General features: G+C 42.1%; 2 protein-coding genes across 3 annotated transcripts; one reads left to right on the top strand and one right to left on the bottom strand.

The window, feature by feature from the left end:
• Positions 1–44,782: 44,782 nt before the first annotated feature.
• Positions 44,783–47,523, top strand: LOC115143730 (neuromedin-U receptor 2-like). The gene is made up of 2 exons (XM_029684201.2): positions 44,783–45,641; positions 46,969–47,523. Exons 1-2 carry the CDS (start codon positions 44,783–44,785, stop codon positions 47,415–47,417), a joined length of 1,308 nt encoding a protein of 435 aa, XP_029540061.2. The 3' UTR covers positions 47,418–47,523.
• Positions 47,524–48,795: 1,272 nt separating this feature from the next.
• Positions 48,796–69,417, bottom strand: LOC115143272 (putative beta-lactamase-like 1). 2 transcript variants are annotated; one of them, XM_029683492.2, is made up of 8 exons: positions 69,337–69,417; positions 66,322–66,420; positions 64,154–64,304; positions 62,814–62,920; positions 61,783–61,940; positions 57,113–57,360; positions 56,276–56,381; positions 48,796–54,440 (listed from the first exon to the last, which is right to left on the bottom strand). In XM_029683492.2, exons 2-8 carry the CDS (start codon positions 66,382–66,384, stop codon positions 53,462–53,464), a joined length of 1,812 nt encoding a protein of 603 aa, XP_029539352.2. In that variant the 5' UTR covers positions 66,385–66,420; positions 69,337–69,417; the 3' UTR covers positions 48,796–53,461. The 2 variants fall into 2 exon arrangements, with proteins under 2 accessions (XP_029539352.2, XP_064857956.1); XM_065001884.1 differs by lacking the exons at positions 66,322–66,420; positions 69,337–69,417 and adding an exon at positions 64,476–65,301.
• Positions 69,418–72,089: the final 2,672 nt, after the last annotated feature.

Raw genomic sequence — 72,089 nt, 5'->3', positions numbered from 1 at the left:
GACATAACAAAAGAACTAAGGTCAGAACGTGACAATTATACCATGTTTTTTTGCACCAGTCTTGGTGCCTTTTAATTCCAAGTCACATTGTTATTGACTTTATCATTTTAACCTAACCTATGACCTGAACCATCACCTTTTGTATTACTGCCCCCACAGTTGCAAATAGTGACATCCGAAAAAACACCCCAAAATCTATATAACACAAATGGATCCAAGCCTCACATGCATTCTTTCTGTCCCTGACACTTGAACTAAAACTGAAACTAAATAACATAACATAAAATCGAAATATAAATATTTTATAAAACTAAATAAAAACTAGCAAATTATGTTTGAAAACTAAATGAAACTAAACTGAATTTCGCATAAAAAAGGAAAAACGAATAGAAATAAAAATAATATAACACAAAACTATAATAACCTTGTGTAACCGATTTGAAATGGCTAGCGAGTTAGTGGGGTGCCTGCTAATAGCATTTCAATTGGTGATGTCATTTGCTCTGAGACTTTGAAGTAGAGGCCATTTAGTTTGACCGAAACCATTGTCACTGAGTTCTATATTAAAATGATTTATCAAAAATAACATTCTATAACTAATCTTTTTTTGTTGTTTAAATATAGATTGATTATAGTAATATGGAATAGCCAATCAGTAATGGTATCAATTGTCAGTGGCATTTGTCATCAGGTCACTGCATTGATCCCTTACATGTTTTTGTCACTCAGGCCTTTGCCTCTAGTACAAAGAGCGGGGTGACATTCCCTGACTAATGCTACGTCATATACTGTAAATACCATATGGGTGTGAAAAACGTGTAACTCAGTTATTGAACTGTGATCAGAGACACCCTTAGTAGGAGAATGCGTGTTGCTTTACACACACACAGATGTTTTGAGATAAGGCCATTAGTCAGTTTCCTCTCCATAAAGTCTACACTCAGCAGTATGTACCAACAGTAGGAGAGTAGGCAGGGCATGCTCCATCACTGGAATACCAACATTACCAGCTGTATTGTATGCATTATTTATATATTCCCTGAAGCTTAAATGTACATCTAATAACTGACCATCATATTGCCACTTTCCATACATGCTCCAAGTAAAATAAGTGTTGATGCTGGCCATAAAAAACTCCACACTGTTTGTCTCCGGACACTGTTGATAACTCTGCATCATAGTGGGACAGTTAGGAGTGGCTCCCTTGCTTTAAATCACTCTTCTTTTTATAGCTCTCAAAGTGTGCCATAAATTGTGCCCTTTGCATCAGAAGGAGTGGGCCTTGTCTGATAGCTTTGGAAGGAGGCCAACAGGTTAGTTTCAATGCAGGTGAAGCGGATGTGAGTGGAGGACAATATCAATGTAGCTATTCACCTCACATTCTGTATAACATTGATATTATAGATTGAATCATGACATAGACTGAAACTAAATATTACCAGCTGGCAAGGCATTGGAGGCTGTCAGAATGTCATTTTATGAATTGATCTATGAATCTGAGTGAATGTGTGTTCAGAATACCTTTCAAAAGTATTTTTTTCTCTAAATGTGCACATACCTTTTTGTCGCCACAGGATGGTAAATAATTAAAACAAGTACCGATTGCATGTTATTTTTGACGGTCTAAACCTGCTTTCAGACACACAATTCAATCATTCAGGAAACTTTGCATGTTCTGATTACTGTGCATAACAGAAATGCAAGGGCAAATTTCTAAAGGCTGGTAAATCAGGACCAAGGCTAGTGTTATTAAATGTATGAGAGAATATGTAGGGAAGGAATGAAATCTTAACAGTTTCTCTGTGGCTGTGGAGGCAGAGGGTAGTCTGGAAATGTAATTAAAAACAGTCTATAAACAAAATGCACAGAACTAAATCTAGTTTCAATGATTCATTTCAAACAGTTTTGCCCGCTGGGATAATAGTGGACAGGTGTGGACGCTTTCTGGGACAGATTGTGATATATCGTCTTCGGAGGACCTTTGGGTACATTGGGTCATGCAGAATGTTTGCTAGAAGCCAATCCACATTGTCACATAATATTTGAATTAGACATATTGGGCCATGTAATAATTTACAAGAGGCCCCACAGAATTCTATCATATTATAATATTATTGGATAAAATTAGGTGCAGCAGTGGAGGCTCCTCAGAGGAAGAAGGGGAGGACCATCCTCCTCAGCGAATTTCAGAAAAACAAAATAGTGAAACATTAAAAAAGTTATTATTTTTAGATATACACTGTAACTATACTAAATATATTCATGTGACCAAATAATTGATTAGAACACACTGTTTTGCAATGAAGGTCTACAGTTGCCTCAGCAGCACTCTGTAGGGTTGCACCATTGTGTATTTGGAGGACAGCTAGCTTCTGTCCTCCTCTGGGTACATTGACTTCAATACAAAACCTAGAAGGCTCATGGTTCTCACCCCCTTCCATAGACTTACACAGTAATTATGACAATTTCCGAAGGACGTCCTCCAACCTATCAGAGCTCTTGCAGCATGAAATGACATGTTGTCCACCCAATCAAAGGATCAGAGAATGACTCTAGTACTGAAAGCTAAAGCTAGCAAGCACTGCAGTGCATTACATATGGTGAGTAGTTGACTCAGAGAGAAAGACAATAGTTGAACAGTTTTGAACAAGAGAGCAAAAGCGTGAGGGAGAGAGAACTTACTTAGCTAGTGTGAAATGCAGCGAGAAATATGTGAGTTAATGTAGAGGCTAACGATTGGGCATATTTTTTTGTTATTAAGTTCATTTACGAAAATCACTATTTAGCAAGGTTTTTTACAGCCATATCCAATACCAGGTGTATCAAACTCATTCATTATACACTTCAGCAGTGTTTACCACTCCTGCTCCTGGCTATTTGCTCTGAGACCGGCATAATATTGTAATGAAACAAGCAAGGAGCAGGTTTCGAACCCCCAGCACGCTATCGACTGTGCCCAAATGTATTAATTGGGGTTGGGGCCGATTGTAGCTAAAAACACTTTATCAATTGGAATCTTTAACGTGGAAAGGGGAAAAAGTATTATTATTAGTTTTTCACAAGCATAGCAGTATGGGCTATTAGCTGAACAATAGACTATTCAACCTTTACTAAATAATTGTCGGATAGCCAAGCTGTAGATAGATGAGAGAAATAATGAAATAATGATGTTGTAAGTCGCTCTGGATAAGAGCGTCTGCTAAATGACTTAAATGTAAAATGTAAATGTCTGATATGAAAGTGAACTGTGTTTGTGTGTGATCAGGGATGTATTCATTGCGCCGATTCTGTTGAAAAACGTTTCTTAAACGGAAGCAAACGGAACGAACAAGGAAAAACATACCTGAATTTGTCCAATAGAAACTCTTGTTTGCAACTGGACTAATGATTACACCCTAGATCAGCTAGATGCAGGCAAGAGTGTGCAAGACGGTATTGGATGTGTCACTGTCTGTCACCTTTATTACTCAAAATTCTCTCGACCTGTGCGCCTATGTTGTAAACTTTCATTCATAGGCTAGGTTGTAGCAACCTCATGATGGGTACAGGGACATTTGAGTATCATGTAATAGCCTAAACCTATCGTTATTACATTGAGCTGGGTGAATGGCATATGAATGACAGTCATCCAATATGCTATAATAGTAATAAGGCCGTGATCATAAAAAAAAAAAAATCATCCTTCCTCATTTTAATGACACTAGCCACCACTGAGGTACAGCAAAGATGCCCATGCATAGTAGCTTGGGAAATAATTCACCCGCCTTGGCATTTTTTCCTATTTTGTTGCCTTGCGACCTGGAATTAAAATGGATTTTTGGGGGGTTTGTACCATTTGATTTACACAACATGCCTACCACTTTGAAGATGCAACATATTTTTGGGGGGTGAAACAAACAAGAAATTAGACAAAAAAAACTGAAACTAACTAACAGAAATTAACCAAAATAACTATTCACCCCCCCAAGTCAATACTTTGTAGAGCCACCTTTTACAGCAGTTACAGCTGCAAGTCTCTTGGGGTATGTCTCTATAAGCTTGGCACATCTAGCCACTGGGATTTTTCTCCATTCTTCAAGGCAAAACTGCTCCAGCTCCTTCAAGTTGGATGAGTTCTGCTGGTGTACAACAATCTTTAAGTCATACCGCAGATTCTCAATTGGATTGAGACCTGGGCTTTGACCAGGCCATTACAAGACATTTAAATGTTTCCCATTAAACCACTCAAGTGTTGCTTTAGCAGTATGCTTAGGGTCATTGTCCTGCTGGAAGGTGAACCTCAATCAAAGTCTCAAATCGCTGGAAGACTGAAACAGGTTTACCTCAAGAACGTCCCTGTATTTAGAGCCATCCATCATTCATTCAATTCTGACCAGTTTTCCAGTCCCTGTCGATGAAAAACATCCCCACGACATGATGCTGCCACCACCATGCTTCACTATGATGAGAGGTGTTGGGTTTGCACCTAACATAGCGTTTTCTTTGATGGCCAAAAAGTTCAATTTTAGTCTTATCTGACCAGAGTACCGTCTTCCGTAAGTTTGTGGAGTCTCCCACATGCCTTTTGGGAAACAGAAAACGTGTTTGCTTATTTTTTTCATTAAGCAATGGCTTTTTCTGGCCACTCTTCTGTAAAGCCCAGCTCTGTGGAATGTACGGTTTAGTGGTCCTTTGGACAGATACTCCAATCTCTGCTGTGGGGCATTGCAGCTCCTTCAGTGTTATCTTTGGTCTCGTTGTTGCCTCTGATTAATGCCCTCCTTGCCTGGTCCATGAGTTTTGGTGGGGGTCCCTCTCTTGGCAGGTTTGTTGTGGTGCCATATTTTTTGCATTTTTAATAATGGATTTAATGGTGCTCCGTGGGATGTTCAAAGTTTCTGATATTTTTTTTATAACCCAACCCTGATCTGTACTTCTCCACAACTCTGTCCCTGACCTGTTAGGAGAGCTCTTTGGTCTTCATGGTGCTGCATGCTTGGTGGTATCCCTTGCTTAGTGGTGTTGCAGACTCTGGGGCCTTTCAGAACAGGTGCATATATACTGAGATCATGTGACAGATCATGTGACACTTAGATTGCACACAGGTGGACTTTATTTAACTAATTATGTGACTTCTGAAGGTAATTGGTTGCACCAGATCTTATTTACGGGCTTCATAGCAAAGGGGATGAATAAATACGCACGCACCACTTTTCCATTTTTTAATTTCACTTCAATAATTTGGACCATTTTGTGTGTGTCCATTACATGAAATCCAAATAAAATTTCATTTAAATTATAGGTTGTAATGCAACGAAATAAGAAAAACGCCAAAGGGGATAAATACTTTTGCAAGGTACTATATCTGATGAACGTTCTGTCAAAATCTGATCAAGATCTCTATTAGCTGTGAACACGTGAGACTGCACTAGGTGTCATATGAGGCATGCCACCTACTGCAGCTTTCATCTCAGCCAAGCACTAAAACATTAGCACAGTGGTATTCAAACTTTTTCAGCGGGAACCCCATTTTTCACACCAAATCTAATGATTCTCCAAAACATTTCTATATTGTCCCATATAATAATCCGTACTCTTCAATTTTTTCCTAATTATTTTTGTATCTTTTTTTGGGCGACAACACTGCAGTTGATCCCGACTTTGACTACCACTGCCTCAGCAAATCCCTTTGGTGCTCAGGGTTCCAAGAGGTTTCCTACACAGGCCTGTCTTTATCACAATGATGTTAACCAAGTGATGTTGAGGATGATAAGTGCAATCACATAACTAAATCAAGATATTTATTTCCCCATGTTCATTGTTCATAACAATGTGCTTGGGTAATGGATATGATTGGACTGGTGGTCTATCTGGTGAAAGACTGAGAAATCAGCTAAAGTCTGGGAAAGGCAATGGCTGAAACAAGCAAGACTAATAACACTCATTTAGCCTTGAGTAAAGTAAATCATCAGCTTTCAAAAGAGCTACAAAATTGGCACTTACTTCACTGGAATACCACAAGTGAAATTCTTATTACATGATTTCAACATCCTAAGAATATAAGAAATGGTACAAATTATAATTAAATTGTAAGCATGCCAAACTCTCCAAACTGAGATTGCTGGCTCCATTTGGGATTCCTGACTCCAATTTCTAGTGATGAAATTGTTGCACAGGAAGTTTAATAATGGCCCTACAGTGTGACTAATCAAACGACTAGATAATTTCCCACCACAGAGTGAGTGGAGCAGATAGGCTACCCAGCTACCAGATAGCTCTAATTCTAGAGAATCTGAGAGGAGGGAGTGATAAAGGGGACTATTGATGTGTTGTTATGAATGAATGAACATGTGTGTTCAGCGGTATTCTATTAGCTGTTTATTCATCACTACACTATTCCTGTATATCCCTGTTGTTTTGAGCTATATTTAGCAGCACTGCTATACTAAGGTGACTGCACGTGTCCTAACAAACAGGCCACTTCTGGCCAAATCCTCGTAAAGTGCCTTAACAACAACTTTGGCAAAGTTGCAAATCTTCAGAACAAATATTGTGTCAGTCTGTCAAAAAGTGATCCCAAAAATCAGGAAAGGAAATCTTTACTAATTTATATAAAATAATGCCACATTTATATTTTCATAATCATCAAATAAGTACCCACAGGGCACAAACGTCAATTCAACGTCTATTCCACGTTGGTTCAACGTAATTCCATTGAAATTATGTGGAAACAATGTTGATTCAACCATTGTGTGCCTAGTGGGTATCAAATCCAGCATCCATACAGTGGGGCAAAAAAGTATTTAGTCAGCCACCAATTGTGCAAGTTCTCCCACTTAAAAAGATGAGAGAGGCCTGTAATTTTCATCATAGGTACACTTCAACTATGACGGACAAAATGAGAAAAAAAATCCAGAAAATCACATTGTAGGATTTTTAATGAATTTATTTGCAAATTATGGTGGAAAATAAGTATTTGGTCAATAACAAAAGTTTATCTCAATACTTTGTTATATACCCTTTTACGTTTTCTGTAAGTCTTCACAAGGTTTTCACACACTGTTGCTGGTATTTTGACCCATTCCTCCATGCAGATCTCCTCTAGAGCAGTGATGTTTTGGGGCTGTTGCTGGGCAACACGGACTTTCAACTCCCTCCAAAGATTTTCTATGGGGTTGAGATCTGGAGACTGGCTAGGCCACTCCATGACCTTGAAATGCTTCTTACGAAGCCACTCCTACATTGCCCGGGCGGTGTGTTTGGGATCATTGTCATGCTGAAAGACCCAGCCACGTTTCATCTTCAATGCCCTTGCTGATGGAAGGAGGTTTTCACTCAAAATCTCACGATACATGGCCCCATTCATTCTTTCCTTTACACGGATCAGTCGTCCTGGTCCCTTTGCAGAAAAACAGCCCCAAAGCATGATGTTTCCACCCCCATGCTTCACAGTAGGTATGGTGTTCTTTGGATGCAACTCAGCATTCTTTGTCCTCCAAACACGACGAGTTGAGTTTTTACCAAAAAGTTATATTTCGGTGTCATCTGACCATATGACATTCTCCCAATCTTCTTCTTGATAATCCAAATGCTCTCTAGCAAACTTCAGATGGGCCTGGACATGTACTGGCTTAAGCAGGGGGACACGTCTGGCACTGCAGGATTTGAGTCCCTGGCGGCGTAGTGTGTTACGGATGGTAGGCTTGGTTACTTTGGTCCCAGCTCTCTGCAGATCATTCACTAGGTCCCCCCGTGTGGTTCTGGGATTTTTGCTCACCGTTCTTGTGATCATTTTGACCCCACGGGGTGAGATCTTACGTGGAGCCCCAGATCGAGGGAGATTATCAGTGGTCTTGTAATGTCTTCCATTTCCTAATAATTGCTCCCACAGTTGATTTCTTCAAACCAAGCTGCTTACCTATTGCAGATTCAGTCTTCCCAGCCTGGTGCAGGTCTACAATTTTCTTTCTGGTGTCCTTTGACAGCTCTTTGGTCTTGGCCATAGTGGAGTTTGGAGTGTGACTGTTTGAGGTTGTGGACAGGTGTCTTTTATATTGATAACAAGTTCAAACAGGTGCCATTAATACAGGTAACGAGTGGAGGACAGAGGAGCCTCTTAGAGGTCTGTGAGAGCCAGAAATATTGCTTGTTTGTAGGTGACCAAATACTTATTTTCCACCATCATTTGCAAATAAATTCATAAAAAATCCTACAATGTGCTTATCTGGATTTTTTTTCTAATTTTGTCTGTCATAGTGGAAGTGTACCTATAATGAAAATTACAGGCCTCTCTCATCTTTTTAAGTGGGAGAACATGCACAATTGGTGGCTGACTAAATACTTTTTTCCCCCACGGTACATGATGTACAGCCAGTTTTCCTGGTGTCAAACTTCTTGCGTATGCAACCTTATCTCTTATAGCAGCCGATGGTCAGATGAGCAGACTATATATCGTCATGCCTGGGCTGTAAACTGAACAAATTATCTCTATCTAACAGCCTTATGTAATAGGCTAGCCAATAAAGGGAAGTTGGTGGTTATCATCGTCAGCTCCCTATAACACCTCTGATATTGTTCTGTCAATACTTACTATGTTTACCACCAGTTATCACCTGATTTTCCACATAGAAATATATTCACAAATATTTCACACAATTACGTATTATGTAACGTTACTGAGCAAGCTCCTTTACAGTGAAATAATAAGTATGTTTGCATCTGTAAGGTCTGATAGGGCACAATATAATGGGATGTCTGTTCACTCATAGCCTTGTAAAACTGACCATCCTACCAATCCTCGACTTCAGCGATGTCATTTACAAAATAGCCTCCAATACCCTACTCAACAAATTGGATGCAGTCTATCACAGTGCAATCCGTTTCGTCACCAAAGCCCCATATACTACCCACCATTGCGACCTGTACGCTCTCGTTGGCTGGCCCTCGCTTCATACTCGTCGCCAAACCCACTGGATCCATGTCATCTACAAGACACTGCTAGGTAAAGTCCCCCCTTATCTCAGCTCGCTGGTCACCATAGCATCTCCCACCTTTAGCACACGCTCCAGCAGGTATATCTCTCTAGTCACCCCCAAATCCAATTATTTCTTTGGCTGCCTCTCCTTCCAGTTCTCTGCTGCCAATGACTGGAACGAACTACAAAAATCTCTGAAACTGGAAACACTTATCTCCCTCACTTAGCTTTAAGCACCAACTGTCAGAGCAGCTCACAGATTACTGCACCTGTACATAGCCCACCTATAACTTAGCCCAAACAACTACCACTTTCCCTACTGTATCTATTTTATTTATTTATTTATTTTGCTCCTTTGCACCTCATTATTTTTATTTCTACTTTGCACATTCTTCCACTGCAAATCTACCATTCCAGTGTTTTACTTGCTATATTGTATTTACTTTGCCACCATGGCCTTTTTTTGCCTTTACCTCCCTTATCTCATCTCATTTGCTCACATCGTACATAGACTTGTTTATACTGTATTATTGACTGTATGTTTGTTTTACTCCATGTGTAACTCTGTGTCGTTGTATGTGTCGAACTGCTTTGCTTTATCTTGGCCAGGTCGCAATTGTAAATGAGAACTTGTTCTCAACTTGCCTACCTGGTTAAATAAAGGTGAAAAAAATCAATAAAATAAAAAATAGGCTTAAAGGTAATTCAGCCCATGGAAGGTAGACAGACTCTTTATACTGTAGGTGTGGAGGAGGAGGAGCTAGTGGGTCTAAATGACACCGGTCATTACACAGCATCCACCTGGAAGTTTCTTCATTACAACTCTTATGGCCCTGCATTACCCGAGGACCAATTTTAGAGTAGATCATCTTTCAGAGAGTGATTTTATCTTTAAAAGAGAAGAACAATTAAGCAATAATGCCCTTAAAATGGTCCTGGCACTGGTTGGTGACAGCCAGTGCTTGCCTCTTCTTTGGCGGAGAATTGAACATCCCACTCACATCATTTCGAGCTAAAATGTCATCCCAGCGCTTTCTGTTCTCCATGTTAGGGGCTGCCAATAACTCTTTAGTGAGCTCTCACACCGGTGGCCACTCACAGCCATTATTTCTTGTGCCTAAGCCGCTGGTCATTAGTTATTCACAGGTCATAGAGGCAGACAGGTACAGTGTCTTCGGAAAGTATTCACACCTCTTTATTTTTTGTCAACCTCTTTGTTATGGCAAGCCTAAATAAGTTCAGGAGTTAAACGTTGCTTAACAAGTCATGTAATAAGTTGCATGGACTCATTCTGTGTGGAACAATAGTGTTTAACATGATTTAACATGATTTTTGAATGACTACCTCATCAATGTACCCCACACATACAATTATCTGTAAGGTCCCTAAGTCTAGCAGTGAATTTCAAACACAGATTCAGCCACATAGACCAAGGAGGTTGTCTAATGCCTTGCAAAGAAGGCACTTATTGGTAGATTGTCACGTGGACATAAATGATTCAGGAGACAGGCGCAGGAATTCGTAATATATATATTTTTTAATTACACCCAAATTATGGCGTGCCGTGTAAAGGCAAGAGCACGTAGACCAAACAAACACTATACAAAACACAGGGTAGAAACCCAAAACAAAAGAGTGAGGAGTACCTCGAATAAATAACACAAGCGCACAATGATTAACACATGGGACGAGACCCGTAATCATCTGCGCAATCCACAATGGCACAAAAGCTAAAACACACATCATAGGTACTTACACGCACCAACGGACAATGTAACAATAATTGACCGGACAATGGGAAACCAAGGACACACTTATACAATTACTACTCGCTGGGAATAGGGGCCAGGTGTGCATAATGAAAGTTCCAGAGGGATCCGTGACATAGATGGGTAATAAAAAAAGCAGACATTGAATATCCCTCGTAGTATGGAGAAGTTACATATTATACTTTGGATTTTGTCACACCCTGATTTTGTTTCACCTGTCTTGTGCTTGTCTCCACCCCCCACCAGGTGTCTCCCATTTCCCCCTTTTATCCCCTGTGTATTTACCTGTGTTTTCTGTTGGTCTGTTGCCAGTTCGTCTTATCTTGTCAAGTCTTACCAGCGTGTTCTCCCATTTTCCAGTATCTCTAGTTTCTGTTTTCTAGTCGTCCCGGTTCTAACCATTCTAAATGCCCTGAGCCTGCCTGCCATTCTGTCCCTGTTTAAAGCTGTCTTGGATTACCGACCTGTGTCTGCCTTGGCCATGCCGTTTGCCTGCCCTCTGTTTTGTAATAAACATCTATGATTCGAACTGTCTGCCTCCTGTGTCTGCATCTGGGTCTTATCCTGAGTCATGTTAGTGTGGACTAGCCATGACTGACCCAGGAGACAAGGAAATTGTTAGATATTACTTGTTAGATATTACTGCACTGTTGGAGCTAGAAACACAGGCATTTTGCTACACCCTCAATCTGCTAAACATGTGTACGTGACCAATAAAAGTTGATTTGGTTTGAAACTACTAACACACAGCTCGAACACCCGTGCTTACCCCACAAGACATGTCACCAAAGGTCTCTTCACAATCCCCAAGTCAAGAACAGACTGTGGGAGGTGCACAGTATTTCATAAAGCCATGACTACATGGAACTCTATTCCACATCAGGTAACTGATGCAAGCAGTAGAATCAGATGTAAAAAAACAGATAAAAATACACCCTATGGAACAGAGGAGACTGTGAAGAGACACACACAGGCACAGACACTCATACACATGATAAGATACACTCTACACACTTGTACACATAGATGTTGTATTGTAGATATGTGATAGTGGAGTAGTGGCCTGAGGTAACACACAAAATGTATTGGGTAAAGTGTTAAGAAATGTCATGTAATCTTTTAAATTGTATATATAATTGCCTTAATGTGTCTGAACCCCAGGAAGAGTATCTGCTGCCTTAGCAGCAGCTAATGGGGATCCTTAATAAGTATAAATACAAAATCCTAGAGGAAAACCTGGTACAGTTTGCTTATCACCAGGCACTGGGAAATGAATTCACCTTTCAGCAGGACAATAACCTAAAAAGGCTAAATCTACACTTGAGTTGCTTACCAAGAAGACAATACATGTTAGTTTTGACTTGGCAAGACTTGAAAATGGTTGTCTAGCAATGATTAACAACCAATTTGTAGGAGCTTGAAGAAATTTGTAAAGAATAATGGGCAAATGTTGGACATTCCAGGTGTAAGTTAGAGACTAACCCAGAAAACTCAAAGCTGTAATCACTGCCAAAGGTGCTCCTACAAAGTATAGACTCAGGTGTGTGAATACTTAAGGAAATTAGATATTTATGTGTTTAATTTTCAGTACATTTGCAAACATTTCTAAAAACATATTTTCGCTTTGTCATTATGGGCAATGTGTGTAGATGGTTGGAATTTATATATTTTTTTATACATTTTGAATTCAGTCTGTAACACAACAAAATGTGGAACAAGTCAAGGGGTATGAATACTTTCTGAAGGCACTGTAGGTTTATACAAGCCCCAACTGTTTCAAAACAAATAGAAGCACAGGAAAATAATGTGAAGATACATTTATGAATGTAAATTTATGAATTTTCTGCATGCGTTACGGGACAGTGGAATTACGACATTAACACATCATCGTATTTCATATCAACCAATCAGCAGCCCAGATCTAAACAACCCATTTTGTAAATCTCATTATTCAACTGCCAGCTCTGTACTTATTTTTTTGTAATATTTGTTAAAAATGGTTTAAAAAAATGTTTTAATTGAATATCTGAAACATACAATATACTTGCAGTGAAGCCGCTCAACAACGACATCATACCAGTCATCCAACAGACTCCCATTCAGAGTGACACACAGAAGCATCCAGGGTCAATGAACTGCTCAAGTGTACGTTGACAAGACAAAAAACGTGAGCCCGAACCCTACAAGATCCCCTCCCACAGTTCCCCAATAGCTGTCCCTCAACCATTCGAGACCACTCCCACAGTCCCCCCTCCAAGAGGAAAAAAATATAATAATAATAATAATGAATTCCATTCCCCACCCCCAAGAACCCCCCAATGCACCAACAACCAAGATAATTAACTAAAGAGAAAAAAGACAAATAAAACAGCAAACAACAATGCTATTTCTAATATTTGTGATTTCCTTAAGGGCACGGTGGTGATAGTTTGTAGAGTGATTACCTTTACGGTCCACTAAGGTACTTAACACTGTGTTATAGTCTCCTTCCATAATGATTTGATCATTTGTTGCCTGTACGTTCAATAAATTGATATTTGGACCATATAGATTAATGAGCCAAATCTTTTTTTGATCCACTTTCATATTCATAAAGATCCACCTTCCTTGTGAATCATTCCTGACTATTTTCACATTCAGATTGACATTTTTGTTCATTAATATCATCCCACCTTTTGAGTTCCTTTGTCCATGACAGAAAATTATTTCACCACCCCATTCCTTTATCCACGCAACTTCATCTAAGGATATAGAGTGAGTTTTCCGTAAACAGTATATGTTATATTCCTTAACTTGTAGCTTTGAACTTTTAACCTTATCCCAACAAACAGTAAATGATGCAGAGTTTTCCATAAAGACACTTCCACTGACCACTACATACTAGTGACAGTGCAGTTGCATATGATATGGGTCTCATATGAACAAGCATTCTTTTGGAAAACTGTCCTAAATGGGATACCTAGTCAGTTGTACAACTGAATGCCTTCAACTGAATCAGAGAGATGCGGGGGGCTGCCTTAATCAACATCCATAGCACCCGGGGAACAGTGGGTTAACTGCGTTGCTCAGGGGGAGGACGACAGATTTTTACCTTGTCTGCTCAGGGATTCGAGCCAGCAACCTTTTGGGGACTGGCCTACCACTCTAACCACTAGGCTACCTAATTATATCATGCTTATGTGTTATTTTGTTGTCAGCAAACTCTATGGTTTAGAAATTGTGACTCATTTCAGGAAACTGGGCATATGTTGCGCGTTACTACCTTACAGGAGAGGCATTTGAACTTAAAAACACACAGAAGAATACTGTTGTATAAAATACCTGTTTCAGGATTACATCTTCAAACTAAGGGCAACCATGACATCCATGACAGAGAGAGAGAACCGTTCATCCATGTAAGAGAGTCTAGCTAGCTACATTTTCAGATATTATGATATCAAATTTTGTCAGCAAGCTAACGTTAGCTGGCTGGCTGGCTCGCTAGCTAACGTTACGTGTATGATCTGTGTAGTAATATTATTAATATCTCAGAGCCATTTGCATTTCTAGTTATAGCCTAATGTTAGCTACATTTATCCTAGCTAGCTAGTTGGTTAGTTTAAGCTACCAGCAGATTCATGTAGGGTAGCAATGTTATCAGCTGGGATTATGGTTAATTGTTTAGCTAGCTACAGTGGTTCCTCCTTTAAAAGTTGTGTCATACTGCGGCACACCATTCTGTGGCACCTCATTTAAGTCTCAGACATTTTTTCTGTTACTGCAAGTTATTGCTATTTTGACCACCAGAGGGCATCTTTGAGAAGCATTTTATAGTCTTCCATATTGCAGACACGCGGGAGACCGGGGTTCAATCCCCCAACGGGGAGGAATGAGTAGGCTGTCCTTGTAAATAAGAATTCATTTTTAACTGATTCCATATGTGTTATTTCATAGGTGTGATGTCTTCACTATTATTCTACAATGTAGAAAATATGAAAAATATAGAAACATCCTGGAATGAGTAGGTGTGTCCAAAATTTTGACTGGTACTTGCTTAATTAATTAGATTAATATTATGGCAATTCTATTCCATGAAAAGTTAAAAACCCTCTGAGTTTCTGTTAGGATGGAATGGAAAATATGGCGCTGTACAATGTGACGGTCGGCAGTACAGTACTGGGCTAGTTGGCTAATGAATCCCTGTGTCGTGTGGAAGGGAGACTGTGGTGCAATCCCCCGACGTGGAGGAAGGAGTAGGCCGTCCTTGTAAATAAGAATGAGTTCTTAACTGATTCCATATGTGTTATTTCATAGTTGTAATATCTTCACTATTATTCTACAATGTAGAAAATAGTAAAAATATAGAATAATTCTGGAATGAGTGGGTGTGTCCAAACTTTTGACTGGTAGTTGCTTAATTAATTTGATTCAAATTATTTTGTTTCTTTTCCATGAAAAATGCTAAACCCTCTGGGTAAATTCAGACCGTTTTGCTCTCGGAGTGCACACTGGACGTTCAAGCCGAGGCAGTCAAGCACCCAAGCTAACATTGGCTAGCTTGCTAGCTACTTCAAGACAAAAATGAGACCAGTCTGACCATTTTAACCGTTGGTGACTGTAACTGTGCTGCTGGAAACAATTTAATTACGCTTTTTTGCCAACGTTTACTGACACCGACCATATTTAACGGGTGTTGAGCGCTCGTAAATGCATTATTCTGCGCTCGAATTTATGAAGCACCCGAATGTCCATTGAGAACATGTAAATATATCACTAGCCACTTTAAACAATGCTACCTTATATAATGTTACTTACCCTACATTATTCATCTCATATGCATATGTATATACTGTACTCTAGATCATCGACTGCATTCTTATGTCACTAGCCACTTTAACTATGCCACTTTGTTTACTTTGTCTACATACTCATCTCATATGTATATACTGTACTCGATACCATCTACTGTATGCTGCTCTGTACCATCACTCATTCATATATCCTTATGTACATATTCCTTATCCCCTTACACTGTGTACAAGACAGTAGTTTTGGAATTGTTAGTTAGATTACTTGTTGGTTATCACTGCATTGTCGGAACTAGAAGCACAAGCATTTCGCTACACTCGCATTAACATCTGCTAACCATGTGTATGTGACAAATAAAATTTGATTTGATTTGATTTAGAACGCACTCTGACTGTACCATTTAGCTAAGCTAAGAATGATGGGAATAATCAAGTTAGATAGCCTATCGTTAATATACTGTCAAATTTGATGTATAACTACTAACGTTAGGTAGATAGCTAACATACCGATGTATTGTCCTCAAAGCGGGCAAAAAAGTTATTTAGTCTGCCTGGGAGCAAGACATCCTGGTCCGTGACTGGGCTGGGTTTCTTCTTGTAGTCCGTGATTGACTGTGGCAGGGTCTACAGTCAATCACGGACTACAAGAAGAAACCCAGCCCAGTCACGGACCAGGATGTCTTGCTCCCAGGCAGACTAAATAACTTTTTTGCCCGCTTGAGGACAATAGAGTGCCACTGACACGGCCTGCAACGAAAACATGCGGTCTCTCCTTCACTGCAGCCGAGGTGAGTAAGACATTTAAACGTGTTAACCCTCGCAAGGCTGCAGGCCCAGACGGCATCCCCAGCCGCGCCCTCAGAGCATGCGCAGACCAGCTGGCCGGTGTGTTTACGGACATATTCAATCAATCCCTATACCAGTCTGCTGTTCCCACATGCTTCAAGAGGGCCACCATTGTTCCTGTTCCCAAGAAAGCTAAGGTAACTGAGCTAAACGACTACCGCCCGTAGCACTCACTTCCGTCATCATGAAGTGCTTTGAGAGACTAGTCAAGGACCATATCACCTCCACCCTACCTGACACCCTAGACCCACTCCAATTTGCTTACCGCCCAAATAGGTCCACAGACGATGCAATCTCAACCACACTGCACACTGCCCTAACCCACCTGGACAAGAGGAATACCTATGTGAGAATGCTGTTCATCGACTACAGCTCGGCATTCAATACCATAGTACCCTCCAAGCTCGTCATCAAGCTCGAGACCCTGGGTCTCGACCCCGCCCTGTGCAACTGGGTACTGGACTTCCTGACGGGCCGCCCCAGGTGGTGAGGGTAGGCAACAACATCTCCTCCCCGCTGATCCTCAACACGGGGCCCCACAAGGGTGCGTTCTGAGCCCTCTCCTGTACTCCCTGTTCACCCACGACTGCGTGGCCACGCACGCCTCCAACTCAATCATCAAGTTTGCGGACGACACAACAGTGGTAGGCTTGATTACCAACAACGACGAGACGGCCTACAGGGAGGAGGTGAGGGCCCTCGGAGTGTGGTGTCAGGAAAATAACCTCACACTCAACGTCAACAAAACTAAGGAGATGATTGTGGACTTCAGGAAACAGCAGAGGGAACACCCCCCTATCCACATCGATGGATCTGTAGTGGAGAGGGTAGCAAGTTTTAAGTTCCTCGGCATACACATCACAGACAAACTGAATTGGTCCACTCACACTGACAGCGTCGTGAAGAAGGCGCAGCAGCGCCTCTTCAACCTCAGGAGGCTGAAGAAATTCGGCTTGTCACCAAAAGCACTCACAAACTTCTACAGATGCACAATCGAGAGCATCCTGGCGGGCTGTATCACCGCCTGGTACGGCAACTGCTCCGCCCTCAACCGTAAGGCTCTCCAGAGGGTAGTGAGGTCTGCACAACGCATCACCGGGGGCAAACTACCTGCCCTCCAGGACACCTACACCACCCGATGTTACAGGAAGGCCATAAAGATCATCAAGCACATCAACCACCCGAACCACTGCCTGTTCACCCCGCTATCATCCAGAAGGCGAGGTCAGTACAGGTGCATCAAAGCTGGGACCGAGAGACTGAAAACAGCTTCTATCTCAAGGCCATCAGACTGTTAAACAGCCACCACTAACATTGAGTGGCTGCTGCCAACACACTGTCATTGACACTGACCCAACTCCAGCCACTTTAATAATGGGAATTGATGGGAAATGATGTAAATATATCACTAGCCACTTTAAACAATGCTACCTTATATAATGTTACTTACCCTACATTATTCATCTCATATGCATATGTATATACTGTACTCTAGATCATCGACTGCATTCTTATGTCACTAGCCACTTTAACTATGCCACTTTGTTTACTTTGTCTACATACTCATCTCATATGTATATACTGTACTCGATACCATCTACTGTATGCTGCTCTGTACCATCACTCATTCATATATCCTTATGTACATATTCCTTATCCCCTTACACTGTGTACAAGACAGTAGTTTTGGAATTGTTAGTTAGATTACTTGTTGGTTATCACTGCATTGTCGGAACTAGAAGCACAAGCATTTCGCTACACTCGCATTAACATCTGCTAACCATGTGTATGTGACAAATAAAATTTGATTTGATTTGATTTAGAACGCACTCTGACTGTACCATTTAGCTATGCTATGAATGATGGGAATAATCAAGTTAGATAGCCTATCGTTAATATACTGTCAAATTTGATGTATAACTACTAACGTTAGGTAGATAGCTAACATACCGATACATACTACTGTAATGATATGCTATGTGGTTCGTAAGGACAGTGTAGCTAAGAAATAGTCAGCCAACATAACGTGTAAGGTATCTTATTTTAAAAGTCATTACTTTAATACATTGAGTAGCAAGCTACCGTGAGGACGCGCTCTATCGACTCTGCGGCATGAGCATGCTTTTGGTGCACTGTCAATAGTGCGCTGGACTTCGGCCAAGAAGGTTGAGGGTTTGAAACCTGCCCCCTGCTTGCTTCATTTGAAGTCGTGCACAATTATCAGTTTATTATTTGGTTTATATTGCCCATTCATTGTCAGTTAGAGACAGTAGTGCATTGAGACACAAAAGCATAATCTGTGCTCTAACTCCCCCTTGGTCGCTAAGGCAAATCTGGTCCTTGATAGGTCGTTTTATTTTCACACCTAGCTCAGCTATTAGACTATTATTTAGTAAAGGTTGAATTATTGTTAATATGTATAATTAATATTAATAATTAATATTGTTCAGCTATTAGCCCCACTCCCCAATTTGCAACAAATGGATGTATTTTTGTCGAGAGCAGAAGTTTCTTATTTTAAAATTCCAAAATAATTTAAAGAAAAAACGAGGCTACAAAGTTTTTTTGTTTTTTTTGCAAACAAATATTTTGTAACAGAGCGCAAAACTTTATGCATTTTATTCCCCAAAAATATTTTGAGAACAAAAAATGTATTTGAAAACAAAACTTTCACTATCAACCACCCTCCATTTTGGCCCTTTTTTGAGTGTCAGTTTGGCTACAACCAATACTGGTCAGCCTTTCTTTCTGACACAAAGGAAGTCATAGCGGACACCTAAGAAGGACTGTGTGATGATGGCATCTCAGGTAAGCAGCACTGGGCATTTTCCGTCCAACTTTTACATTGCTAGTAGTTAACACCTACGATTCAGTGTCGGTTCATAACATTGTACTATATTACATAGATACAGTACCTACATACTTAGAATGATCATGCAATTATTATTCTCAAGCTAACCAAAAGCATTTAGCTATGAACGCCTGTTCTTGCCATTTTCAGTTGAAATAATTTAACTTTCTTTCATGGCAACTCATAAGCAGGCCATGTCCTATTTGTTTCATAATTGATATATAATCACATTTCATGACAGTGTAACGGTCAGCTTTGTTTACAGAAGGAGGAAAGAACACAATAAGGCAAGGATGCCCCATGCGGGCTTTAGAATGGTCAAAGGAAGTCTCAGAGCAATGGGCCATCATGTACAATGGCGAAGAGTCATTGCAGCGTGTAGATGGTGCAGGTACTATCTTACCAGAATGGTCCAGCTTCGTTGCATTGCTCGGCAAAAATACTGTTCCTGCACCCCTGTCTCTCATCCACATTGATACAAATCATAAATTGATAAGGTAATAAGATGTATAATGTCTCTATCAAATCTAAGAAGTTATTTTAACTTTTTTATTCTTACTTATTCCTAGACAAATTTTCAATGATGTATGAAATTGGAGTTGTCTTCATCAACTGGTAATACATAAATAATGAAGCAGGTTAACTTAATAGGGTAAACATTTCACTTTTAATTCTAGCGCTTTTTTTTCAAGATACAAAAGGTAAGTAGAGTTGAAGTCGGAAGCTTACACACACCTTAGAAAAATACATTTAAACTCAGTTTTTCACAATTCCTGACATTTAATCCTAGTAAAAATGGTCTTAGGTCAGTTAGGATCACCACTTTATTTAAGAATGTGAAATGTTAGAATACACAGTGAATACAGTGTATACAGTGATACAGTGAATTATAAGTGAAATAATCTGTCTGTAAACGTTTGTTGCAAAAATGACTTTATTTCAGATTTTATTTCTTTCATCACATTCACGGTGGGTCAGAAGTTTACATACACTCAACTAATATTTGGTAGCATTGCCTTGAAATTGTTTAACTTGGGTCAAACATTTCGGGAAGTCTTCCACAAGCTTCCCACAATAAATTGGGTGAATTTTGTCCCATTCCTCCTGACAGAGCTGGTGTAACTGAGTCAGGTTTCTAGGCCTCCTTGCTCACACACATTTTTTCAGTTCTAACCACACATTTTCTATAGGACTGGGGTCAGGGCTTTGTGATGGCCACTCCAATACCTTGACTTTGTTGTTCTTAAGCCATTTTGCCACAACTTTGGAAGTATGCTTGGGATCATTGTTCATTTGCAGGACCCATTTGTGACCACGCTTTAACTTCCTGACTGATGCCTTGAGATGTTGCTTCAATATATCCACATCATTTTCATCCCTCATGATTCCATCTATTTTGTGAAGTGCACCAGTCCCTCCTGCAGCAAAGCACCAAACATGATGCTGCCACCCCTGTGCTTCACAGTTGGGATAGTGATATTTGGCTTACAAGCCTCCCCCTTTTTCCTCCAAACATAGTGATGGTCATTATGGCCAAACAGTTCTATTTTTGTTTCATCAGACCAGAGGACATTTCTCCAAAAAGTACAATCTTGGTCCCCATGTGCACTTGCAAACCATAGTCTGGCTATTTAATGGCAGTTTTGGAGCAGTGGTTTCTTCCTCGCTGAGCGGCCTTTCAAGTTATGTCGATGTAGGACTCGTTTTACTGTGGATATAGATACTTTTGTACCTGTTTCCTCCAGCATATTCACAAGGTCCTTTGCTGTTGTTCTGGGATTGATTTGCACTTTTGCACCAAAGTACTTTAATCTTTAAGAGACAGAATGCATCTCCTTCCTGAGCGATATGATGGCTGCGATGTCCCATTGTGTTTATACTTGCGTACTATTGTTTGTACAGATGAACGTGGTACCTTCAGGCTTTTGGAAATTGCTCACAAGGATGAACCAGAGTTCTTGGCTGATTTATTTTGATTTCCCCATGATGTCAAGCAAAGAGGCACTGAGTTTGAAGGTAGGCCTTGAAATACATCCACAGGTACACCTCCAATTGACTCAAATTATGTCAATTAGCCTATCAGAAGCTTCTAAAGCCATGATGTCATTTTCTGGAATTTTCCAAGATGTTTAAAGGCACAGTCAACTTAGTTTATGTAAACTTCTGACCCACTGGAATTGTGATACAGTGAATGATAAGTGAAATCTGTCTGTAAACAATTGTTGGAAAAATGACTTGTGTCCTGCACAAAGTAGATGTCTTATCCGACTTGCCAAAACTCTAGTTTGTTAACAAGAAATTTGTGGAGTGGTTGAAAAACGAGTTTTAATGACTCCAACCTAAGTGTATGCACACTTCCGACTTCAACTGTATATTATTTTGTATACATATTGCATTTTTCCCATCACCTAATGAACAACCACAGTACCAGTCTGGTCTTAAGCTTTCTGTCCTCAGGAGATTGGGGATAGAAATAAGGGTCTGGGGGATGAGGAACATGAAGCATAAACATGCCTGGCATAGCCTTATGAAGTACACATTTGACAGCTGCACAGAAGGTACAAATGCAAAGCAGCAGAACAAGCACAGAGGCCAATAATGGAACTAAGATGGAAAACATCTCAAATGTCATAGTTTATCTTTCAACCACCAAAAAGGGAACCAGGAGTCATGTCCTGTAGGGGTGTAGGTGTTAGCCAACTGAGTCAAATCCGTGAGAATCTCTGCCATATTATCAGAGGAGTCAGGGAGAAGCATAACACATTCAATGGGGGAAATATAATTTAGGGCCCTGCAATATCCCCCCTCCTTAGCTAGGATATAGTCTAATGCCAGGCTATGCCTGGCTGTAACATCTTTAAGATTCTGAACATCAGTAGAAAGAAGGGCAAAACCAGCAATAGTCAAATTCATATGGGCCTGCATGGAGTAGGCACTGGAAATTTTCCCTGGTTTCAGGGGGGTACCCTTACCAATGTTGTATTGCATGCATGTAGTACGTTTATACACCTGTGTTTTGCACATTACAATCAGATTTGGACAAAACCAGGTATCAGATATTATTCTTACCATCTCCCCCCTTGGCACCTGGCCCATACAGAGGAGACGGGAGGCAGAGGCAAAATTGGTTTGCCAGAGGGTGATTGCCTCCACAGGCCATCAAGACCTCTATAGCAGCCACTAGACTCCCACAAAGGGTGATTAAGTGCATCCTCAGCCTGGTGTTGGTCCAGATCAGTGATTTCAAACGTACACGGGGAGGCAAACAGAACAGCATGAGTATGGCAGCGGGAAGCAGCATTCTTAGCAGCAGCATCAGCAGCTGCATTACCTAAACTAACGCTGTCAGTGTTGCCTGTGTGGGCACGGACCCTAAGAATAGCCAACTTGGCAGGAAGCAGCATAGCTTCAAGCAGGGCTTCTATCTGTAAACAGTGTTTAATAGGGGTACCAGAAGCGTTAACAAAGTCCCTACCTTTCCAAACCCCTATCCAAGACAGGCAAACGCCAATGGCGTATGCAGAGTCAAAATACATGTTAATCTTCAAAACCACTACCTAATTTACATGCTTCAGTAAGTGCTAGAAGCTCAGCTTGTTGTGCTGAGCAATGTTCAGGCATCGTGGGACACGCAGCCATTTCTTCACGTATGAGGTAATGGTTCGCTCCATCTTCTCCACTGTTGTTATTGGGACCTCATAGACGGTGAGTGGCCACATTACGATGTCCTGCCTTACTTGCTGCACTTGATCTTTATCTCGGAGGCTTTTGTTGTACCATCTACCCAGGCTCTTGACGGGTTGCTCAGACACCGTTGGTATCGGGTCATCTCCAATGCAGAACCTCACATCTTTAAGCTGTCCCTTGACAATGGAGATGCTTCGAGATTTGTTTGGCTTGATTTTCATCCGGTCCCACTTGATGTTATCCTGCAGTTTTGCAAGTAGCCGCCTGGTGCATGCTGCAGTGGTGGTCAGTGTAGTCATGTCATCCATGAATGCTCGGATAGGTGGGAGACGGAGCCCTTCCTTAGTTCTCTCACCGCCGACCACTCATCTCGATGCCCTGATGATGACTTCCATGGCCATAGTGTGGCCAGAGGTGAAATTGAACAGTCTGCCATTATTCCTACTTCTAAGCGCAGTCATGTTGTTGTGAAGTCAGGTGTTGTGAAACACAATTGCAGGTCTTGGACATAGGCCTTTACCAGTGTAGTGATGGGTTCTGGTACGTGGAAAATGTTGAAGGATTCCCAGAGGAGTTCATGGGGAACTGAGCCAAAGGCATTGGCCCGGTCGAGGAAGATGACATAGAGGTCTCTCTTGTCCTTCTTAGCTGTTTGGATCTGGTGCCAAATCATACTAGTATGTTCCAGGCAACCAGAGAAACCAGGAATGCCTGCTTTCTGTACAGATGTATCAATGTACTTGTTCCTTTCCAGATAAGTGGACAGCCTCTGTACTATTATACTGAAAAAGATCTTCCCTTCGACGTTGAGAAGGGAGATTGGTCGGAATTGACTGATGTATGTCGCATCCTTCTCTTTCGGGATTAGCACACCACCAGCCCTTCGCCATGCCTTTGGTATTATTTCCTTTTGCCACACTATCCTCATGAGCCTCCAAAGAAAGCGTAGAACATCCGGGGCTTCTTGTAGAGCTTGTATGGTACTCCATTAGGACCAGGAGCCGAGGCCGCTCTTGCTCTTCCGCTTCTCCATTTTGGAGGGTCAGTGTCCAGATTGAATTCTGGTGGTTGAATAGGTGGGATGTCGTGTGGGATGATTCCTCTGCTCATACCTTTTCATGTCCTGGTGGACCTTTTCCAGATGTTCTTCCAGTTCTGGCTTTGGAGTTTTTAGGATTCCGCATTTTTCCTTTGCGAAGAGGTCTGACAAACTTCAACTGGCCAGACTTTTGCATTCCAGCCACGCTGAGTTGCGTCTGCTGCCAACTCTGTGTAACAGAGTTTCTTACGCTCGTAGGCCTCTTCAACAGAGTTTTCCCACGGGACTGTGAGCTCTATGATGTACACAGCCTTTCGTGAAGGGGACCAGAGTACCATGTCTGGCCTAAGGTTGGTAGAAGCAATCTCAGGTGGAAAAATGAGTTGCTGGCCAATATCGACAAGCATCTTCCAGTCCCGGGCCATGGCTAGGTGTCCAGTTTCTGGCTTAGTAGGAGGATGCTTGGGCCTTTTCTGTCCCTCCCGGATGAATGTTGTTGTTTTGACGGGATTGCTTGTTTTTGGAGGTAATGAATTGGTTGCACTCCTCTTGGTCTCAAGTGCTGCAGCCAGGCTCTTGAGGACCTGATTGTGCCTCCAGGTGTAGCGGCCTTGTGAGAGGCTGGTCTTGCAACCTGTCATTATATGCCTGAGAGTCGCTGGAGCTGGGCAGAGGGGGCAGGTCGAGTCCTCGCACACCACCAGCTCTTCGCCATGCCTTTGGTATTATTTCCTTTTGCCACACTATCCTCATGAGCCTCCAAAGAAAGCGTAGAACATCCGGGGCTTCTTGTAGAGCTTGTATGGTACTCCATTAGGACCAGGAGCCGAGGCCGCTCTTGCTCTTCCGCTTCTCCATTTTGGAGGGTCAGTGTCCAGATTGAATTCTGGTGGTTGAATAGGTGGGATGTCATGTGGGATGATTATCTGCTCATGCCTTTTCATGTCCTGATGGACCTTTTCCAGATGTTCTTCCAGTTCTGGCTTTGGAGTTTTTAGGATTCCGCATTTTTCCTTTGCGAAGAGGTCTGACGAACTTAAAAGTTTTTTTTTATAGAACCATGTTCTTGAGTGTTCCTTCATCCTACGAAGTTTCCTTAAGTTTTCCGCTCTTCGCAAGGTTGCCAGCCAACATTTAATGTCTGCTTGGAGTAGCATGAGAACTTCTCTCTCTGCATCAGAGGCCTTCTTCCATTACTTTCTCAGCTGCCTTCTCTCTCTGACAAGTATCTCGATCTCCTGCTGCCTCCTAGATCTGGCTGGCGCGGGTGGTGTCTTGCCACTTCTCCTTTAGTTTACTCCAAAGCGCTCTTCTCCGTAGTGGTAGATAATGTCTCCCATCCTTTCAAGCTTTTTCTCTGCTGTTCCTACCTGTTTTTCCAAGATTTTCGTCAGGTCGTTGTTGATTGTTTCCCACTCTCTCTTTTCAACAGCTTTGGGCCACTTCACACTCGGTCTGTGCCCTTTGATCTTTTCCTCTTTTCGAGGTCTCTGTGGTTGGGTGAGTTCATCCACCGGCATTTCTGTGCTTGTGTTATCCTCCTCCGTTACAGGGGTGCTGATGCTCTGTGAACTTTGTTTGCGTCCCGTCGCTGTTCTTCATTTGACTGATTTGACTGGGTGCTTCGTAAGAACTACTGGTCAATGCGAGGTCCCTGTCTCTGCTCTCCCAAGCATATTTTCCTCCCTTGATGGATCCTTAACCCCCTTGCCATCATAAAGGTCAGATCGGGCCTTTGAATCGCGTTGGACTTGGTCAGGAAAATGTCTCTACCCAGTAGGCTAATGGGAGTGGCAGGAGAGGGAGAAAGGGAGCCTTAATAGTATTACCTTCCCCCAGGTCAATTGTTGTATCTTCAGTCCAGTACAGCTTTTGAGATATCCCAGCAACTCCCATCGTCCTCCCTGACTTAGATGTAAGTCCCAGGCCGAGGTGTTGGCCTGTAGATCCAATGCAGGAGGTGTGAGCTCCAGTGTCTATTAAAAATGGTACCTCTTGATCGTTGACCTTCAGAGTAATGATTGCTTCTTTGGTACCACCCAGAAATATATACTGGTGACACTGGAGAAGGGGGTCAGGGCATCCCTATTGTTGATTATTCTGCAGTGGGAACCATGCCTGGTTTGTCACAGGAGGCTGTTGGGGCCATCCATATTGTCGACCATTCATTGGTTGAGTCTGAGAAAAACTAGGTTGAGGCTGTCCTGTTAAGGCCGATTTCCCGCCTCGTCCTCCTTGGAAGTTCCCTCTGCCAGCCTTCCCTCGCCATTGATCTCTTCCCCTCTGCTGCCAAGGTTGCGGCTGTGGTTGTTGTGGGCACATGTTTCTCATATGACCTGCCACACTGAAGTACCAGCACACCAGAGGTTGTCTTAGTGTGGGTAGGTATGGTTGTGGGTTCCCATATGGTTGAGGACGGAACTGAGTAGCAGGTGCTTGGGTAAACTGTGGAGTAGGTGGTAGAGCAGCTGGGGTTATAGCCACCATTAGATTGCTGGTCTTCCCTTTGTCCAGCTGGGCCTGCTAGGCCTTCTTGAGCTGTGTGTCAAGTCCAGTCTTTTTCTTCAGTATTCATATTTTTTCAGGCTCTGGAGTGGTGTCTAATGTGGTCCTCTTTAGTAGGGCCTTCAAATCTCTCCCATCCCACAACATTCATCAGTTTATCAAGACCCAGTCAGGCAGATTCCTGCAGAGTCTATCATAGAACAGGTTCTTGGGTAGTATAAGTGGAATTAAACCACTCGGTGGTTTCCTCTTGCAATTCTGTCTTCATTTTATCCACCCAGTCGAGGATATCATCATCTTCAGTGAAAATAAATTCACCCAGCCTAGCAATGCCTCTGGTGGTTGTTCTCTCTGCACTTTATTTTCTTGAGCTGCCATGAGGTCCTTTGCCATGGTAACTCTAGGGTAGTGAGGTGCTGATTGTGTCTTGGTATCATTCCATATTTCTCCAAGTTATTGATACATTCTTCCCGGTGGTGGGGTAGAGTTTTCGCTTGGAGCTACTAGTTAGTTTGGGAGTAGTGGATACATTCCTTTATTAAACCTATCTCCGCAGTAGGGAGGGGGTGGTGGAGCATATGGTGGAGCGTTGCATTCTAGAGGAAACTCCTCTGTTTTGACAGAGGCAGGGTCTATAATCTTTTTCAATTCCTTTTTCAAACAGGTAGCTTTCTGTTGAGTGCAGAATAGGTTACCCTCAGTTTTTAACATCGACAAAGCAGTCACAGAAAACAAGGGGGACATTTTACAATGTCCTGCACATGTTGATATTTGATTTTATTAAATGACCTGTCCGTAGGTCATCTATATTCAGTGGCGTCTTTAGTCCAATCATGCCTTTTCATGAAAACCCAGGTTTGTCACGCCCTGGCCATAGAGAGGCTTTTTATTCTCTATTTTGGTTAGGCCAGGGTGTGACTAGGGTGGGCGTTTTATGTTCTTTTTTCTATGTTTTTGTATTTCTTTGTTTTTGGCCCGGGGATGGTTCTCAATCAGGGACAGCTGTCTGTCGTTGTCTCTGATTGAGAACCATACTTAGGTAGCTCTTGCCCACGTGGGTTTTGTGGGTAGTTGTTTTCTGTTTTGTGTTTCTGCACCTGACAGGACTGTTTCATTTTCATTCATTCTCTTTGTTATTTTGTTTATGTTCAGTTTAAATAAAAATAACATGAACACTTACCACGCTGCCCTTTGGTCCACACCTTCTTCATACGACAACCGTTACAAGGTTGTCCTCTTCCATAGTGGGGGTTTTCCCAATTATTAACTGTAGTTATTAATTGTGGTGGTGGTTTTTATTGCTACCGTCTCTGAGCTCCCGTCTGCCATATCTCAAAAACGTTATTATTTTTTATTTTTTACTAATTAGGTTCTACGTGTAATGTGAATACAGATAAATTAATGCAAAATAACCCTATATGGGTATAGTTTATCCCTTAACTCGCATATGTTTATTTAAAGCAGGGTGATAAGTAAATTATAACTGAATACCATGTAATGTATGGATGGTGTATAATAATCGTTCTCTATGGAGCAACCACAAAATAGTAAAGGGTTCAAGATGATTTATAACTGGTATAAACTTTGGTATAACCTCCACAACAATCCTGGTATCTCCATGATAATCTTCTCCTTCCAATGGAGAAACAATTACTTCAAAACTATTTATTTTTAAAATGGGTCAGTAACACATGGGCAGGTGTATTCCATAATACAGCAATGGTGTGTGCTTTAAAGTTTATACCCCCACGGGAAACTCTTCAAGCATCTGATCCGAATGTCCACTCAGTTCATTCATATACAGAGGCATTATATTGTTTATAATAACTAACTCCTGATTTAAAGTCCCACCATCCAGTCACACCACACAGAAGACATGATACATAGAACAATTACAAACTACATAGAACAATTACAGAATACCTTAACAGAAACATTTTCAAACCCTTTATCACAACAATCAGCATTTATACTTGGAATTTCGCCCTGAGCCTATCACCAAGTCTCACAATAATCATAACAATTGGCGTTTATACTTGGAATTTCGCAAAAAAACTATCAGCAAGTCTCACAATAATAAACATTTAACCCAGGAATGTACAACCTATTTCCACCTAGCTGATCTGTGCTTCCTCCCAAGGGTTGTGTAACAATAATCATCATAGGTACACTTCAACTATGACAGACAAAATTAGAAAAGAAAATCCAGAAAATCACATTGTAGGATTTTTAATGAATTTACTTGCAAATTATGGTGGAAAATAAGTATTTGGTCAATAACAAAAGTTTATCTCAATACTTTGTTATATACCCTTTGTTGGCAATGACAGAGGTCAAACGTTTTCTGTAAGTCTTCACAAGGTTTTCACACACTGTTGCTGGTATTTTGGCCCATTCCTCCACGCAGATCTCCTCTAGAGCAGTGATGTTTTGGGGTTGTTGCTGGGCAACACGGACTTTCAACTCCCTCCAAAGATTTTCTATGGGGTTGAGATCTGGAGACTGGCTAGGCCACTCCAGGACCTTGAAATGATTCTTACGAAGCCACTCCTTCGCTGCCCGGGCGGTGTGTTTGGGATTATTGTCATGCTGAAAGACCCAGCCACGTTTCATATTCAATGCCCTTGCTGATGGAAGGAGGTTTTCACTCCAAATCTCACGATACATGGCCCCATTCATTCTTTCCTTTACACATATCAGTCGTCCTGGTCCCTTTGCAGAAAAACAGTCCCAAAGCATGATGTTTCCACCCCCATGCTTCACAGTAGGTATGGTGTTCTTTGGATGCAACTCAGCATTCTTTGTCCTCCAAACACGACGAGTTGAGTTTTTTCCAAAAAGTTATATTTTGGTTTCATCTGACCATATGACATTCTCCCAATCTTCTTCTGGATACCCAAATGCTCTCTAGCAAACTTCAGACGGGCCTGGACATGTACTGGCTTAAGCAGGGGGACACGTCTGGCACTGCAGGAATTGAGTCCCTGGCGGCGTAGTGTGTTACTGATGGTAGGCTTTTTACTTTGGTCCCAGCTCTCTGCAGGTCATTCACTAGGTCCCCCCATGTGGTTCTGGGATTTTTGATCACCATTCTTGTGATCATTTTGACCCCACGGGGTGAGATCTTGCGTGGAGCCCCAGATCGAGGGAGATTATCAGTGGTCTTGTATGTCTTCCATTTCCTAATAATTGCTCCCACATTTGATTTCTTCAAACCAAGCTGCTTACCTATTGAAGATTCATTCTTCCCAGCCTGGTGCAGGTCTACAATTTTGTTTCTGGTGTCCTTTGACAGCTCTTTGGTCTTGGACATAGTGGAGGTTGGAGTGCGACTGTTTGAGGTTGTGGACAGGTGTCTTTTATACTGATAACAAGTTCAAACAGGTGCCATTAATACAGGTAACGAGAGGAGGACAGAGGAGCCTCTTAAAGAAGAAGTTTACAGGTCTGTGAGAGCCAGAAATCTTGCTTGTTTGTAGGTGACCAAATACTTTTTTTCCACCATCATTTGCAAATAAATTCATTAAAAATCCTACAATGTGATTTTCTGGATTTTTTCTCATTTTGTCTGTCATAGTTGAAGTATACCTATGATGAAAATTACAGGCCTCTCTCATCTTTTTAAGTGGGAGAACTTGCACAATTGGTGGCTTACTAAATACTTTTTAGCCCCACTGTAACAGATGTCTGCTTAGCTTATAATTTTGTAGCGCTTGCACGTGGATCAATGGTCAGTCCAGCGAAGTGGTCACTCGCTCCTGCCAAGCTCGCCAAAATGTTGGTCAATTTCTTCATCAAATGATCAGGTCTATATAATTATCAAACATACATTACTAATGGAAAGGAAACACAGTCTCTTTGTTTAAGTATTAAAATACTTCTTTAGGAATACAATTGTAAGCAGAATTTGGTACAGAGTACAGTATAGCAGTATATGATAGTTCTCCCCGAGTTCTGCAAAATGTCTAAGACATACTGTAACTCATATAACCTCTCCCAGTCTTCCTTGCGTGAGTGTCCCTGGCAGCAACATTTTAATAAATCTAACCTCCCCCTGACAGCAGGAACCATCTTATCAGCAAGTAAAAACTCAGAAGTGGGTTTGACCAAAACTTGACCTTTCATCACAGGTTCATAACAAGGTGAATGAGTGTAAGCATCTTCTGACAGGTGGCTGATTTCATCAGGTCTGTGGCAGCCTTGTGTTCTCAGAAAAACAGATAACCACGGTGGGATCCAGACAGGAGGAGTCTGAACGTAGACGCCTTCTGATAGTGTCTGAAGATCACAACACTCAAAAACAGGTTTTAACACACACACAGAGGTCTCCTGAAGAGGAGTAACATAATGTATTAACCCTTTAAAAGATATAAGGCCTTGGTTTAACCCTATTTACTTCCCAAGGACATCCAAACACAATTGTTTCTCCTGGCACAGTTGATTAAGCGGTCTGTAATGTCCGGTTGTAAAGATAACATGATTTGTCCCCAAAGGCCTGTAAAGAAGCCATTGTCTGATATCTACAGAGCTTGTTGTTTATTCACAACATTATTACAGTCACACTGGATGAAGCTGACACCAGTGAATACAGAGATGATGAGAAAGTTTAGTTTTAGTTTAGAGTTTATTAATCACATGCACAGGGTCACGTATGTAATTGCAGGGTACAGTGAAATTCTGGGGTAAAATATCTATCCGGGGAGCAGTGGGGAGGGGGATCCGGAGGGCAGGAGTGGGACAGGGGGAGCAGTGGGGAGGGGGATCCGGAGGGCAGGAGGGGGACAGGGGGAGCAGTGGGAGGGGGATCCGGAGGGCAGGAGGGGGACAGGGGGAGCAGTGGGGAGGGGGATCCGGAGGGCAGGAGGGAGACAGGGGGAGCAGTGGGGAGGGGGGATCCGAGGGCAGGAGGGGGACAGGAGGAGCAGTGGGGAGGGGGATCCGGAGGGCAGGAGGGGAGGGGGATCCAGAGGGCAGGAGGGGGACAGGGGGAGCAGTGGGGAGGGGGATCCGGAGGGCAGGAGGGGAGGGGGATCCGGAGGGCAGGAGGGGGACAGGGGGAGCAGTGGGGAGGGGGATCCGGAGGGCAGGAGGGGGAGCAGTGGGAGGGGGATCCGGAGGGAAGGAGGGGGACAGGGGGAGCAGTGTGGAGGGGGATCCGGAGGGCAGGAGGGGGACAGGGGGAGCAGTGGGGAGGGGGATCCGGAGGGCAGGAGGGGGAGCAGTGGGGAGGGGGATCCGGGAGGGCAGGAGGGGGACAGGGGGAGCAGTGGGGAGGGGGATCCGGAGGGCAGGAGGGGGACAGGGGAGCAGTGGGGAGGGGGATCCGGAGGGCAGGAGGGGAGCAGTGGGGAGGGGGGATCCGGAGGGCAGGAGGGGGACAGGGGGAACAGTTAGCTGACTAGTGGTGACTATTCAGCAGCCTGATAGTCTGGGGATAGAAGCTCTTTGCCAGTCTGTCAGTTTTTGACATGATGCTCCTGTACTGCCCGCGTCTTGAGTGATGGAAGCAGGGGAGAATAGGCTGTGGCTCCGGTGGCAGAGATCTCTCATGACCTTCTTGGCCTTCCTGCGATACCTAGAGTTGTAGGTGTCCCGGAGGGCAGTCAGTGTGCACCCAATGGTGCGTTCGGCTGAGCGTACCATCCACTGCAGGGCCTTGCGGTTAGCGGCGGTGGAGTTGCATTCAGCGGCGGTGGAGGCTATGAAGAACACTGAGGGCCCTCGGGTAAAGCTGTATGACTCAACATGAGGTATTGCTGCCAGAACTCAAATCTTGTGCCAGCTACTCAATTACATTTTGGGCTTGGGTTGAGGGCTATGACATACCATTTATCCCACTGGGTACAGACGTCATTTCAAAGTCCAATTTTTATTTACATTTGGTTGAGTTGTCAACTAACATGAATTCAACTTGAAATCAATAAAAAATGTCACCATGTCATTTGATTTACTTGAAAGTTGTGTGAAAGAAATATGAAATTCCCTTACGCTTGTTGAAATGGCGTGTCCCAGTTTTTCCCCAGTGGGATGTTACGTGGGTCACGAAACTACTTCTGCCAAAATATTTCAGATCATATTGATTCACCTGACACATAGTTACAGCTGTACCTCACGTGCAGTGGTTCCCAAACCTTTTATAGTCCCATACCCCTTCAAACATTCAACCTCTACCTACGTACCCCCTCTAGCACCAGGGTCAGCGCACTCTCAAATGTTGTTTTTTTGCCATCATTGTAAGCCTGCCACACACAGATAAATGTATTAAACATAAGAATGAGTGTGAGTTTTTGTCACAACCCAGCTCGTGGGAAGTGACAAAGAGCTCTTATAGGACCAGGGCACAAAATAATAATACAATAATAATCAATAATTTAACCATCGTACATATAAATCCTTATTTGTTCATCAAAAAATGTGAATAACTCACCACAGGTTAATGAGAAGGGTGTGCTTGAAAGGATGCACATGATTGAGTGTAGTCTGGCCCAGGAGTGTGAAGGTGAACGGAAAGGCTCTGGAGCAACGAACCACCCTTGCTTTCTCTGCGTGGCCGGTTCCCCTCTTTCCACTGGGATTCTCTGCATCTAACCCTATTACAGGGGCTGAGTCACTGGCTTACTGGTGCTAATTCATGCCGTGCCTAGGAGGGGTGCGTCACTTGAGTGGGTTTAGTCACTGATGTGATCTTCCTGTCTGGGTTGGCGCCCCCCCTTGGGTTGTGCCGTGGCGGAGATCTTTGTGGGCTATACTCGGCTTTGTCGGATGGTAAGTTGGTGGTTGAAGGTATCCCTCTAGTGGTGTGGGGGCTGTGCTTTGTCAAAGTGGGTGGGGTTATATCCTTCCTGTTTGGCCCTGTATCATCGGATGGGGCCACAGTGTCTCCTGACCCCTCCTGTCTCAGCCTCCAGTATTTATGCTGCAGTAGTTTGTGTCGGGGGGCTAGGGTCAGTTTGTTATATCTGGAGTATTTCTCCTGTCTTATCCGGTGTCCTGTGTGAATTTCTCTCTAATTCTCTCTTTCTCTCTTTCTTTCTCTCTCTCGGAGGACCTGAGCCCTAGGACCATGCCTCAGGACTACCTGGCATGATGACTCCTTGCTGTCCCCAGTCCACCTGGCCATGCTGCTGCTCCAGTTTCAACTGTTCTGCCTGTGATTATTATTATTTGACCATGCTGGTCATTTATGAACATTTGAACATCTTGGCCATGTTCTGTTATAATCTCCACCCGGCACAGCCAGAAGAGGACTGGCCACCCCTCATAGCCTGGTTCCTCTCTAGGTTTCTTCCTAGGTTTTGGCCTTTCTAGGGAGTTTTTCCTAGCCACCGTGCTTCTACACCTGCATTGCTTGCTGTTTGGGTTTTAGGCTGGGTTTCTGTACAGCACTTTGAGATATCAGCTGATGTACAAAGGGCTATATAAATACATTTGATTTGATTTGATTTTGATTTGATCGTACTTAAATCATTTTCCACACACAGTCTGTGCCTGGATTTCATTTTCATGCTAGTGAGGGTTGAGAATCCACTCTCACATACAGTAGGTATGTGGTTACAAAGGGCATCAGTGTCTTAACAGCGCGATTTGCCAAGGCAGGATACTCTGAACGCAGCCCAATCCAGAAATCTGGCAGTGGCTTCTGATTAAATTCAATTTTCACAGAACCACTTGTTGCAATTTCGATGAAGCTCTCTTGTTCAGATATCTGTCAGTGGACTGGAGGCAGGGCATGAAAGGGATAACGAATCCAGTTGTTTGTGTCATCCATTTCAGGAAAGTACCTGCGTAATTGGGCACTTAACTCCCTCAGGTGCTTCACTATATCACATTCAACATTGTCCGTAAGCTTGAGTTCCTTTGCACACATAAAATCATACAATGATGGAAAGACCTGTGTGTTGTCCTTTTTAATGTAGACAGAGACGAGCTCCAACTGCTTAATCATATCCGCAATTTTGTCCCGCACATTGAATATAGTTGCGGAGAGTCCCTGTAATCCTAGATTCAGATCAATCAGGCGAGAAAAATCATCACCCAGATAGGCCAGTCGTGTGAGAAACTCGTCATCATGCAAGCGGTCAGTGAAAATTATGTCAGTAAAGAAAACTTTAAGTTCGTCTCTCAATTTAAAAAAAAATGTGTCAATACTTTACCCCTTGATAACCAGCGCACTTCTGTATTTTGTAAAAGTGTTACATGGTCGCTGCCCATATCATTGCATAGTGCAGAAAATACATGAGAGTTCAGGGGCCTTGCTTTAACAAAGTTAACCATTTTCACTGTTGTGTCCAAAACGTCTTTCAAGCTGTCAGGCATTCCCTTGGCAGCAAGAGCCTCTTGGTGGATGCTGAAGTGTTCCCAAGTGGCGTTGGGATATTTGTATTTGACATTGTGTTGTTATTCCGTGGAACACTAGATGGTTGAATTTTTATTTTTGGCAGTGAAAAGAGGCTACTCAGGCGAGGAAAAAAACTCACCCAAATGTATAGCCCCGTTGGAAAATATAAATGGACTGTTTGAAAATGTGAAGATTTCTTTTTTAAAATGTTTTTATAAATACTTTTATGTGAATCACATTTTTATTTGGCGTACCCCCCAACGGCAGTGAGCGTACCTGTTTGGGAATACCTGCTCTATTCAACTTCATTCTAATGGCTCCCTGTTAAAACATATGTAGGGCTACTGGTGTCAAAAAGTTAACACTTAATAACCTTTTACTGGAGTGAGCTAAATCACTGTCACACAGAGAGATTCTTGGTGGTCTTAAACAAATCTACTTTGAAACAAAAATATAGACCTCACACACATGGTTACGGTGGAGTTGCTGTACCAGGGCTCCCGAGGGGCGCAGTGGTACAACTTCCGGGTTGGAGCGAGCGGTCGCATCCGCACTCGGTCCGCAGGTAGTATTACATTTCATTACATTTCATTATAGTACAACGGTTTGATTTGTCTAATCTTAGCAATTTCTTCTTAGCTAGCTACATAGCCGTCTTTGTATCATAGATAATTGCGTAATTATCGTATTTCGTCGTCCTAACGCAGTCTACACTGCTATCTGCCCTGCAGCTAGCCAGCTAGCTAACGTCCACCGTCTACCGATTAGCAGCACAACTATTACACTCAACTGAACGACTTGATTAGTGTAGTGTTAGCTAGCTACATAGTTGTCTTTGCTGTCTTCGTATCCAAGATAATTGTGTAGTTTAGAGTGTGTAGTTTTAGAGTGATTATCTTAATTTACCGAGGTTAGCTAGCCAGCTATTTGTCGTCCTTAACGTAGGAGACACTGCTAGCTAGCCAACAGCTAGCCAACATCTACCGAACAGAACTTCCGCACTCAACAACCCGGTCGCATTTCGCTTCGCTCCACAGGTAGTATCACATTTTTTATTTCATTTCATTACAGTACAATGGCTTGATTTGTTTGATCGTAGCTAGCTACATAGCTAGCTACATAGCCGTCTTTGTATCAAAGATAATTGTGTAGTCTAGAGCGATTTCCTAGGTTAGCTAGCCAGCTATTGTCGTTCTTTTAACGCAACGTAACGTAATCAACACTGCTAGCTAGCCAGCTAGCCCCGAATAGCAGCACAGTAGAAACTATTACACTCAACGGAACGACTTGATTAGTGTAGTGTCAACAATGCAGCCACTGCCAGCTAGCCTACATAGTCAACAACGCAGCCTCTGCCAGCTAGCCTACTTCAGCAGTACTGTATCATTTTAATCATTTTAGTCAATAAGATTCTTGCTACGTAAGCTTAACTTTCTGAACACTCGAGACGTGTAGTCCACTTGTCATTCCAATCTCCTTTGCATTAGCGTAGCCTCTTGTGTAGCCTGTCAACTATGTGTCTGTCTATGCCTGTTCTCTCCTCTCTGCACAGACCATACAAACGCTCCACACCGCGTGGCCGCGGCCACCCTAATCTGGTGGTCCCAGCGCACACGACCCACGTGGAGTTCCAGGTCTCCGGTAGCCTCTGGAACTGCCGATCTGCGGCCAACAAGGCAGAGTTCATCTCAGCCTATGCCTCCCTCCAGTCCCTCGACTTCTTGGCACTGACGGAAACATGGATCACCACAGACAACACTGCTACTCCTACTGCTCTCTCTTCGTCTGCCCACGTGTTCTCGCACACCCCGAGAGCTTCTGGTCAGCGGGTGGTGGCACCGGGATCCTCATCTCTCCCAAGTGGTCATTCTCTCTTTCTCCCTTACCCATCTGTCTATCGCCTCCTTTGAATTCCATGCTGTCACAGTTACCAGCCCTTTCAAGCTTAACATCCTTATCATTTATCGCCCTCCAGGTTCCTCGGAGAGTTCATCAATGAGCTTGATGCCTTGATAAGCTCCTTTCCTGAGGACGGCTCACCTCTCACAGTTCTGGGCGACTTTAACCTCCCCACGTCTACCTTTGACTCATTCCTCTCTGCCTCCTTCTTTCCACTCCTCTCCTCTTTTGACCTCACCCTCTCACCTTCCCCCTACTCACAAGGCAGGAAATACGCTCGACCTCATCTTTACTAGATGCTGTTCTTCCACTAACCTCATTGCAACTCCCCTCCAAGTCTCCGACCACTACCTTGTATCCTTTTCCCTCTCGCTCTTATCCAACACTTCCCACACTTCCCCTACTCGGATGGTATCGCGCCGTCCCAACCTTCGCTCTCTCTCCCCCGCTACTCTCTCCTCTTCCATCCTATCATCTCTTCCCTCTGCTCAAACCTTCTCCAACCTATCTCCTGATTCTGCCTCCTCAACCCTCCTCTCCTCCCTTTCTGCATCCTTTGACTCTCTATGTCCCCTATCCTCCAGGCCGGCTCGGTCCTCCCCTCCCGCTCCGTGGCTCGACGACTCATTGCGAGCTCACAGAACAGGGCTCCGGGCAGCCGAGCGGAAATGGAGGAAAACTCGCCTCCCTGCGGACCTGGCATCCTTTCACTCCCTCCTCTCTACATTTTCCTCTTCTCTCTGCTGCTAAAGCCACTTTCTACCACTCTAAATTCCAAGCATCTGCCTCTAACCCTAGGAAGCTCTTTGCCACCTTCTCCTCCCTCCTGAATCCTCCTCCCCTCCCCCTCCTCCCTCTCTGCAGATGACTTCGTCAACCATTTTGAAAAGAAGGTCGACGACATCCGATCCTCGTTGCTAAGTCAAACGACACCGCTGGTTCTGCTCACACTGCCCTACCCTGTGCTCTGACCTCTTTCTCCCCTCTCTCTCCAGATGAAATCTCGCGTCTTGTGACGGCCGGCCGCCCAACAACCTGCCTGCTTGACCCTATCCCCTCCTCTCTTCTCCAGACCATTTCCGGAGACCTTCTCCCTTACCTCACCTCGCTCATCAACTCATCCCTGACCGCTGGCTACGTCCCTTCCGTCTTCAAGAGAGCGAGAGTTGCACCCCTTCTGAAAAAACCTACACTCGATCCCTCCGATGTCAACAACTACAGACCAGTATCCCTTCTTTCTTTTCTCTCCAAAACTCTTGAACGTGCCGTCCTTGGCCAGCTCTCCCGCTATCTCTCTCAGAATGACCTTCTTGATCCATATCAGTCAGGTTTCAAGACTAGTCATTCAACTGAGACTGCTCTTCTCTGTATCACGGAGGCGCTCCGCACTGCTAAAGCTAACTCTCTCTCCTCTGCTCTCATCCTTCTAGACCTATCGGCTGCCTTCGATACTGTGAACCATCAGATCCTCCTCTCTACCCTCTCCGAGTTGGGCATCTCCGGCGCGGCCCACGCTTGGATTGCGTCCTACCTGACAGGTCGCTCCTACCAGGTGGCGTGGCGAGAATCCGTCTCCACACCACGTGCTCTCACCACTGGTGTCCCCCAGGGCTCTGTTCTAGGCCCTCTCCTATTCTCGCTATACACCAAGTCACTTGGCTCTGTCATAACCTCACATGGTCTCTCCTATCATTGCTATGCAGACGACACACAATTAATCTTCTCCTTTCCCCCTTCTGATGACCAGGTGGCGAATCGCATCTCTGCATGTCTGGCAGACATATCAGTGTGGATGACGGATCACCACCTCAAGCTGAACCTCGGCAAGACGGAGCTGCTCTTCCTCCCGGGGAAGGACTGCCCGTTCCATGATCTCGCCATCACGGTTGACAACTCCATTGTGTCCTCCTCCCAGAGCGCTAAGAACCTTGTCGTGATCCTGGACAACACCCTGTCGTTCTCAACTAACATCAAGGCGGTGGCCCGTTCCTGTAGGTTCATGCTCTACAACATCCGCAGAGTACGACCCTGCCTCACACAGGAAGCGGCGCAGGTCCTAATCCAGGCACTTGTCATCTCCCGTCTGGATTACTGCAACTCGCTGTTGGCTGGGCTCCCTGCCTGTGCCATTAAACCCCTACAACTCATCCAGAACGCCGCAGACCGTCTGGTGTTCAACCTTCCCAAGTTCTCTCACGTCACCCCGCTCCTCCGCTCTCTCCACTGGCTTCCAGTTGAAGCTCGCATCCGCTACAAGACCATGGTGCTTGCCTACGGAGCTGTGAGGGAACGGCACCTCACTACCTCCAGGCTCTGATCAGGCCCTACACCCAAACAAGGGCACTGCGTTCATCCACCTCTGGCCTGCTCGCCTCCCTACCACTGAGGAAGTACAGTTCCCGCTCAGCCCAGTCAAAACTGTTCGCTGCTCTGGCCCCCCAATGGTGGAACAAACTCCCTCACGACGCCAGGACAGCGGAGTCAATCACCACCTTCCGGAGACACCTGAAACCCCACCTCTTTAAGGAATACCTAGGATAGGATAAAGTAATCCCTCTCACCCCCCCCCCTTAAAAGATTTAGATGCACTACTGTTCCACTGGATGTCATAAGGTGAATGCACCAATTTGTAAGTCGCTCTGGATAAGAGCGTCTGCTAAATGACTTAAATGTTAAATGTGGTCTAAGTCACTCCTTCTCATTGCTAGAGGTGTCAGTTTGGACAGTGTAGGCCATCCTTGTAAATAAGAATTTGTTCTTAAACTGACTTGCCTAGTTAAATAAAGGTTCAAATAAATATGGGCTAAAAGAAGACACCTGTACCATGTCTGATATAATTTTGACTTAGCATCCCAATATTACACTTTGTATACATCACAGAAGACTAAAATATAACACAACTGTTTGACAAAGAAACACCAGATTTTGGTCATTAAATGTAAAAGAAAATCAGTATTATTATGAAATGATTAAAAATATTAATAACATTCAATAAGGTCAAAGAGGGCACTTTCGGTTATTGACTGCAGGAAAAGGACACAACACTCTCAAGTGCACCTTACAAAAAATACCTGTCAAAAGTTTGGATACACCGATTAATTCAAGGGTTTTTCTTTATTTGTTCTATTTTCTACATTGTAGAATAATACTGAAGACATCAAAACTATAACGAAACACATATGGAATCAGGTAGTAACAAAAAAAGTGTTAAACAAATCAAAATATATTTTATATTTGAGAATCTTCAAAGTAGCCACCATTTGCCTTGATGACAGCTATGCACACTCTTGGCATTGTCTCAACTGGAATGCATTTCAATTAACAGGTGTGTCTTGTTGAAAGGTCCTTTGTGGAATTTCCTTCTTAATTAAGTGTTTGAGCCAATCAGTTGCATTGTGACAAGGTAGAGGTGGTATACAGAAAATAGCCCTATTTGCTGAAAGACCAAGTCCACATTATGGCAAGATAAGCTCAAATAAGGAAAGAGAAATGGCAGTCCATCATCACTTTAAGACATGAAGGTCAGTCAATACGGAATTTCAAGAACTTTGAACGTTTCTTCAAGTGCAGTCGCAAAAACCATCAAGCATTATGATGAAACTGGCTCTCATGAGGACCACCACAGGAAAGTAAGAACCAGAGTTACCTCTGCTGCACAGGAGAAGTTCATTAGAGTTACCAGCCTCAGAAATTGTAGCCTAAATAAATACTTCACAGAGTTTTAAAAAATCTCAACATCAACTGTTCAGAGGAGACTGCGTGAATCAGGCCTTCATGGTCAAATTGCTGTGAAGAAACCATTACTAAAGGACACCAATAAGAAGAAGAGACTTGCTTGGGCCAAGAAACACGAGCAATGGACATTGGACTGGTGAAAATATGTCATTTGGTCTGATGAGTATTACAGACTCGGTCAGGTAGAGGTTGAAAATGTCAGTGAAGACACTTGCCAGTTGGTCCGTGCGTGCTTTGAGTACACATACTGGTAATATGTCTGGCCCCGTGGCTTTGTGAATGTTGACCTGTCCAGAACATCTGGTGCTCTCATGCATGCTTTGGTGTTGCTTGCCTTGAAGAGAGCATAAAAGGCATTTAGCTCGTCTGGTAGGCTCGCGTCACTGGGCAGCTCACGGCTGGGTTTCCCTTTGTAGTCCGTAATAGCTTTCAAGCCCTGGCACATCCGACGAGTGTTAGAACCGGTGTAGTAGGATTCAATCTTAATCCTGCATTGATGCTTTGCCTGTTTCACACTACGCCCTCAGGTGAACTGTCATTTCTTATAAGCGTCCGGATTAGTGTCCCTCTCCTTGAAAGTGTCAGCTCTAACCTTTAGCTCGATGCGGATGTTGCCTGTAATCCATGGCTTCTGGTTGAGGTATGTATGTACGGTCACTGTGGGGTCGTCGATGCATTTATTGATGAAGCCGATGACTGAGGTGGTATACTCCTCAATGCCATTGGATGAATCCCAGAACATATTCCAGTCTGTGCTAGCAGAACAGTCCTGTAGTTTAGCATCCGCATCATCTGACCATTTCCATATTGAGCAAGTCACTGGTACTTCCTGCTTAAGTTTTTGCTTTTAAGCAGGAATCAGGAGGACAGAATTATGGTCAGATTTGCCAAATGGAGGGCAAGGGAGAGCTTTCTATTCATCTTTGTGTGTGTAGTAAAGGTGGTCTAGTTTTTTCCCCCTGGTTGCACATGTGACATGCAGGTAAAAATTAAGTAAAACCGATTTAAGTTAGCATATATTAAAGTCCCCAGCCACTAGGAGCACCACTTCTGGATGGGCATTTTCTTGTTTGCTTATGGCCTTAAACAGATCATTGAGTGTTGTCTTAGTGCCAGCATCAGTTTGTGGAGATAAATATATGGCTATGAATAATATAGATGCAAACTATCTTGGTAGATAGTGTGGTCTGCAGCTTACCATAAGTTACTTTACCTAAGGCGAGCAATACCTCAAGACTTCTTTAATATTAGACTTCGCACACCAGCTGTTATTGACAAATAGCCCCTCGTCTTACCAGACATAGCTTCTCTGTCCTGCCGATGCATGGAAAATCCCGCCAGCTCTATATTATCTGTGTTGTCGTTCAGCCACGACTCTGTAAAACATAACATATTACAGTTTTTAATGTCCCATTGGTAGGATTGTCTTGATCGTAGATCATCCATTTTGTTATCCAATGATTGCACGTTGGCCAATAGAATGGATGGTAGTGGAGAAAAAATCTTTGTCCAGTTCGAGGTGAGTAATCGCTGTTCTGATGTCCAGAAGTTATGGTCATAAGAGATGGTAGCAGCAACATCATTGCACAAAATAAGTTACAAAATAAGTTAAAAAACAATGTGAAAAGACAAACAAAATAGCACAGTTGGTTAGGAGCCAGTAAAACAGCAGCTATCCCCTCTGGCACCATTATTTTGAACCAGCATAACTACCACAGCATTCTGCAGTGATACGCCATCCCATCTGGTTTGTACTTAGTGGGACTATCGTTTGTTTTTCAACAGGACAATGACCCAACACACCTCCAGGCTGTGTAAGGGCTATTTGAAAAACAAAGCCTTTTGGGTTCCATGTAGAACTCTTTTCATAGAGGATTCTACATGGAACCAAAAATAGTTCTTCCTGGCACCAAAAAGGCTTCTACCTGGAACCAAAAAGGGTTCTCTCATAGAGACAGCCGCAGAACCCTTTTGGAACCCTTTTCGTCTAAGAGTGTACAGTCTTTTTTGCTAATCTTTATCAAGGGTGCCAAAAATCTGGGTCATGACTGTATATGCAGATACTACATGCAGTGTACATTGTGGCTTTGTACACCCCAAAAAACTCTCCCCATAGAGATCCAGACAGCGTGATCGTGGCTGATTTTAGCTAGCTAGCTAGCCACCGGAGGACAACGACACAACGAGATGCAACAATAAAAAATGATATACGTCAATGGCGTTTGGCTTCTGATGTAATGTGATTGGTCCGAATCCAAATCCAAATCGGCTTCCCTTAACACCTTTTTTTGGTGCGCCAGGGCCATTCACAGCTGAGCTCACTCAGTTTAGCTCAAGGCTGATTGGCTATTATTTTATGTATTTTTTTATCAAGGGAGGCCAAATGCTCACTGGCTTCACTTACATTCAATACTACGGGCGGCAACAATGTCACACTCTTTTTGACAAGACAGCATCAGATAGATACGCTACTGAGACAGAGGGTTGGTGTTTTATTTTCTCAGATGCTTTCTCCGGTGAGATACATTCAGCTTCTTGTGAATTGAAGGAAATCTATGAAACACAGAGAGATTAAAGATACTTTATTTTCTATGTTTTGTATTTTTCTTCTTGGTCAATTTTTTTGGGGGGCCTGGCTTCCATTGGTATCCATGAATACACGCCACTGGTGCGAATGTTGTTAGCAGGCGTCATTAGCATATTCATAAATTACAATGTTTTCAATTGACCTGCCCGGTAGCAGGCACATAAAATGGTTCCATAAGTAAATGAATAAACCCACTCTCTAGAGCATGCGCTACGTGCGTCAGCCCTCTGCTTCAGGTACCTAAAGGAGCAGTTTTCACAGGCGCAGTTTCTTGCAGCGGATAACTCCTCTCATCTCCTTTCCCCACCTTCTGCTATTCTTTAAAAGCATGTCCAGACTTTTTGAAGAAGGAGCACATTTTCTTTTGTCCTTCGACGTGTTCAAATGATGAGCAAGCGCAATCTCAGGCAGCTGTGAACAGGAATTGAAGGTGTGTTCAAATTCTACTGAGCTACACAAATGTCCCAAATGACATTATACAATGGTAGTCTAAAACAAAGTTGGTTGCTTTTGCTGAGCATACAATTAAGAAGCGTTAATTCTAACTAAGTGCAAGAAGTAAGCGATAAAGGATACATTGAGTTCTTCTGCCACATGTATATATTTGTATGTCCACGTGCTTTAGTTCTGAACATTTACATTTCATGAAATTGACTGAATGTTGTTTTATCCCATGTGCTTTTATGCTCAGTTCAGATTTTCTGTCAGTTTGGAGTTGAAGTTTAATTTCTTGAACAGGCAGGCAGCCTATGTGGGGTACAGTATGTTGGGTTTGGATGTATTCTTTATGAATGGATTTGATGCACTTAAATCAGGATCCTGCTGCTAATTGCAGTCTGTAAAATAGGCTGAACTGTTGTTTAGGAGAGTGCTGGGTAGCAGTCATATGAAAATGCCTTTACAGTTTTATGCACAGTCTGTTCAGTTTCATCAGTGTGCATAGATAATCTTTGGTGCCAGTAGCATAATTAACATATTGGAACACAGGTAAGCTCCAAAGCTCATTTTCACACCCTCTAGCTCTGTATCCCTGCCTTCTGCTCGTATAGAGTAAGATGAGACACCCACTGCAGAGAAACTAACAGGCCTAATGAAACATTCATGTCTCAGCTCTGAAACGGATGAAGTGATAGAGACATCTATTACTGTAGCAACAGGACATAATTTTGCTGCAATACAAAATTATTTCATTTTTACATTAGACTTGATTTTGCCAAGCATTTAGAATGTGTTTATCACACAGTGCTAAGTGCTGCTGAAGACTTGGTTATTGCAGGAATAATTTTTTATTTGAATTAGCTAACCTCATTCAAATAATTGTCATTGCACAGAACAGATGACTGAAAAATGGGAATCATAATATGTGGTAAATAATTGCACAAACATGTGGCTACACAAGATTTACTACAGTATTCATGTTATACACACTGGTGAAACTACCACCATACTATCACTGTAAGAGGCAAAGTGTGCATTTGTGATGTACTGTAAATTCATAATTCCCAGTTACAACTAGTGGAATCTGATCAGCCCTTTAGTCAAGCCTTAATCGTGCAAAACATATGTCTCTTGTGAGACTTTACTGAGCTGTGTCAGTCACCATATGAGAGCTTTTACATCATATTATGTAGAATCAGGATGCTGTAATATAAAATAGTGTTGTTGCTGTGGTACTCTTTAGGTGTTGTATTTCTCTCTGTATGGAATTTCTCTCAGAGCAATGATGTGCAGACATCTCCGGTGATCCTGTTCCTCTCTACTCCCACTTACAAGCCCCTACTGTGAAATGGAGAAGTACTGCCTGGACTCTCTTTCCAACATCTCAGAACAGCACGGCATGTTCTGTAACATCACATTGCTAAACGTCACAGGAAATGACTCTGGGACCAAATCCATCGCGGACCTCCTACTGGAATTTCTAGGGCCGAAACGCTCTCCCGTGTTCCTCCCTATCACCCTGGTTTACCTGCTCATCTTCTTTTTTGGTGTGTCTGGCAACCTTCTCACATGTGCAGTGATATCCAAACACAAGAAGATGCGTACCACCACCAACCTGTTCCTGTTCAGCCTGGCTGTGTCGGACCTCTTGGTGCTCCTCTTTGGGATGCCCCTGGAGATCTACGACATGTGGCAGAACTACCCCTTCCCTTTCGGCGAGGGAGTCTGCTACTTCAAGATCTTCCTCCTTGAGACTGTCTGCTTCGCTTCCATCCTAAATGTGACAGTGCTGAGTGCGGAGAGGTACATCGCCGTGGTCCATCCATTAAAAATACGCTATGTCTCCACCAAAAAGCATGCCAAGCATGTCATCAGTGTCGTATGGGTGGTGTCCCTGGTCTGTGCCATCCCCAACACCTCCCTGCATGGCATCTACTACTTGAATCTCCCGGAGAAGGTGGCAGAGTCAGCCATATGCAGTTTGATAGGGGCCCCGTGGACCTATAACCTGGTGATCCTGATCACCACTGCGTGCTTCTACATTGTGCCCATGACGGTGATGAGCGGTCTGTACCTGGTGATGGGCATCCAGCTGGGCAGGGAGCGACACCTTTCCCACGGAACGATGAGGAAGAACTGTAGCACCAACACCAACTGGAGAATCCACGTAGAGCGAGGGCGTAGGAGACAAGCCACCAAGATGCTTGGTAAGTAATGCATTCCATGCCCATTTCCGTTGTCACAGTCACAAGCCTGTCTTCCATGGTCAACACAATTTTGACATTTAAACTGTTTTCTGGTAGTAATATCCATAAAGGTTTTGAATGATAAATTCATCCCTTGTACATTTTATATTATGCAGTCTGTGTTAGTGATAATTAATATAATAATAATATTGTAATTTAGAAAATTCTCTCATGTTGATAATAAAGAGCATCTGATTGGTTCTAATACCAGTCATTATGTTCCTACATTTTCCAGGTCGATGTACAGGTAACTACCAAAATAATGGAAACACTTGAGTAAATGAGGTATACAAAGTATATTGAAAGCAGGTGCTTCCACACGTGCGGGTCCTGAGTTAATTAAGCAATTAACATCCCATCATGCTTAGGGTCAAGTATAAATATGCTGGGCAGGTCATTATGTTAGCCATTATTTTGGATACCATGACTATGCCCCCATAGGATGACAATGACTCCATCCATATGGCACAAGTGGTCACTGAATGATTTGATGAGCATGACAACGATGTTAGCCATGGCCATATCAGTCACCAAATTTTACACCAATTAAACATTTATGGAAGAGTCTAGATTGGAACCTGAGACAGCATTTTCCACGTCCAACACCAAAACAGCAAATTATGGAATTTCTTGTTGAAGAATGGTGTCGCATCCCTCCAATAGAGTTCCCAACACCCAATTAAGGCATGTTGGTGTTTATTTTATTTTGGCAGTTACCTGTATGTCTTGGCAGTGTTAGTTTATTTGAGACTAGGCCAGATTATCTAATCTGCGACAATGCAATGGCATGGTCGAAAAACTAAACTTTCTGAAAGCCCATGGCATGATTCTTTGTACCCATTTGACACTTCTTACACAGGGTATTGCTATTTTGGGAAGTGTCTCTGCACTGCATGTTGATCTCTTAGCTATGGCGGAGCTTTGTTTTGAGTAGCAGTGTTCATCCAATACTTTAATTTCCTCTCCAGTAGTTATCTAAAGATAATTGATTTATATTCCTTGGAGAATTGAGGAGGCAATTCCTTTTTTCCTCGTTCTACTTTCAGGAAAATTGGCTGTCAAGAGGCCCTTAGCCCTTAACTCCCTCTACACGATCTCATGGTGAAATGGTGAATGTGGGCCAGTTTCTGTCAGTAGTTATATGAGTAGAATGTCTTAGTTTCATGAGGACCAGGTCTTGCAGGGAACAGGATACCCTGTTGTTCCCCTCCTTCCTCCCTCTCTCTGCATCACTTAATTCATCCTCCTTCTCGGTCTCCCTCTCCTCTTGTCGCTGTCTGTTATGTAGCTGTGGTCGTGCTGGTGTTTTCCATCTGCTGGGCGCCTTTCCATATCGACCGGCTCTTGTGGAGCTGCATCATGCAGTGGTCTGTCTGGACAGACCTCAACCAAACTGTGTACCAGGGTGTGCACCTCCTTTCCGGCATCCTCTTCTACTTCAGCTCTGCAGTTAACCCTGTTATCTACAACATGCTCTCCACACGCTTTCGGGAATGCTTCTGGGATCTTATCTGCACACATACGAAAGACACTGCCTCTAGAAAAGACTGCCCACCCTTCGCCAAAATCCTGCTGGTTCCCTCTGGCCCAGTTCCTAAATCCCAGGCCAGTCCCAGGGACCAGAACTCCCTCACTCCCCTGTTATCTCCAATTGTGACTGGGAGCACAGAGATCACAACACTGACATGTGAACATTCCTGTGTGGTAGACTCTGACTTCACTGCTACTGCTTTTTAATCATATTTAATATTTAATGTGGTAGTAGATATGATGCCCTCTGTCCGGCTGTGGATTTGACTAATGAGCAGATGATGCATTGTGCACAGCTGGATGATCATTATTTCATGAGGTGATCTGTGGACTCAATTGTGATCTGTTATTAAAGCAGCATAAATCCTCATGGCAGACAGATGTATCCGAAAACAACTGATTTAGGGGTATGTAAATGAGAGACTTGGTTGCACTTGATAATTCACTCTAGTGATTGATTATCCCATATGATTGGTCTTCTCATATTGATCTGTGTGATACATGGACTATGTGAACTGCAGTTACAGTATTTATCATCCTTGTGTTTCATAACCACCTATTCCAACCCATAATTTATTGAGTGTATGTCAAAACTTCCCCATTTCTCCTTGTCAGACATTGAATGTACATATGTAGCACTGCTGTCCTTTGACCTAGACATTTTATGTAAATATACTGTAAATCAATTCATAATTATTGCCTTTCTGTGAAAACAGCAAAACATGAATGAATTGCTTGATGAGTATTTCATGAATTGTTTACAATGTCTGCAACAGAATGTGTATTACATTGAGAATGTATCGTATGAGTCGCTTGGAGACCCTAACAACAACAGCAACAACAACGGTAGTCTGTTCGACCATCAATGTGTAAGTGGCAGTAGTATAATGGGAACCATGATGAGGCTTCTACAAAAGTTGATCCTGATTTCACAGCAAGTTGTTCCTGATTTCCCTGCTGCCCCACATCTGGGCCAAGACTGTGTTCTTGTAGAGTGTCAATAATGCAGAGAATCCATCATAAGAGACAATTACAGAACATTTGATTAAAGATTCCTACCTGGAACCAAAAAGGGTTCTACCTAGAACCAAAACGGGCTCTGCTATGGGGACAGCCGCAGAGCCCTTTTGTAACCCTTTCTATCTAAGAGTATAGGAACCAACTCTTATTCCAAATGCAATCCTCGCCACCACACTGCACCTGAGGCCTGGAGAATTACCTTTCATTTTAATTTTGGGTTTCAATTTCAATAGTCTTTGGCTAGACCCATTTGAAAATGATCTGTTTTCCCTCCTACGTAATATTACATTAGAAAATCTAGCTGCCAAACCAGAGGGCCACATTAGGTTATTCATTAGGAGTCAGTTTATGAGCTACTGCTATTTGTCATGAATCTATTCATATGGAGGATTTAAATGAGTCAGAATTGGGATAATGAAGTACACAGTCATTCCTGGAACTATACCACTATATCCCAAAGCCCCCTTTTAAGACCATACTTTTTGGTCTATTCTCACATACAGTATACTCTACAGTATGGCTACAGACACTGTAAAAGGTATCTATGCCAAAACCCAACATGATCTCTATTTAAAAATCTGAGTTTATTTTTGTTTGGTATGAACACATTTTATGGATTTTTCGTAGGTCAAAAATGATCAGGATATAATTTGATAATAAACTAAAATAAATCCATCTTTTGCTGCAGTAGAAACGTGCATTTGACATCTTTGAGATTCATAGGGCAAAAAAACATGAACATCCACATGCAAATGACAGTGTTACAATTGAAGTGTGTTGATTGATGCCAGCATACCATATTTACATTATGTTGTTTTGTTACAAATGCAATGTTAGGATAGGACAAGCTGACAAATATAAGAGTACAGTAACAATGTGCATAGTGCAGGAAAGACAGGAAATACTGTGCCACAATACAGTGTAGGGCGGCAGGGTAGCCTAGTGGTTAGAGTGTCTGACTATTAACCGAAATGTTGCAAGATCGAATCCCTCAGCTGACAAGGTAAAAATCTGTTGTTCTGCCCCTGAACAAGGCAGGTTACCCACTGTTCCTAGGCTGTCCTTGAAAATAAGAAATAGTTCTTTAACTGACTTGCCTAGTTAAATAAAGGTAAAAAGAAATCTGTAAAAGCTGTACAGATGTAGGATCTTAATTTGGTCACTCTTTTGTTGATAAGAAACTTATGTATTCCAGGTTTAAAAAGCAGAAGTTTGTAACTTACACTTTAAAATGTCAGACTTGATTTTCCCTAATGAAAAATGTATCAACCTCTCTCAAAAAAATCCATTAATTATAATCCACATAATTACATTAAATTATTTTCCTGCTGTAGCAAACTGGCTCAAATTAAAATACTACATCTGTACAGTATAATGCACTATACAGTACTAGTCAAAAGTTTGGACAACCTACTCACTCAAGGATTTTTCTTTATTTTTTTACTATTCGCTACATTGTAGAATAATAGTGAAGACATCAAAGCTATGAAATAACACAATATGGAATCATGTAGTAACCAAAAAAGTGTTAAACAAATCAAAATATATTTTATATTTGAGATTATACAGTGCCTTGCGAAAGTATTCGGCCCCCTTGAACTTTGCGACCTTTTGCCACATTTCAGGCTTCAAACATAAAGATATAAAACTGTATTTTTTTGTGAAGAATCAACAACAATTGGGACACAATCATGAAGTGGAACGACATTTATTGGATATTTCAAACTTTTTTAACAAATCAAAACTGGAAAATTGGGCGTGCAAAAATTATTCAGCCCCTTTACTTTCAGTGCAGCAAACTCTCTCCAGAAGTTCAGTGAGGATCTCTGAATGATCCAATGTTGACCTAAATGACTAATGATGATAAATACAATCCACCTGTGTGTAATCAAGTCTCCGTATACATGCACCTGCACTGTGATAGTCTCAGAGGTCCGTTAAAAGCGCAGAGAGCATCATGAAGAACAAGGAACACACCAGGCAGGTCCGAGATACTGTTGTGAAGAAGTTTAATGCTGGATTTGGATACAAAAAGATTTCCCAAGCTTTAAACATCCCAAGGAGCACTGTGCAAGCGATAATATTGAAATGGAAGGAGTATCAGACCACTGCAAATCTACCAAGACCTGGCCGTCCCTCTAAACTTTCAGCTCATACAAGGAGAAGACTGATCAGAGATGCAGCCAAGAGGCCCATGATCACTCTGGATGAACTGCAGAGATCTACAGCTGAGGTGGGAGACTCTGTCCATAGGACAACAATCAGTCGTATATTGCACAAATCTGGCCTTTATGGAAGAGTGGCAAGAAGAAAGCCGTTTCTTAAAGATATCCATAAAAAGTGTTGTTTAAAGTTTGCCACAAGCCACCTGGGAGACACACCAAACATGTGGAAGAAGGTGCTCTGGTCAGATTAAACCAAAATTGAACTTTTTGGCAACAATGCAAAACATTATGTTTGACGTAAAAGCAACACAGCTCATCACCCTGAACACACCATCCCCACTGTCAAACATGGTGGTGGCAGCATCATGGTTTGGGCCTGCTTTTCTTCAGCAGGGACAGGGAAGATGGATGGAGCCAAATACAGGACCATTCTGGAAGAAAACCTGATGGAGTCTGCAAAAGACCTGAGACTGGGACGGAGATTTGTCTTCCAACAAGACAATGATCCAAAACATAAAGCAAAATCTACAATGGAATGGTTCAAAAATAAACATATCCAGGTGTTAGAATGGCCAAGTCAAAGTCCAGACCTGAATCCAATCGAGAATCTGTGGAAAGAACTGAAAACTGCTGTTCACAAATGCTCTCCATCCAACCTCACTGAGCTCGAGCTGTTTTGCAAGGAGGAATGGGAAAAAATTTCAGTCTCTCGATGTGCAAAACTGATAGAGACATACCCCAAGCGACTTACAGCTGTAATCGCAGCAAAAGGTGGCGCTACAAAGTATTAACTTAAGGGGGCTGAATAATTTTGCACACCCATTTTTTCCGTTTTTGATTTGTTAAAAAAGTTTGAAATATCCAATAAATGTCGTTCCACTTCATGATTGTGTCCCACTTGTTGTTGATTCTTCACAAAAGAATACAGTTTTATATATTTATGTTTGAAGCCTGAAATGAGGCAAAAGGTCGCAAAGTTCAAGGGGGCCGAATACTTTCGCAAGGCACTGTATATATATTTGAGAAGCCACCCTTCGCCTTGATGACATCTTTGCACACTCTTGACATTGGAATGCATTTCAATTAACAGGTGTGCCTTTTTAAAAGATAATTTGTGGAATTTCTTTCCTTCTTAATGCGTTTGTGCCAATCAGTTGTGTCGTGACAAGGTAGGGTTGGTGTACGGAAGAAAAAGACCAAGTCCATATTATGGTAAGAACAGCTCAAATAAGCAAAGAGAAACGACAGTCCATCATTACTTTAAAACATGAAGGTCAGTCAATGCGGAAAATGTCAAGAACTGAAAGTTTCTTCAAATGCAGTCGCAAAAATCATCAAGCGCTATGCTGAAACTCGCTCTCATGGGGACTTCCACAGGAAAGGAAGACCCAGAGTTAGGATAAGTTCATTAGAGTTACCAGAATCAGAAATCGGCAATTAACTGCACCTCAGATTGCAGCACAAATAAATGGTTCACAGACTTAAAGTAACAGACACATCTCAACATCAACTGTTCAGCGGAGACTGCGTAAATCTGGCCTTCATGGTCAAATTGCTGCAAAGACAACACTACTAAAGGACACCAATAAGAAGAAGTGACTTGCTTTGGCCAAGAAACATGAGCAATGGACATTAGACCAATGAAAATCTGTCCTTTGGTCTGATGAGTCAAAATTATAGATTTTTTGTTCCAACCGCCGTGTCTTCGTGAGACAGGTGAACGGATGAACGGATGATCTCTGCATGTGTGGTTCCCACCGTAAAGAATGAAGGAGGAGGTGTGATGGTGTGGGGCTGCTTTGTTGGTGACCCTGTCTATGACTTATTTAGAATTCAAGGCACACTTAACCAGCATAGCTACCACAGCATTCTGCAGCGATACATCATCCCATCTGCTTTGCACTTAATGGGACTATTTGTTTTTCAACAGGACAATGACCCAAAACACACCTCCAGGATGTGTAAGGGCTATTTGATCAAGAATGAGAGTGATGAGTGCTGCATCAGATGACCTGGCCTCCACAATCACCCAACCTCAACCTAATTGATATGGTTTGGGATGAATTGGACTGTAGAGTAAAGGAAAAGCAGCCAGCAAGTGTTCAGCATATGTGGGAACTCCTTCAAGACTGTTGGGAAAGCATTCCAGGTGACTATCTCATGAAGCTGGTTGAGCGAATGCCAATAGTGTGCAAAGCTGTCATCAAGGCAAAAGGTGGCTACTTTGAAGAATCTAAAATCTAAAATATATTTTTATTTGTTTAACACTGTTTTGGTTACTACATGATTCCATATGTGTTATATCATAGTGTTGATGTTTTCACTATTATTCTACAATGTAGAAAATAGTAAAACTAAAGAAAAACCCTTGAGTACGTGTCTCCAAACTTTTGACTGGTACTGTATAACTTTGAGGAAGGCCCTTTCCTGTTTCCGCATGCCAATGCCACAATGCACAAAGCAAGGTCCGTACAGAAATGGTTTTTCGAGATCGGTGTGGAAGAACTTGACTGGCCTACACAGAGCCCTGACCTCAACCCTATCGAACACCTTTGGGATGAATTGGAATGCCCAATGCGAGCCAGGCCTAATTGCCAAACATCAGGGCTCAACCTCACTAATGCTCTTGTGGCATGTCCCTGCAGCAATGTTCCAACATCTACTGGAAACCCTTCTCAGACGAGTGGAGTGGAGGTTATAGTAGCAAATAGGGGACCAACTCCATGTTATAGCCCATGATTTTGGAAGGAGATCTTCGACAAGCAGGTGTCCACATACCTTTGGTCATGTAGTGTATGTTTAAGGTCAGGTTATCAACTGTATAAAAAGGATGAATATTTGCAATGCAATTATTTGACACAGAAATAAAAAACGTTGACGTCAGTGGGTAAAAAAAGAAAAATCTGTCTGTGTGCCTTCTTTTGCAATTCATCCTGATACAGTCTACTCACTGTCTGACAGCAATGTTTTCTTTAATTTCAGAGTATCCCTATTAAATATAGGCTAAAGACACAAAAAGGACCTTCATTCAGCATGTACATGTGCCTTTCCGTTCTATGAGTTCAGTTAGTTTGAGAAAGTCGGCCTACGGGCTATCCGGATCACATTGTATGTATTCAGTCCTGGTGCATCGAAGCCAGGGGACAGACCACGCTTGTCAAACACATAAAAGTTAAAGAGCTGCCCGTCTTGGGCCTCAAGGGAGACTGAAGCAGTGCTGACCCGCAAAACACAGGGGTACTCCTTCTCAAACACCACCCTGAACACCCTGTCTACCAGGTAGTTCAGCTTGATTGTCCGATATCTCTCTGGGATCAGGTCCTCAATCTGGGGACCAAACTGCTGCATGATCAGAACACCGTCTGCCCCAGCTTTGATCTCATAGAAGGTGATGTTTCCATAAGTGAAGAAGCCTATGTAAGGGTCTGGAATAGGGGGAGGGATGAGGATCTTTTTGGCCTCCCGGAACACCCTCTCCATGGCGGGTATGATGTGACTGTAAGCCTTGGCCACCACCTCCAGGTTCTGAGGTCTGGTGCCAGCCATCAGCACCACCAGGCCCAGCTTGAGCCTGGGCACCAGTGAGAAGGTGGCTGAGTAGCCATCCAGGTCTCCGTCTTTACGCAGCACCTCGTAGCCCAGCTGCTCATTCACCTCCCAAGGCGTCCCGGTGCGGTTGGCAAAGTAGTCCTTATCACAGCGGTACAGCGGGGTCAGCATGATCTTCAGGGTGTCGGGCTCCAGGAGCTTGCGGTGGTAGGCCCCCAGCAGCATCATGGCCAGCTTGGCAAGGTCAGCGGCAGTGGAGAACATCTGCCCTGAGGGGCGGTACCAGCCCAGGTCATACAGAGGGGCTGGCTGGCCACTGGAGTAGACGCCCACAGCCATCTGGCTTTGGATCCCTGGGGTGTAGTCAAAGCCTGTGTCCTCCATCCCCAGCCGGTCCAGGATGTTATCATTGATCCAGCGCTGGTAGTCCAGGCCCACCACCTTCTCAGCCATGACGTGGGCCAGTAAGGAAAAGGCTAGGTTACTGTAGTGGCATCTGCAAAACACAGAGCAGCAGAGTGGGAAGTCACTGTGTTGCTGCATTGACCCTGCATTGACTGAAGGGTCAATGCAGCCCACAGGGATGACGTAATTAAACACCTGAGCCATCTATTTATATCCAAATGAGTGAAGCAAATTGAAGTTGAAGGCGGAAGATTACATACACTTAGGTCGGAGTCATTAAAACTAGTTTTTCAACCACTCCACAAATTTCTTGTTAACAAACTATAGGTTTGTCAAGTCGGTTAGGACATCTACTTTGTGCATGACACAAGTCATTTTTCCAACAATTATTTACAAACAGATTGTTTCACTTATAATTCACTGTATCACAATTCCACTGGGTCAGACGTTTACATACACTAAGTTGACTGTGCCTTTAATCAGCTTGGAAAATTCCAGAAAATGATGTTATGGCTTTAGAAGCTTCTGATATGCTAATTGACATCCTTTGAGTCAATTGGAGGTGAACCTGTGGATGTATTTCAAGGCCTACCTTCAAATGCAGTACCTCTTTCCTTGGCATCATGGGAGAATCTAAAGAAATCAGCCAAGTCCCCAAAAAAATGTAGACCTCCACAAGTTTGGTTCATCCTTGGGAGCAATTTCCAAATGCCTGAAGGTACCACGTTCATCTGTACAAACAATAGTACGCAAGTATAAACACCATGGGACCACGCAGCCGTCATACCGCTCAGGAAGGAGATGCGTTCTGTCTCCTAGAGATGAACGTACTTTGGTACAAAAGTGCAAATCAAGAACAACCCAGAACAACAGCAAAGGACCTTGTGAAGATGCTGGAGGAAACAGGTACAAAAGCATCTATATCCACAGTAAAACGAGTCCTATATCGACATAATCTGAAAGGCTGCTCAGCAAGGAAGAAGCCACTGCTCCAAAACCAGCATAAAAAAAGCCAATTTGCAACTGCACATTGGGACAAAGATCGTACTTTTAGGAGAAATGTCCTTTGGTCTGATGAAACAAAAATAGAACTGTTTGGCCATAATGATCATTGTTATATTTGGAGGAAAAAGGGGGAGGCTTGCAGGCCGAAGAACACCATCCCAACCGTGAAGCACGGGGGTGGCAGCATCATGTTGTGGGGGTGCTTTGCTACAGGAGTTACTGGTGCACTTCATAAAATAGATGGCATCATGAGGAAAGGAAAATTATGTGGATATATTGAAGCAACATCTCAAGACATCAGTCAGGAAGTTAAAGCTTGGTCGCAAATGGGTCTTCCAAATGGACAATGACCCCAAGCATACTTCCAAAGTTGTGGCAACATGGCTTAAGTACAACAAAGTCAAGGTCCTATCATCCTATAGAAAATGTGTGGTTAGAACTGAAAAAGCATGTGCAAGGAAGGAGGCCTACAAACCTGACTCAGTTACACCAGCTCTGTCAGGAGGAATGGGCCAAAATTCACCCAACTTATTGTGGGAAGCTTTTGGAAGGCCACCCAAAACATTTGACCCAAGTTAAACAATTTAAAGGCAATGCTACCAAATACTAATTGAGTTTATGTAAACGTCTGACCCACTGGAAATGTGATGAAATAAATAAAAGCTGAAATAAATCATTCTCTTTACTATTATTCTGACATTTCACATTCTGACACGTAATTTTTACTAGGATTAAATGTACGGATTTGTGAAAAACTGAGTTTAAATATTTTGCCAAGGTGTATGTAAACTTCCGACTTCAACCGTAGGTTCCATTATATTACAAAAGGCAAATATTGAGTCAGTTTTAAATGGCACAAGGCCACACACAACATTTGAATGATTATAATGCTGGGAATGATGGGAATGACTAAGGCCTTACTTGGTGCCAGGGTCTGCAACAAGGACATCATCTTGCAGCAGATTCACTGCAGCCTGTGTTTTCCCCTTCCACAGCAGGTTAGTGGCTCTTAGTCTTCTGGGTAGACCTGCAGTTGACAAAACACAACATCTTTAGTGTTTACGTCTAAAGAAAAGAAAATGCATTAATTTAGCTACTATGATAAATGAAGCTCAAGCCAATTGCAATTCATTTGAACCTAAACAGGGTCCTCAAATGTTATTCTAACGTCATCTGTTTGGACTGTCTCTGATCATTTAATTAAATGTACAGCTCAGAATTCCGTTTCAATGTCTGGTCTGAAACATTGAATACTCTCCTCTATGAATTATTGAGTTTGACTATCATGCCTCAATGATCAAAGTGTGAACCTCATATTGACATAATCAAATCAAACCTGTTTGAAAGCAAGGTATTGTAGTTTTTTTTTTCAATTCAGTGTTGCCCATCAATGAGTGTGACTCATTGTCCCTTAGCCCTTCGCATGATCTATTTCTGATGATAAGCAGATGCAGTGATAATCTAAACCGTTTCTGGTACATCAGACGTGTTTGCCACCTCAGAAGGCAATTCAGCAACCTGCTTAGAGGTGACTGACCAGAGTTTGCGGTGTGGTGGCATTTGAATTTAATCAATAAATAGGATCATGAACATCACATTAAAATGTATATTTTGATAATAATAGCATGATACTGTTCAACATTGTAGCTGAGTACATTAGGCACATAACTTGTTTCACCTGATAGTATTTTAACGGGTCGGCATGACATGAGTTCCAATCCCAGGTGGGAGGGGCGGAGTATGAGGTTTGTATCTTACCTGAGAGCTGACTGGCCATCCTGCGCAGAGTGACAGAGGAGGAGCGGATCTGAACCTCTCCACTATCCAGGAAGATCAGGCCGTCTGTCACGTACTTGAGCTCAGAGTCCCGTGACTTGCCCAGAGGATTTTTAATGGTGAAGTTATCCACATATTTCTCCAGAGGGTCATCCAGAGAGGTTATCTTCCCATCGTCCCACAGCCTGTATAGCATCAGCGTTGGGAAGATCTTGGAAAGGCTGGCAATCCTGTAGGGCATCAAACAGGAATTGACTACTACTGTATCACCCGGATTTCTGCCCAAAACTTTTTTTTAAATCATTTCAACAAACAGTAAGACAAGCACACACAAATGAATAGAGTACTTTTCTTCCTTTCATAGGATGAGCTTACCCTAACATCCTTTCATTTTCACATGCACTCTCCAAACCTTTCTACACTCAGGCTTTTGACCTCACAACGTTTTCTCTGCCTCATAGCCCAGACATTTCTGTCTCACACTCCAGACATTAAGGGGTTTGGAGTTTGAAATTACAACATCATGCTACATATCTATTTAAGGCCTGTGCTGACAACACTCAAGACAGATGAAAACATAATGACTGAATAGCCCATACATAGTTAAAGACATAGGTCAGTATTCAATCAAAGGCGCATTGCTGGCAATAGCACTGCACTCGACATTTACAAGTAATTTACACTTAAACCGATATACACACAGTTTACTGTGAATATGATCTCCACAAACATCAGTAAATTGCCTATGAATTGTAGATGCAATGGGCTTGTCAACAACACTTTTCAGATTGAATCCTGGTGGCACATTTTCAAGCCAATTTCAGGCTCAAACTCATTGCTGAAATGGCAACATACCACAAATCAGAAAAATGACAGCAGTGTTCACATAATACTTCAAGTCCACTATAAGCGTTGCCAGAGTGCATTGTTTTGAGAGCAGAGGAGAAAAGGGGATGAGTATCTTTATTCTGTCTTTCCCTACTGTACTGTACCATATTCATCAATTGTGTGTGAGTACAATAGCTTTGGTGCAGTTTTTCGCAAGTACATATAAAATGTTGCTGGTGGGTGTACTAAATTATCCTCTAATTACATGTTGCTTTTGTTTACATTGTGAATATAGTCAATGTAGCTAGCTAGAGTTTCTGCTAGCTAGTAGCTTCTTGACTTCATAAATCTTAGTAAAATAGCCACTGGTGTCTAGTGGAGGCCACATGCAACCAAAATCTATTTTATTTCTCTATATTTCAATTCACAAGATAGAATGAATGCACTCCTCAGCCGTAAAAAAATATAACCTCTGCTAGACTTGTGCTTTAACGCTGCCTTCGGACGTGACGCAACGAGAGCGCAACATACGCAGTATACAGTAACAGCTTTCAATGATCTCAAATGAACGGCTGATGTGTGACGGCAACGCCGGATGCCCGATGGCTGTAATGTAGCAGGGCCGTAAGTGGGGCCTTCACTCTTATTAGTATTCCATAGAAACACATCCAACCCTCCATAGATTTAAAGATAGTGTATACCCCCTAAATCACAGGAGTCCACCAGGAAGCAGACTTCTCAGAGCCAGTGGCAGGTTGTCACATCCCTCCGGAACTTTCATTACACACACCTGGCCCCATATTCCCAGTGAATAGTAATTGTGTAAGTGTGTCCTTGGTTTACCATTGTCCTGACGATTATTGTTACAATGTCCGTTGGTTCGTGTGAGTACCTGTGCTGTGTGTTTTGGCTTTCGTGACATTGTGTATTGCGCAGATGATTACGGGTTTCGTCCCGTGTGTTAATCATTGTGCGCTTGTGTTATTTATTCGAGGTACTCCTCGCTCTTTTGTTTGGGTTTCAACCCTGTGTTCTGTATAGTGTTTGTTCAGTCTTCGTTTCCGTGCCTTTACACTGGGACGAATTCAAAGGCAATTTACTTATGTTTGTAATTTGGGGTATAATAAAAAAACTATTACGCATTCCTGCGCCTGCATCCCGACCCTTCATACCAACGTGACACAGGTCATTATTATCCTCTGTGTTATGTTAGGCAGGTAACTCTCAATCCACAATATAGAAGGGGGTGTAAAGCCATAACATACCTTTTTCCATTATCGATAATGTCAAAAGCTGCACTGAAGTCTAACAAAGCAGCTCTTTTTATGATCAATTTCTCTCAGCCAATCATCAGTCATTTGTGCAAGTGCCGTGCAGGTTGAATGCCCTTCCCTGAAAGTCTGTTAATTTATTTACTGTAAAATAGCATTGGTCAAATAGCTTTGGTCAAACACATTTTTTCCCAAATGTTTGGGAAGGGTTGGTAACAGGTTGATTGGTCGGATATTTGAGCCAGTAGGGGTGCTTTACTATTCTTGGGTATCAGAATGACTTTTGCTTCCTCAAGGCCTGAGGACACACACTTTTTTTGTAAGCTTAGATTGAAGAGATGGCAAATAGGAGTGGCAATATTATCCACTATCATTCTCAGTGACTCTATCATGATGCTCTGCCCCCTCATGATACAGTCATGACCAAAATTATTGGCAGCCTTGAGCCTAATATTAGCAAAAAAAGACTATAAATTAAGTAATATAATACTGTTAAATAAAATATGTATATACATGGGGAAATTGTTATTTTATACAAATACAATTGCTCAGAGAACTAGTTCTCAAAAAGATAGGGGTCAACATTATTGGTACCCCTGTTTTCAAAACTCCAGCACCCTTCCATTGTGAGAATAACGCCACTGGGCCTTTTTCTAAAATGTTTTATGAGACTGGAGAACACATTGGAAGGGATTTTAGACCATTCCTCCATACAGAAACTTTGAAAATCTTTGATATCCTTCATCTGTGGCCATTGCAAAATGTAACAATTTCTTTGTGGAATTTGATGTGTGCTTGGGGGTATTGCCATGCTGCCAAGTTTTACAACTGAGCAAGAGGACATGTACATTTGAGTGTCTAGTTTGAGAAAGACGCCTCACAAGTCCTCAACTAGCAGCTTCCTTAAATAGTATCCACAAAACACCAGTCTCAACGTCAACAGTGAAGAGGCGACTCCGGGATGCTGGCCTTCTAGGCAGAATTGCAAAGAAAAAGCCATATCTCAGACGGGCCAATAAAAAGAAAAGATTAAGATGGGCGAAAGAACACAAGACACTTGACAGAGGAACTCTGCCTAGAAGGCCAGCATCCCGGAGTCGCATCTTCACTGTTGACCTTGAGACTGGGGTTTTGCGGGTACTATTTAATGAAGCTGCCAATTGAGGATTTGTAAGGCATCTGTTTCTCAAACTAGACTCTCTAATATACTGTCCTCTTGCTCAGTTGTGCACCGAGGCCTCCCACTCCTCTTTCTATTCTGGTTAGAGACAGTTTGTGCTGTTCTGTGAAGGGAATAGTACACAGCGTTGTATGAGATCTTCAGTTTCTTGGCAATTTCTCGCATGGATTACCTTCATTTCTCAGAACAAGAATAGACTTACGAGTTTCAGAAGACAGTTCTTTGTTTCTGGCCATTTTGAGCCTTTAATTGAACCCACAAATGCTGATGCTCCAGATACTCAACTAGTCTAAAGAAGGCACGTTTTATTGCTTCTTTAATCAGAATAACCATTTTCAGCTGTTCTAACATAATTGCAAAAGGGTTTTCTAATGATCAATTAGCCTTTAAAAAAAAAAAATTATCAACTTGGATTAGCTAACACAATGTGCCATTGGAACACAGGAGTGATGGTTGCTGATAATGGGCCTCTGTACGCCTATGTAGATATTCCATAAAAAATCTGCCGTTTTCAGCTACAATAGTCATTTACAACATCATCAATGTCTACACTGTATTTCTGATCAATTCGATGTTATTTTAATGGGTATTTAAAAAAAGCTTTTCTTTCAAAAAGAAGGGGATTTCTAAGTGACCCCAAACTTTTGAACGGTATTGTATGAGTGTAACCAGGGTGAGATATTGTACCTATACTTTGATACATAGCAATGTTATTTTCCCTCTTCCTCTCAACGTTACTTCCCCTGAATGTCACTTCCCCTCGGATTGTAGGTGTTTCAACAATAAATGCTATGACACTATCTCTATCGGCAAGAGAATAGAATGATTGGCGCAGTTACATAAAAATCCCTGCACAAGCCTGTACAATACCAAACAAAAGTCTGAAAAGACTGCATTATTTATCTACCACATATGGTTAGAGTTAGCAAAATACACATAACTGGAAGTTGAGCATCAGGGAATGCAGACTTCTGTTGGTCAGTAATGACAGCTGTACTCTGAAGCGAGAATACCCACAGCTACAGGACCCATGGTGCTAAAAGACTCCATAGTGGTGTAGTGGCTAACTGTATCAGAGCCTGATTGACATGTTACATGTATGCCTTTTTTAAGAGCAGTAAGGCAGCTTCGACTGATAGGAAATTCACATGCTCTGAGCACGTACTGTAGTACGTCATACATATGGACAACAGAACTACACGCATGTCCCTGAATCGAGAAATGCATAAGAAAGGCCTAAGGGTGCTTATCATCAACACCACAAGCTTCAACTTTGTAGGAGTCTAAAACATGTGATGATTTGAGTCATAAACAGACCTGGATTTGTCATCCCCTTTAGGGCCCAAAAAAGCCCTGAGATCTATGCTGCTCGCCTGTATATGGTGTACTCATTGGGAGGAGCTGAGAGTGGGTCACTTCTGTTCCTCTTGCCAAAGTTACCAGTCCACAGAACGGTGTTGTTGAAAATCACAATGGCCGACAAAGAGGGAAGACTAGTAGGATTGATGATTTGGCGCAGCAGTGTATCCACCTGAGTGAGAACATATCAGTATTTACAGTATATCGAATAATATTCATAGTTCTACAGTAGTTTCAGTAAACAAGAAGTTCAAAAGTTAAAAGTTGGGTATGAAAGATTTGAAGGCACTCTGTGGACAAAAATACTGCCTATTGATTTGTTGTGATGGAAGTGATTTCAATGTCGAGGTTTGGCAGATGCTGAGATACTATGTTTTTACATGGTCAATCCTCTGTTCTGTATAAAAGATATAAGGAGTTCTAATGTGTTTTTATCATTCTGAGGACATTGTTAATGTCCAATGGAAATGTAATCTCCTCCATAACAGACTGCTGCTGTACAGCAGACTGGTGTACAGATTCTCAATTTGAGCCAGTTTGCTACAGCAGGAAAACAATCCTGCAGCAACAGGAAATGTGAATTATTATGTGGATTATAATTAATGGACATTTTTGTAGGGATTGAAGATTTTTTTTTAAAGCAAAAATCAGGTCTGAAATTTCTAAGTGGTAATGAAAACACTTTTTAAACATCAAATACACTACAAGTTTAAAATATCCTGCATTGCAGTAAAGTTCTCCTGCAACTGGGTGATCAAATTAAGATCCTACATCTGTATGGAGATGTGCTGGGACCGATAGGACTGTTGTCAAATGCCCTTCACTGTCTGAATAATATCAATCCAGGAACTGGTCACGTCCACATCTGTTGCCAGAGGCTTCATGCAAAAGGACACTTTCTTTATCAATTATATTTCTCTGCATGTTAATACAGCCCCTCATGTCTAGGCAACTGTTGTCAAGCATCACTAACACATGTCCTCTGTTCTTAGTTGGACATGAGCATAATGTGGATAGTCTGTGAATGGCCCAAGGGAGCTCTTACCTTTTCCAGTGCCTCTTTCAGAGTAGGGATAGGGTGCTCAAGGGGGAGAGGCTCAGGGAAGCGTGGGCACATCCGTTCTGATTTGGCATTGCCTCCCATGCTCTCATCTGGCAGAGAGACAGAAGAAGGGGAAATTAAGTGCTTGAAGGTGATTCATTCTGAACCCACTATGAATTTTGAATGAGCAGTTAAAGGAGACTTTCATTTAACTAACTACACAGGATTTGATCTAGTCTTTATAGTTCATAGAATTACTATAGTAAACAGGCCCCTAGGCCTAGAGTATGTTCTGATCCAGTACCAGATCATACAGGCATGGTGTGCTACTGAAATAATACATGTGTAAGAAGCAGCCCTTCAGTTAAAGACTGCAACTAAAGCCTAGGAGTAAATGTGACCGCTACATTTGAACCATTGATTACATTTTATATGTCCCCATAATATTACTTTCTCAAATGGTTGCAACAGAAACTTTTAGCAAAGAAGAAATAAAGGAGAAAGTACAGATGTGGCATCTTAATGGGACCCCTATTGTTACAGGAGGAAAATGCAGTACAGTAGCATCTCTGACTGATCACACCTTCAGCACTCCAGTAGGTTGGTTCCCTGTGAGCACAGTCTGTCTTTAACATTCTAATCTATTCACCACCCACAGAAAACAGCTAATTGGATTTCAGATCACACCTCAGACACTGGACACAGACGTTAGTTCAATGTCTAGTTTTGATTTACATTCGGTTGAGTTGTCAACTATTGTGAATTCAATGTTAAATCAGCAAAACATGTCACCATGTCATTGAATTTAGGTTAAAAGTTTGGTGAAAAAAATACAAAATGCCCTCACAATGATGACTTTTGCAAATATAATGAGTTTTTCACGTTGATTCAACATCATCTCATTGGTTTTGGGGTTGAAATTACGTGGAAACAAAGTTGATTCAATCAGTTTTTGCCTAGTGGTTAGCCTCATATGGGTCTCAGGCAAATAAATCCATTCTGAAGCAAGAACTGCCATGTGTGTTGGAACCTTTTTCCCTGAAACAATGGACTTCCTCCTTGATTTCTACAAGTTCTTTGTGTGCAAAATCACCTATTGTATGAGTCAATGTTAATGCAGGGGAAGCAGGAGCTACTGGTATAATTAAATGCTCTGATTAATCTTAACCCATTTACCTCAGATACAATATAACAAAGCCACAAGAGATTGACAGGCTGGAGTGTTTAGAGTGAATCAACGCTGTTCACTGTATAATATGTTGAATTGCTTCATGTCCTGCCATTGTTTTTACTTTGGTTCTATGTTTTCTTGAACAAGGTTGAATGCAGGGAGTGAGCCTTACTTGGCAGTAACTTTGGGATCTGGTACTGCCAGAGGAAGCATCCTGTCATGACCAGAGAGAGCAACAGGAAGAACACCATGCCCAGCTGAGTCCACTTCACCTTCATCTTCTTGGTCTTGGTGAGCCCCTCTATAGCAGCAGCCGGGGAAGGCTAAAACACACACACACACACAGACGGTTAGGGATGGGCCTTTAGAATGCTAAGAGATGCTGAGAAACTAAGGGTTTGATAATATGGCAAATGTACTTTCATAACATTAGTGAGCTAACTTGCTGATCTACATACACAATTTAGATAGCAATCACAACCAAGACTACTTACCACTTGATGCTTTAAAATGCAGGCAAAATATAATAACACTATCTTTCTCTCACTGAATCAGCATCTGAACAGCATCGTGGAGAGACAACTCACAAATTCCAATAGTGGTTGATGTTCTTCCCTGAAGGTTTTACTGTACAGGGGTATGGCACAGACATGGCTTCCCATTCCTATATCTCCTCACTGACCGTTCCATAATCCTGGCCATCGGCACTCCTCTGACAATACAATTTCCTCTCCGACAACCACGGGCCTCTGACATCATAATCCACAGATTTACTCCACTAAAGCCCATCTCAGCGGGAGGGGAAATCTTAATCTCTAATCCCCCACAAATCAGTTCACTTCAGTCCCGTTTGCACCACTTTTGGGACCTATCAAGTCCCTTCTGAAAAACATGGTGTCTACTCAACCCGTACAGGAGGAGGGCATGTTGGCCTTATGAGGCACCTTTAGCAGAAAGTTGAGAGAAAGTTACTTGAGTTGACAAGGAAAATCACATGGGCTCACAAAGTTAGAGCGCTCCAGTGGACTAATATGTTAACAGAGGACACTGACTGAGACAGTCTAGGAAGGAATACAATTCTCTCACTATTTCCCATAGCTAACAGTCACGCAACACACACACTGTACACATGGGCTGCATCCTATAAAGTACAACTTTGCATAGAATGTGTGTTCCATGGCTATGATTCATTAATTGATTTCTTCATGTGGCTCAGGTCTAAGATCATGAGCCTGCTGGGGGGAGACAGGGGAGAATTAATGGAGTTTGTGTTTGCATTAGACTTAGCTCAATAATCAATAAAATAATGCATGTGCTTGTAATCAATTAGGAATTCATGTTTACCTGGTTGTATCTATATAAATGTATTTGTTTAACCTTTCCTTTAATGTTTAAATGGATTGGATGTTTTAATTAAATATATAATTGTTTTGATCTGATTTGAGCAAACAGGGAATGAGCTTTCCTAAGAGAGTAAGCAGAAATCAAAGATTTCAAGAACTTCTCAAGGTTTAGAAAAAGGTAGAACTTATATAATACCCGATATCAAAAACGTGTCTTCCTCAGCGATTACCATCTCTTTCGTAGAGGGGACTTAAGTTTCATCACATTTGAAGTGAATCATTCTCTATTTCTACATTCAGCTGGATTATGCCTGTTTTATTAGCTGTGGAAGGCTGTGAACTATTGGAGGCCCAGTAATGTATTCTGATATACATAGGACTAATGCTACAGAGAGAAAGAACATGTTAAAGTAAGCTGGAGTTGATCTGGTTGCATAACCAGCTGATGGCTGTGGAACAAGCAGCTGTCCCATTTGGACAGAGTTGTGGTGAGTAAGCGGCGCAGAATCAGATAAGCTCCAGCGCATACACACACATGACCTGCAGTCTCCCATTAAGGAAGTCAAATCCAATTGTATTTGTCACGTGCTTCGTAAACAACAGTGAGACATACAGGTCCCTTTCCAACAATGCACAGTTAAAGATAAAGATGTTTTTAAAAAAAAATCAATAATACAGAGTGAATAATGAATAACAATAATGAGTAAAAATAACATGTCTATATACAGGGAGTACCAGTGCCGAGTCGATGTATGAGGCAATTGCGGTAGCTATGTACATATACTGTAGGTAGAGGTTAAGTGACTAGGCAACAGAATATATAAAAGACAGTAGCAGTAGAGTACAGTATGTGGTGAGTGTGAAAATATGTGTGCACGTGTGTGTGGCATCAGTATGCATGTGTTGTGTGTGTGTGGGCGTATGTAGTATGTGTGTTGTGGTGTGGTGTCAGTGTAAGTATGTGTGAGTGTGTGTAATGTTGTGTATAAGCCGTTACCTGCTGAGGCTGAACTCCATCCATAGACATCTCTCTCAGGACTTTACTGCCTGTCTTCCCCATTACTCATGTGCAAGAAACATGAAAGGATGTCAGGATCTTTTATGAAGGAGAGATATCAAGTAAAGACATCACTATATCACTTGTATGATGGATGTACAGTACATTAACATAGGTGTATGGCAAGACATTTAGAGGAGAATTTTTTATAAATCATTCAAGACATCCAATAAAAAAAACATTGGAAAACAGAGCAGATTAAATATGCAAAAAATAGATAAACACATAGAAAAATATAGTAAGGCAGGCCTTATCAAAGTGAACATTGAAAGGGAAAGGGGGATAACTACCCAGTTGTACATCTGAATGCATTCAACTGAAATGTGTCTTCCGCATTTAACCCAACCCTTCTGAAGACATCTCATCTAGACGTCCTTTTTTCCCCTGAAAGTGTGAAGAGTGCATATGTGCAGTCTGCCATGAGAATATTATAATTATACTGTAGCTGACAAAGTCACTCCAGACATTGCTCCAAGCTGTCAAGCTTACAGAAAGAACTGAACTTATGTCTCGGCATAGAACAGCTCCCAGGTGCTAACATACTGTTGATAAACACCCCTGTTGTTAATGATGCAGGTTTCTTGATGGCGCCATAGGCCAACCCTTCTTTCATTAATTTCCTCTTTTGGCCTTGGATTGTCTTCTTAATGAAGCCATTGAAAACATTTATCTGAGGTAAAACTGGTCAATTACATGTTTGAGTGTTAACCAGATTGCACTATTATTTTCAAGCGAATATTTTTAGGTGGAACTCAGGGCTCACAAAACCAAGGCGTATAATTCAACAACATTATGACTCTGAGGTACGAGTCATATTATAGAATACAGCTTCATGTATTGAGTGATTGGGTGTTATTGTCATGTGTGTGAGACAAAACTATGTTTTTCCAGCACTGGATATGGACAGTTTGTTCGAGTTTCTAAATTAGTTGCAAAACAAGCTTGCAACATTTTGTACTTTAATATTTGTTGAATCCTGTAAATGATAGGCAGCAAAATTACCCTTCAGGTTGACCTGTTCATGAAGCATATACAAAAAAGGATACAACAGTAAGATAACTTCTTGTTTGTCTCACATATCAACACACACATACAGTATCAACAGGCTGGGATGGGATGATTCACATTGGAATAGATGAGGTTATATGCACAAATAAAGGGCTTTTGGTACATCTTGTGCTTGCCAATAAAACACATACCGCACTGAACAGTTGAAACCTTTTTCATACTGACTTGTCTCCAACTCAGCATGAAATCCTGTTGATGGCCGATATTGGTTTAACTACTTACACTGTCCAGGCATTGCTTGAAATGTATTCCTCTCCAGGGCCTTTTAGTCTGTATTTTTAAGGTGTTCAATAATTTATCTTAAAGATGTTCTACTTGAGCCTCTCAGCTCATATCCAAAGGAATCGTTTAGTCTTGGTGAGCCCCTCTATAATAATTGAGTTATACATAATGTTTATGCAATTTCAGTGCAAGCAGGATTGGCAGCAGCCACGTTACAGTATATGATGTCTTAATGATCAACAATTTGATCAAAAGTTCAGATTTAAAAGTAACACTTCAGATACTGTTGTTTGTTTAACTGACGTGATTCACAGATCATGCTTTGCATTCCAATTGAATGTGAAGTGAGTAGAGCTCTGCTCACTGAGAGGCTTAGGTCTATTCCTACAAGGAAATATGATGAACAGGACATGTGCACACAATCTCACATAATCGTATTCATGCTGTTGAGAAGAATAGCCCATTAAGGAGCACATGCAGAAGCCATGTGATGGGATGTTTACAAAGGAATGCTAAGCACTTTCTTTCTAGCTGCAAAGTGTTTTGATAGCTGCAAAGTGTTTTGATAGCTGCAAAGTGTTTTGATAGCTTAGCTGCAAAGTGTTTTGATAGCTGCAAAGTGTTTTGATAGCTGCAAAGTGTTTTGATAGAGGTCCATGCCATTAAACATTGTTAATAAAGTAATGTACCCACTATTAGATTAATTCTATGAAACTATGAATTCATGCTTTAGTGATGTCTTATTAACCGTCAATAACTGAGTCGCTGACAAGACATGCATGCTTCTGTAAGTTGACTGATTTGTGATGGCAAAAGTAGGTTCTATAGTGTGTTCTACTTTCTAGAAACGTGTTTTTATTTTTTTATTGTATAATTAATAATCAACTCACATAGTTTCAATCTTCGTTTAGTTGGATTTACATCTTCTCCTGGCAAAATGCCTTTGACAATCCATAATAAATGCCTTGAAATGTTCACTCCTCATTTAGCAAACATGAGTACACCAGCATGCTAAATGTACAATGTTTTATTCAGACTGGCTATCTGATTAACTTTAATTTGCATTTTAATCTAAATCTATTCATGTCTGTGTGCACTTTCACATTATCCAACCTAAATGTTCAAGACAGTATACTGATTATCAAAACGTATAGCAAAAATATACTATGTGAATAATAACCACATGATCCTTTGAATTATAAGAGCATTGGCTAAATTACTAAAATGAAAATGTAAATAAACCTCCAACTGCTGCACTGACTGAAATGTTCCCTGTATAGTGTACATTTCTTTAAACACAGAAGACAGTGTTTTTGTTATTTTAGATAAAAACATATTTTCAAAGTCTACATCATGCACTGTTTATCATCATGTACACGTGTATCAAACATAATATGATATGCATTGAATAAATATCCATCTACTACATCCAATAAATTAACACAATTTATATAAAAAATATAATATATTTTTCTAGATTATGAAATATAACCATACAGACCTTTTTTCATGACAAACATTACGGCAACAAACCTTTCTTGTTGTAAGACAGTATTTTTCTTGTCTTACAACAAGAAAAATAAATATGACTATTAAATAACTATTAAATAAATAACTATTCATGTCCATAAAACATCCAAACCCATCAATTCTGCATGAGCTTACCACAAATCTGGATTCCGGGTAGGTCTTTACCCTCTTTTAGCAGAACGGAAATGTACAGTATTCCTGTGCAGTTGCTCTGTGTGTGTTTGGAAGATCACTGCAGCAGCCTGACAGGTGTTGATATCATGGCCATGGCTAAATCCTGCTTGTATCAAACTCAGGAACCAGGATCTTGGATTAACTGCCACAGCCATCAGTGACATCTGCCAGGCTGGGAAAATGGGTGCCCCTGTAGTAGGATAATGTGTGGTAGAGTTAGTGTGTGAGTGATTGTGTGCTGTATGTGTTGTGGGTTTCTTGGTGTGTTTGTATGTGTCTGTCTGTGTCAATAAGAAAATATGTTTCTAAGTGTGAGTTTTGCAATGGATTAAAAGTCCACCCAATAAAGGGCCACTCTGGGCAACTAAAAGGGATATGATGTTACAGTACCTGGAGAGTTCATGCCAGTGAGTTACAGGTGTTACTGTGTCACTGTAATGTAATCTGTTGATAGGAAAAAAGGATATGATAATTTCCCCCATTGTATCCCTCAAATGTATGTGGACTGGATTAGTGTTATTCACAACAAACAAGCACACAGTAGCTACTCATGCCATTCAGAAACTAGAACAGACCGGTTATGTTTCTTTTTTGGTTATATGCAAGGTCTGACTTATTTATCCCTGTTGCTATGATTTTCAGTTGGATAAGAAAAATAGAGGCATCTGTTTGCAGGTCAGATGCATGTTAATCAGTGGTGATGATGTCAGATAACAGACAACACATCAGAACAAACATGGAACTGCATGTTCTGAAATCAGAAACTCTTCCCATGACAACCTCTGACTTATTGCACATCTCTTTTAAATTATGTTATATATTATGTTTACACTCTGAAATCAAATGAAAACCCTCTTGCCATTGAGGACAGGTTCCAGTCTTTCCTGTAACATGCCACACGTGGCTTGATGTCTGGTGGAAAAGGAGTGGGATTATTTCATGAGTACTAATCCAAGGATACAGTGACACTTTTATTCATACGTCTGGTGATATAAGAAAGTCTGATCTTTTTAATGATTGCATGTTGAATGAGATTTGTGGGACACATACACTACATGACCAAAAGTATGTGGACACCTGCTCGTTGAACATCTCATTCCATAATCATGGGCATTAATATGGAGTTGGTCTCCCCTTTGCTGCTATAACAGCTTCCATTCTTCTGGGAAGGCTTTCCACTAGATGCTGGAACATTGCTGAAGCTTCCATTCTTCTGGGAAGGCTTTCCACTAGATGCTGGAACATTGCTGAAGCTTCCATTCTTCTGGGAAGGCTTTCCACTAGATGCTGGAACATTGCTGCAGCTTCCATTCAGCCTCAAGAGCATTAGTGAGGTCAGGCACTGATGTTGGGCGACTAGGCCTGGCTCACAGTCGGCGTTCCAATTCATCCCAAAGGTTTTCGATGGGGTTGAGGTAAGGGCTCTGTGCAGGCCAGTCAAGTTCTTCCACACTGATCTCAACAAATCCTTTCTGTATGGACCTCACTTTTTGCACGGGGGCATTGTCATGCTGAAATAGGAAAAGGTCTTCCCCAAACTGTTGCCACAACGTTGAAAGCACAGAATTGTCTAGAATGTCATTGTATGCTGCAGCATTAAGATTTCCCTTTACTGGAACTAAGGAGCCTAGCCCGAACCATGAAAAACAGCCCCAGACCATTATTCCTCCTCTACCAAACTTTACAGTTGGCACTATGCATTGGGGTAGGTGGCGTTCTCCTGGCATCCACCAAATCCAGATTCGTCCGTAGGACTGTCAGCTGGTGATTCATCACTTCAGAGAACGTGTTTCCACTGCTCTTAGGCTTGTGTGCGTGCGGCTGCTTGGCCATGGAAACCCATTTCATGAAGCTTCCGACTAACAGTTCCTGTGCTAACGTTGCTTCTAGAGGCAGTTTGGAACTCAGTAGTGAGCTTTGCAACTGAGGACAGACGATTTTTATGAGCTACACGCTTCAGCAATCAGCGGTCCCGTTCTGTGAGCTTGTGTGACCTACCACCTCATGGCTGAGCCATTGTTGCTCCTAGGCAGAAATTTAACGAACTGTCTTGTTAGAAAGGTGGCATCCTATGACAGTGCCATGTTAAATAGCTGAATCCACTAATTTGAAGGGGTGTCCACATCATTTTATATTGATAGTGTATATTGCACTAGAGTTATAATGCAAGGGTTAAGACCAAAGCCTTTAATATATACATTAATCATTTGTAGCCTAGTTCATACAAATTAAGTAGCACAGTACACTCTTAGAAAAAAGAGTTCCAAAAGGCTTCTGCGGCTGTCCCCATAGGAGAACCCTTTTTGGTGGCAGGTAGAACTATTTTGGGTTCCATGTAGAACCCTTTGTTTTCTAAGAGTGTAGTGAAACCGTGTATTTATATGTGAGTTACATCAAAAGGCAGTCAATCAAAGCTGCGCTCATAATGAATTGTGCTTTTCCCTCACAAATTATATTTCAAAGCGTAAGAGATCAGTAAAATGACTAATCTCATAATGACATCATTGCAAACTATTTTCTCTGGGTTAGTAAATCCACTGTTTCAGGATTAACTAGACATTGCACATTGGCAGCATCAACTGATTACAGTGCACATACAGTAGTATGTGACTACCTTGATAATACTGAAAAATTATTCAATGATATTTGAGAATGATGATAATAGCATTTCACCAGCAGCAGGAACATTACTGAGTATACATAGAGTAATTTGA

The sequence above is a fragment of the Oncorhynchus nerka genome, linkage group LG15 (genome assembly GCF_034236695.1).
Source record: "Oncorhynchus nerka isolate Pitt River linkage group LG15, Oner_Uvic_2.0, whole genome shotgun sequence".
Classification (NCBI taxonomy): domain Eukaryota; kingdom Metazoa; phylum Chordata; class Actinopteri; order Salmoniformes; family Salmonidae; genus Oncorhynchus; species Oncorhynchus nerka.
Note: the sequence above shows the minus strand (reverse complement) of the source record. Positions and strands in the feature narration are given on the sequence as shown.

Excerpts from the sequence above, each read along its gene's own strand:
- LOC115143730 (XM_029684201.2), top strand. The coding sequence starts at position 44,783 with ATGGAGAAGTACTGCCTGGACTCTCTTTCCAACATCTCAGAACAGCAC. Across the intron at positions 45,642-46,968 it reads ACAAGCCACCAAGATGCTTG|CTGTGGTCGTGCTGGTGTTT; the intron begins GTAAGTAATGCA and ends TCTGTTATGTAG.
- LOC115143272 (XM_029683492.2), bottom strand. The coding sequence starts at position 66,384 with ATGGGGAAGACAGGCAGTAAAGTCCTGAGAGAGATGTCTATGGATGGA. Across the intron at positions 62,921-64,153 it reads GATCCCAAAGTTACTGCCAA|ATGAGAGCATGGGAGGCAAT; the intron begins GTAAGGCTCACT and ends TCTCTCTGCCAG. Across the intron at positions 54,441-56,275 it reads GTTGCAGACCCTGGCACCAA|ATGCCACTACAGTAACCTAG; the intron begins GTAAGGCCTTAG and ends TGTGTTTTGCAG.